Source organism: Pituophis catenifer, unplaced genomic scaffold, assembly GCF_029215685.1.
Source record: "Pituophis catenifer annectens isolate HBS135680 unplaced genomic scaffold, rPitCat1.0.hap2 SCAF_6, whole genome shotgun sequence".
Taxonomy (NCBI): domain Eukaryota; kingdom Metazoa; phylum Chordata; class Lepidosauria; order Squamata; family Colubridae; genus Pituophis; species Pituophis catenifer.
In genome coordinates, this window is record NW_027256886.1 from 81462796 (window position 1) to 81534884 (window position 72089).

Sequence of the window (72089 nt, forward strand, 5' to 3'; positions counted from 1 at the left end):
CCGCGACGGTCTCCTGCAGCCCTCTGCCAGCAAAAACGGAGCTCAGGGAGGCTGCACGTGGCCATCCCAGGCTTCGTTTTCACTGGCAGAGGGCTGAAGGAGGCTGTCATGGCCAAAAATGGAGCCCTGGTGGGCCGTGTGCAGCCTCCCTGAGCTCCATTTTTATTAGCAGAGGGCAGCAGGAGGCCGTCACGGCTGAAAACAGACCTTGGGTGAGCCCCACGTGGCCCTCCCAAGCTCCGTTTTCATTGGCAAAGGCACCGTGGGCCGATCCTTTGCTGTTTCCAGGGCAGGCCCACGGGCCAGATCTAAGCACCTCGCAGGCCGTATCTGGCCCCCCGGGCCTTAAGTTTGACACCCCTGGGCTAGAGCGAATTAAATAATTTTCATTTGGGATACCTGACTGGGTTAAGAGGCTCCTGAGGAGAAAAAGTGTTGCTGAATTATGAAATGATCCTATTTATAAGTAATACGCCAACTAGCCCATGGTAGGAAGGAAAAGGCTGCCAAAATGGAATATAATTTTAAGGAAAATTTGACATATTTTTAGTAGAAAAAATGTTCGTGCGGGGACATACTGTTTCCTAATTTTAGACAAAATCTATTCAGAACCTTTCCATGTGATGGGTTGAAATTTGTTACACATTTTTGCTCATTTAATAGCTCCAATAGTTATCGAACTTAAGACAGACAACTATGTCTTCTATTTGTAATCCTTCCAAGCAGAAGTGGGTTCCTCTTACCTTCGCTACCGGTTCGGAACCTGTAGTGTGCACGCGTGAAGCGAGCACGCGGCACTTCTGCACATGTGCAGAGTGTCCGTGATGATGTCTGGGAGGGTGGTTGGAGCCTCCCCCCCACCGCCGCCACTACCGGTTCACGCGAACTGGGGTGAACCAGTAGAAACCCACCACTGCTTCCAAGTCTTTGAACCTCCCTCCCTCCCTCCCTCCTTCCCTCTCTCCTTCCTTCCATCCATCCACCCCTTTACAGAGAATATTTGGAGAGGAACAAACACTATCCTCAGATTCCATTTGGTTGAGTTCACATAACATGCATAACCAGATTTAGTTAAAAAAAACCTAGCAAATGATTCACACAGCTGCTAAATTGGCCAAAATCATCTTTGGTGAAATTGTTTCATGGCTTAGCTTCAATGAATCCAGCCTCATATGGCCACTTTATCTTTCAAATTTTGTGTCAGCTCAGTATTCAAGAACCAGATTAGATACATACATTGCATGAAAGCATCTTCTGTCATTGAAAGACAGAAGCTGCTTTCACAGAAGCAGTAACTATATTTGATCCTCTGACTTTTGATTACTACCAGTAGCATCTGTGGTGGAGGGTGGGTGAGGTGAACCCCTTTTGTACACCTTTATGAAAGAGGCTGAGCGTGGAGTGGGAGAACACACTCATTATCTTGCAAGGCAACGATGCCCCCACCCCCCATGTTGCTAACTATTAGTAGATGCACATTATTGATTCTGATCCGTTTGCAAAAAGACACGACAAACTTGTGTGACGAGGGCTGCCCCAAACGATATCACAATTAGAGGAAGATACTACATTACTGTGGGGGTGCGGTGGCTCAGTGGCTAAGACACTGAGCTTGTCGATCGAAAGGTCGGCAGTTCAGCGGTTCGAATCCCTAGTGCCGTGTAGCGGGGTGAGCTTCCGTTACTTGCCCTAGCTTCTGCCAACCTAGCAGTTCAAAAGCACGTAAAAAATGCAAGTAGAAAAATAAGGACCACCTTTGGTAGAAAGGTAACAGCACTCCGTGCGCCTTTGGCATTGAATCATGCCAGCCACATGACCACGGAGACGTCTTCGAACAGCGCTGGCTCTTCGGCTTAGTAATGGAGATCAGCACCGCCCCCTAGAGTCAGGAATGACTAACACGTATGTGTGAGGGGAACCTTTACCTTTACTACATTACTGAGATGGTGTTGAGACTACCAGAAGCCTCGCTTAAAATGCTTTGCTTCAAGTCACTGGAAAATGATGAAAGAATGAGAATGAGGGAAAAACTAACAGGACATCTGCCAAATAGATAAAATAACAGAGGGGAGATTGGCTGAGCAGAAGAATCCCACCCAAATGGACGGCAAAACATGATGCAATTTTCAATGTTTAGCTAATATTTGGTGTGAATTCTTGTGATAAGAACTCCAAGAATTTTACTTGAAAAATTCTCCCTTCCTGGCAGAGATTCTAGGCTTTGGGAGGGCTTCTCTTTGATCATCAACAGTGCAGTGCAGTGTAAATAAGGGTTTTAGAGACTCTAGCTGGAAAATGTCAAGGTGCCATTTGACCTTCTTAATCAGCTGCTGTCTCAAATATTCTGATTTAGCGATCCCATGACTCACTCTCTCATGCTTCTTCAGGATACCTTGAGCATCATGAGCCTGGATTCTCCTGAGAATTCTCAGCTAATTCTGGGCTTCTTCAAGGAACAATGTTCCTAGCATTACGCTATAAATACAAATATGAAGACTATACTTTGCAGTCATGGATCTGAGAGCAAGTATTGTAAACAATAGTGTGATGTTGATTTAAAAGCTGTGAACTATCACCATATTTGAGTTGGACCTTGTAGGTACTTATCTCATTTAAGTGCTGTGTATGGATCACTGCCGACATCTATACCGGCTTGTAAGCAGCATAGAGCAGTGATGGCGAATCTTTTTGGCACCGAATGCCCAAACCGGAACACATATGTAAACTCAAAGACCGGGCAGCTGATCTTTGGGTTTCCAGAGCTCCGGCACGCATGAAGATCAGATGGTTGGCGTGCATGCGTGTGCTGGAAACCAGAAGAGCAGTTGCATGCCCACAGAGAGAGCTCTGCATGCCACTTCTGGCATGCGTGCCATAGGTTCGCCATCACGAGCATAGAGTCTCGCTCTCTATGTTGAACCCCAATCTTACATCAGACCTTATATTGGGAAACTGGGCATCCAGACTGATGTTCTATCTCCAATCTCATTGTCTCAGAATGAAATCCTCATCATGAAAACCTCTTTCTCAATCACTACTACTTACAGAATCTTCCCCTCTTCCATGGCATTAGAAAAATTAAGATATAAAAAACCTAAGCACTTTGAAGTTTTATTGCACAGTTAATTGTGGGTCAATACATAATTATTTGGTCTTGTAAATTGTATTTTCTTTGCTGGAGTCATAAAATAACTCACGGATGAAAGATCTTTACACACTCCACCTGTACTGTATATCAGTTACCCAAATTTGTTTTGATACATTGGGAATTTTCTGTAGATTCAAACAGGGAATATCTAGAGCACTATCTATTTTTTTAAAAAAATTTGATTTATATGCCGTCCTTCTCTGGAGACTCAGGGCGGCTTACAATGTGCTAAGCAATAGCCTTCATCCTTTTGTATATTTATACAAAGTCAGCTTTGTATAAAGTCAATTGCCCCCATAACTGGGTCCTCAATTTACCTACCTTAGAAAGGATGGAAGGCTGAGTCAACCTTGAGCCTGGCGAGATTCGAACCTGTAGTAATTGCAGGCATTTACTTAAATAAAATAAATTGCAGGCATTTAATTACTTCCATTTTTCTGGTTAATTTTCCCCCCAAAAATTAGGCACGGCAGTTTTTAAAGCCTGTTATAAGAAACAGAACTTATAGGACTTAACCAGTAAAGAAATTGAAAGTTAAGTGGTGCTTCTTTTCTAAACATTAAGATACCTGATAAATTTGCCATGTTCGGCCTTTCCACCTCTGAAGTCCAGGCATGAAAGACCTCCAGTGGGAGAAGCACAGGGGAACATAAAAGGAATATATTAGTATTTATTCTTTATCGTATAGGCTGCAGATGCCTCTACTTCTGTGTTTTTCATTCAAGCCTATTTAAAAAGGGTGGCAGGGAAAGAAAATGAGCGGTTGGGAGCAGTGGTGAGATTCAAAATTTTATACTACCGGTTCTGTGGGCGTGTCTTGGTGGGTGTGGCTTGGTGGGCATGGCAGAGGAAGGATATTGTAAAATCTCCATTCCCACCCCACTCCAGGAGAAGGTTACTGCAAAATCCCCATTTCTACAAATACTGCAAATCCTGATCAGCTGGGACTCGGGAGGGAGAGAATAGATGGGGGCGGGGCCAGTCAGAGGTGGTATTTACTGGTTCTCTGAACTACTCAAAATTTCTGCTATCGGTTCTCCAGAACTGGTCAAAACCTGCTGAATACTACTTCTGGTTGGGAGACTGGGGAATTGAGATTTGCAGACTCAATCAAGAGGAGCCAAATGAATTGCCGATGGCTGTGTCATGCTAGGCAGGAAGAGAAATTTCTGTCTCAAATACTACATAACTTGACCAGTCTTGGGTCCGCTGTGCCAGGGGTCTTGAATCTTGGCAACTTTAAGCCTGGAGGACTTCAACTTCCAGAATTCTGGGACTTGAAGTCCTCCAGGCTTAAAGTTGCCAAGGTTCAAGACCCCTGCTCTATGCAGCTTTGGCCTGGAGAGGGATCACTTTGTCTTCCCTCTCTCTGTTTTGCTTGTTGAATGGCTGAATATAAGGAGCAGCAGAAAAGGTTTGCTTGATAGCCCATTGACTCTTCTGCAAGGGACATCTGCTTCACCCCATCTCAAAGGATATAAAGCAGGAAATGCTGTTTTAAGGGAAGGGCTCTTGAGTATATGAAGAGCCACCGAGGTTATGCTCTGGTGAAGGAAAATGGGGAGCTTCTGAATTCTGCTAAATTAGAACCCAACACCTATATCTGCAAGATGTTTGTGCCAATGGTAGGTTTCAAATGTTTTTTTACTACCAGTTCTGTAGGTGTGGCTTGGTGGGCATGGCATGGCTTGGCGGGGAAGGATACTGTAAAATCTCCATTCCCTCCCCACTCCAGGGGAAGGTTACTGCAAAATCCTCATTTCCTCCCGATCAGATGGGACTCGGGAGGCAGAGAATAGATGGGGACGGGGCCAGTCAGAGGTGGTATTTACCGGTTCTCTGAACTACTCAAAATTTCTGCTACCGGTTCTCCAGAACTGGTCAGAACCTGCTGAAACCCACCTCTGGTTTGTATAGTATAGTTCCAATTTTGAGCCTGAAATCAAAGCTTCATTATATTATTTCCATGTCCTTTTTTAAAAAGTCAATATAGTAGATGTTAAAGGGCAGAACAAGCCTGAAATAAACCAAGTTCAAATCCTTTTTTAAATCATAAAACTCACCGGAAGAGACATTAATGAGAAAAAAAAATGATAGAAGAAGCCCACAAATCCCCTCTTGATCTTCTGGGATAAATAATAACAACAATAATTTAAAATGTCAGTCCAACAGAAAATGGTTTCCCAGCAAAGCCTGCCCCCTCGCCCCGGTGCTATGCCGTCGTATTTAGCCAAGTTTTCTAAGCTGCGCGCATGCGTGCAAGCTGCGTGTGCGAATGAAGTGTTTACACTAACATTTTTGATGCCTGGCGAACCTGTGATAAAATTATGTGAAACCCACTTCTGGTTCTGCTGCTTTGCCCCATCTCCTCTGGTTTTTCATTTTCTCTTTTAAAACAGGTCAACATTCCATGGCCAAAGAAAGCATCTTCATGCCCACTTCTGGTTGTGCTTCCTTATTTTTCTTGCTTCTTGCTTCTCCTGAGCATCCTGCAGTCGAGACTATTGTGTCTGAATGGTCTGGCTATAACCACAAAGGCCAGGACTTGTAGGAAGGGAAGTCATCCTTAGAATAGATCTGGGATAAGAATGATGAAGGACAGGAAGTCTTGGTCCATGGGACTAATTTAGCCTAGAGACCTCACTGTATCCGAGCCGTGTCTCTGCATTCTCCTTGATGGAGGGAAGGAGGGAGGAAGGGGGGCAGTCACAGGTGGCCAATGAATTCACCCTACATTGGGCTTCATCTTTGTTTCTCAAGAGAGAAAGGGGGCAGAATTCCTGGGAGACACTCCCCCCCCCACTTCTACATAGAGAAATGAATAATGTCCCAAGATTAATCTCCATGTGTATTTCTAGGTAGCCTGCCAAGGTACTAAAGGTCTATTTTCCAGATTTCATATCCATAATAATCTCTTGAAATTCAGCCAAAGCTCACTGGTTTCCAGGTGGTATAGGCTGGCAGTGGGTTGCTTTAGCCAGCTGAGAGTGACCATTTCTAATTTTTTTGAGATGGTGAAGCATTATTCTGGGCTATTAAATGAAGTGACACATCAAAATGGGTATGCATGACAGGCTGGGTGCGTATAAAGTCTTTAAAAAGTCATGTAGTCTTTATATACTTTCCTAAGAAATATTAGGAATATAACAGGGACACGGTGGCTCAGTGCTTAAGATGCTGAGCTTGTTGATCGAAAGGTCAGGAGTTTAGCAGTTCAAATCCTTAGCGATGTGTGATGGCAGGAGCTCCCGTTACTTGTCCCAGCTTCTGCCAACCTAGCAGTTCGAAAGCACGTAAAAAAAGCAAGTAGAAAAATAGGGACCACCTTCGGTGGGAAGGTAACAGCGTTCCGTGTGCCTTTGGCGTTTAGTCATGCCGGCCACATGACCACAGAGATGTCTTCGGACAACGCTGGCTCTTCGGCTTTGAAACAGAGATGAGCACCGCCCCCTAGAGTAGGGAACAACTAGCACATATGTGCGAGGGGAACCTTTACCTTTACCTTTAAGGAATATTACTGTGATTTCCTGAATAAATAAATTAAAAGTAAAAACCCCATTCCTGAATGGGGAGCTTTGTTACTCTGTTTTGTTTGGCGTCAAGATCATTTATCTAACTGTATGTACCAAATGCTAGGCATTCTTCATGCAGACAGAGTAACTATGAAGTTATCATACAACATTGGAAGGATACAGCTCCCTGATTTCATGGGTGCTCCCAGGATATGGTAAAAGACAGACATAAAAATGGATATGACTACATCCTGACAGCTGTCACCTGGACCTGGGTAAACCCAACTTGATTTACAACACTAGATTGTTGTGAGATGTTCCTTGACAATTTGAACAGATTGTTTTGGGATTTTTTTTGATACAGTACATCCAAGCACATCGGTCTGTTTTTTTCTTGGGTTAATGTTACATATTTGCAAGCTGCCTTTTTCTCTCCTCTTTCTAGTATATTATATTCTTTCTACTTATCGATTCATGATATTAGTCGATGCTACATTAAAAGTAGCCGTTTTAATGTATTGTTACTGATATTTGTATTCTTTAATAAAGGAAATTTAGCACAAAAAGAAAAAAAAACACAGAAAAAAGAATGTGATGGATCTCGCCTTCTGCCTCTCATTAAAAATGGCTGCCCAATAATCTAGTGAAAGCAACAAATATTTGCCTTTGTGTAATTTATCTTTGAATAAAGGTAGAGTGTGATTAAGAGGCTGAATCTTTGAGCAGCAGGCAATTTGGAGGATTTCTTCTTCCAACAATGCAACATTAAAAAAAAAAAAAAGCAATTAGACCCTGAGGAATTGACCTTCAATTTCTGTGGTATGCACAGAGGTCATTACAAATATTTTCCAGTTTATGATTCAAAATTTCAAAATCCATAACCTAGGAAAAGCCAATGATTGCATTTAAAATGGTGAATTTTTGAACTTTATATAGAGTTTTTCCCTTTTATAAATTGTTATTGCAGTTGTTAGCTTTGTAGTCTAGGAAATTTATCTTTGCACTTTGAAACTAGTACTTAAGTCTCAGATACTTCCTATTTGTTACCTTAAAATATTTTTGTGCATCTTCTATATTTTCAGTATATTCCAGGTTTTGTTTGAATTTATATTTATTGGAAGAAATAAACTTGAGTTGATTTAGATATCACTCTGATTTTATCTTGGGAAATTCTTTGAAGTACTTGATTTGTTCACCCATTTCTTGTGGGATTACTATATTTGAGTTTATATCTTGTTTCCTCCATTTTTTTTTTTTTGGGTAAACCAGGTTGGTAAATTGTGTAACCATGTTCATTCTTTAAACCTGCTGTCTTAAGACATTTCATTTGTGCATCCTTTCTGTACCTGAAAGTTCTAATTATATTAGATTTTTTTTTTTAGAATAACAGAGTTGGAAGGGACCTTGGAGGTCTTCTAGTCCAACCCCCTGCTTAGGCAGGACACCCTACACCACTTCAGACAAATGGTTATCCAACATCATCTTAAAAACTTCCAGTGTTGGAGCATTCACAACTTCTGGAGGCAAGTTGTTCCACTGGTTAATTGTTCTCACTGTCAGGAAATTCCTCCTTAGTTCTAAGGTTGCTTCTTTCCTTGATTAGTTTCCACCTGTTGTTTCTTGTCCTGCCTTCAGGTGCTTTGGAGAATAGCTTGACTCCCTCTTCTTTGGGGCAGCCCCTGAGATATTGGAACACTACTATCATGTCTCCTCTAGTCCTTCTTTTCATTAAACTAGACATACCCAGTTTCTGCATCCATTCTTCATATGTTTTAGCCTCCAGTCCCCTAATCATCTTTGTTGCTCTTCTCTGCACTCTTTCTAGAGCCTCCACATCTTTTTTACATCATGGCAACCAAAACTGACATTAAAATAATGTTTCTGGCATAGAAATGCCACAAAAAAGCAGAAAATATAGTTGATATTAAATAAAACCAAATCATAAATCATGATTCATAGAGATGGAAAGGACTCAGAAAACATCTAGTCCAAACCCCAGGTCTTCATTGAAAGAGAATAGACCACTTTGTGAGAAAGCTCATCCCACCGTTTGATACATTTTACCACCTGGAAGGAAATTTTAAATTCAAGATACTCATTTGACCACAATCATTTTGGACTCTATCTTCCTCCTTAAATTTCTGCTACTGTACACTCTTGACTAAAGTCATTTAGAACAAGTACTGTTGTGCTAAAAGGACAGGCTTCATTTCACTCGAATGATGGCTGGAGGATGCCATGAAGATATACTAAGTCTAGAGGGAAAAGCCCTATTTTTTTCCCTTATTGGTTAGATCTGGAATAGCTGATTTTCGTGGGCCTTCTTTAACCTGTAAGGCTCAACCTTGGTAGATTTTGTCTTCCAACAAATGAGAAGGTAAACGTCCCATTACTATTGTAGAGTTTATTATTGATTTATTTATAACCAGTTGCAATCATAAGCAGGCATTTAGTGCCTCATAATAGATGGCAAAATAACAAAGATTTGCAATCAAAAATCTAGAAACCAGCATCTCAGACTGCATCCTGGTACTACGGTTCAAGTGCCTTCCGGGAAAATTCTATTTTCGGTACTTTTCAGAATGTGAATAAGTTTATTTTTTGATTTACTTATCGAGTTTATTATAATTTTATTTATCAATCTAATTTATGTAAATAGTTTACCGCCCATTTTATAGTTCAGGCAACTCGGGGACAATTTCCATGGGGCCTTCCCATGGAAGACATTTGCAGAATACTGGCCCAATGAGGGAAAAAGCCCTCCAGAGTTTGGACTCTCTAACCCAGGGGTGTCAAACTTGCATCGTCACGGCAATGTCATGTGACGTATCGGGACTTTTCCCCCCTGCGCTAAACTGCGAGGGGGCGGGCCCAGCACGTGATGCATCCGGCCCACAGGCCGCGAGTTTGATACCCCTGATCTAACCTCTCAAAAATGGACAACCAGCTGCTTCTCTGATTGAAATTTGAAATTTGACTTGGCATGCTGTGAAAATTACTCAGAGGAAATTCGTTGGACCGTGTGTCAGGGCAAGCGCAGCACCTCTCAGCTGTTCATTAAAGCAATCCGTTGATTTTCAGACTTCTTCACTGATCTGAGATCATAGTGTGGTGGTGCGGCTGCTTTAAGAATTGCATTAAATATTACCAGTCAAGGCTTAACATCAGTGGCAGATTTCTCAGTCCTGAAAATTGTCCGGCTGCTTTAGTGGGTAGCTGAGGAGGGGTACTGTATTCAAGGACGAACTAAAATACTTCTAAATCATTTTCAACGTGTGAAAATCCCATGATACAAAATTGTCATGAAATGAAATAAGAGTGAGGTCAGCGTTTTCAGCACCCCAATCTAAAATGTAGTGGACAAATTCATGTGATGTGGCTTTATCTGGCATCAGAGATTTCTGAGGATGTGACCAACCTTCAACTGGTAATATTCATTCATGTTGCATCCTTTCTGCTTCTCAGACCTAAAATTTCTCAGGCCTCCTTCATATGAGACCATACCATACATATTTCAGAACAGTAATGATGTTGATCTTGTCAAGCTAATCACATAGAACAAGGGTGTCAAACTTGCGGTCCATGGGACGGATGCGTCACGGACTGGCCACGCCCACCCCCGGTTTAGTGAAGGGGGGAAAAATTGCACTACGTCACGTGAAAACAAAGTGTCATTGCGCGTTTGACACCCCTGACATGGAAGGATGCAGATGGGAAATTTAGCCCATGATAAGGCTGCCAGATCTAAGCTTCAAAAATCTGGACAATCACTGCAAAAAAGGCACATATAACTTTAGGCTGCACCAACATGTTTCCCCGCCCCCCCCCAAAGTCAGGGAAATAATAATTCCACTCTATTCTGCATTGATCAGATTCTGCTGTCTAGTTCTGGGTATTTGACATCAAGAAAGTTTCAGACAAATTAGTTGCAAAGGGAGACAATGAGGATGAGACTAAGGGAGCATTGAGAAAAGACAACTGTAGGGAGAATATGATAGCTGCATCCAGTGCCTGACAAGGGCTAGAACAAGAGCAGCTCCCAGGATTGAAACCTGGCCCTGCACTGTCTGAATCAAACCCTAATGGGGTATCCCACCATCAGGGCACACTTTGCTCTCCATCCACCTCAGTGGAGATTTTCACCAAGACAGCTAAAAAGGTCTGCAGTAGCTTACCTGGTTTCCCTAAAGCTTGCAGGTCACTCCATCCACTGCAGGGGGGCTCTGGCAGGAAGGGATCGGGTTGCTGACATGGGATGGAAGAGGAAATACTTGAGGGGCTGCCACAGAGAGGAGGGGGTCAAGCTGTTTTCCAAAGCACCTGAAGGCCAGACAAGGAATAATGGATGGAAACTGACCAAGGAGAGATTCAGCCTAGAAATGAGGAGGAACTTTCTGACAGTGAGAACAATCTACCCAATGGAACAGAAGTTGCCTTCAGAAGTTGTGGGAGCTTCATCACTTGAGACTTTCCAGAAGAGATTGGACTGCCATTTGTCAGAAATGGTGTAGGGTCTCCTGCTTGGGCGGTGGGTTGGACTAGATGATCTATAAAGTCCCTTCCAACTTGGTTAATCTGTCTGTCTGTAAACAACAACAAAATGTTCTTATAACCCCAGAATTCAAAATAATAGAACAGTTACAGGATGCTAATGGATTACGATTAATAACAATAAAACTCACAAATGAAAGCAAATATATGTGTCCCAGGATAACGTTGCAGGATCCGATCTGCAGAAAGGGTTGGTTTGCTACCTGTGTCTTCCACCTATGTGGGGAAGAGCATTGGCTTAGCAATGCTTCACCTTGCCCAGTTAACAGGTCTTAAGCAGGGGTGAAATCCAGCAGGTTCTGACAGGTTCTGGAGAACCGGTAGCGGAAATTTTGAGCAGTTCGGAGAACCGGCAAATACCACCTCTGGCTGGCCCCAGAGTGGGGAGGGAATGGGGATTTTGCAATATCCACCCCCCAGGAGTGGGGACGGAATGGGGATTTTGCAGTATCCTTCCCGTGGAGTGGGGAGGGAATGGGGATTTTGCAGTATCCTCCCCCTGCCACGCCCGCCAAGCCATGCCCACCAAGCCACACCAAGCCCACCAAGCCACGCCCACAGAACCGGTAGTAAAAAAAATTGGATTTCACCACTGGTCTTAAGTAACAAGTCCAACTGAAAACAAATGAAATATCAATACATTAAGAAAGGCTCCAAATATTAGGGAACCACGAGAGCATCCTCTCTCTTCAGAAAGCAGGAGGGCTGAACCCTGGACCAATGCGGCCTCTCCTTTCAGGCCTAGCATTCTTTTCCACACCATTGTAGCCTCAGGCCCATTCATGCAGTGCCATCTGCTGGTAAGGGGCAAACTGTCCCCTCCAGGCTAACGCCCGAGGGATGAGATGCTGCAGGGCAGCCCTTTCCCTCTTCCCTAAAGCTTGAGCAGAATAGCTGCACCCCAGGTTGACCCTCACAGCAGGCTGGGGCCAGCCCGGGGTCGCCTGGAGCAAACAACTTTCCCAGTGGCCAAGGCAGTGGTCCATTGTGCTCCCATATTGGTTGTTTCCACGTATTCATCTCTTAATGAAGGTGGATTCCTCTCAGGAGAAATATTTACGTTGGCCTCCCCAGGTGGCCACGCTCATACCCGACAACACAGAACCAGCTGCTCCCAATCAAAACCTCTTTAACTGGCTTTGAGGGGCAAGAGAGAGAGAGAGAGACACACACACACACACTCACAACCAAGGCTCTTTCCCCTCCCCTCAGCGTAGTTGACGGGGAAAGTCCATTTCTCATGCTAATCCCCTGGCCTTTCTTCACAACGTCTTCTCCAAAAGTGTTTGGGAAAAGTCCTTGTGGCCAGTACACAGCGTCCTGCTGCTTGGATTCTTCCTTGTTTTAGTCCTGTGGGTCTCTCCCTCCAGCAGGGCCATTTATAAAGGGGGAAGGAATTAAACAAAGCCCTCAGGAGTTCATCAACCTCCCACTGAAATTCACAGCTGCTGAATAAACTAATCCCCTCTTCGGGGCTTTCTTTCTTTCAATGGGCTCTTGCTTCAAAGACACTTTGGGAAAGGACTTTGCAGGAACTCACACTGTTCCCTCAATAGAAGTTAGTGCAAGTATTGTGCCCAGAGCAAGTGCCTTTACAAACCCAAATGGTCGAACAATTCCAGCCCCTTCTGCCTTTATCCCGCGGAAAAGCCTCAATCTACTCTGAAGACATCATCTTATTTTCAGACGCTGTTGAGTGTGAGGATATGCTCACATCCCCAGCTGGCTTAATGGAGGCAGAGACACCCACACCAGCCTTGGGCTACGTATTGAGAGCTTACTGTTACACAGGCAGAAGAGACATCCACGAGCTTCTAGCTGTTAGTTAGCAGCATTGCTTCAATGTGAGAATAGAGTACAGTCCGTCCAAGGTGGGCATTGTTTGGGTCTTGATTATCCGCCCCTGCCCCCCACCTTTCCGTATTGATGGGAATGGATTTCTGGAGCCCTACTGATTACAGCGTAGAGTCAAGGCGATGGTTTTCCCAGTTGCAATGTCTGGTTGTGAAAGTTGGACCATAAGGAAGGCTGAGCGCCAAAGGATTGAGGCCTTTGAACTGTGGTGCTGGAGAAGACTCCTGCGAGTCACTTGGACTGCAAGGCGATCCTCTAGGTCAGTCCTAGAGGAGATCAACCCTGATTGCTCTTTAGAAGGCCAGATCCTGAAGATGAAACTCAAATACTTTGGCCGCCTAATGAGAAGGAAGGACTCACTGGAGAAGAGCCTAATGCTGGGAAAGATTGAGGGCAAAAGAAGAAGGGGACGGCAGGGAATGAGGTGGCTGGATGGAGTCACTGAAGCAGTAGGCGTGAGCTTAAATGGACTCCAGAGGATGGTAGAGGACAGGAAGGCCTGGAGGAACGTTGTCCATGGGATGGACAATCGCGATGGGTCGGATACGACTTTGCAACTAACAACAAGAACTGATTACAGGGAAGTCTCTGTGTGACGGCTTGGAGGTGATATTCCCATTGATTGGGAATGGAAATACAGTGTGGTTGTAATGCATATGTGTAAAAGGACTTGGAAAGGTGTGAACATGCACCTGCTTATATACAGGTATTTGAAGAATGGACATTTCTGTAAAAGGGAGGCGGAGTTTGGGATCTTGAATAGAAACAGGAAATCGAGAGCAGAGATGGGCAACATCAAGCACTTCCTTCAATGCCTTTCTTGCCCAAACTGTGGTACCCATGTTCTTAGAAGGCCAAGAGTTATGCCAGTGCCCTTCACAAAATCTCTACTTTTCAGGGGGCCTGTTATTCCTCCCCCTTCTCCTCTCCCTCCCGCAGATCAGTCCTTATAGCCATGAGGAGTAAAGTTCAGTAATCTTCACTAATGAGCAACAGAAAATATATTGCAATATAGACACTCCAAGAACAGCTATAATAACGGAACAGAATAACAGAGTTGGAAGGGACCTTGGAGGTCTTCTAGTCCAACCCCCTGCTTAGGGAGGAAACCATATACCACTTCAGACAAATGGTGATCCAACATCATCTTAAAAACTTCCAGTGTTGGAGCATTCACAACTTCTGGAGGCAAGTTGTTCCACTGGTTAATTGTTCTCACTGTCAGGAAATTCCTCCTTAGTTCTAAGGTTGCTTCTTTCCTTGATTAGTTTCCACCCGTTGTTTCTTGTCCTGCCTTCAGGTGCTTTGGAGAATAGCTTGACTCCCTCTTCTTTGGGGCAGCCCCTGAGATATTGGAACACTGTTATCATGCCTCTCCTAGTCCTTTTCATTAAACTAGACATACCCAGTTCCAGCAACCATTCTTTATATGTTTTGGCCTCCAGTCCCCTAATCATCTTTGTTGCTCTTCTCTGCACTCTTTCTAGACTCTCCACATCTTTTTTACATCGTGGCAACCAAAACTGAATGCAGTATTGCAAGTGTGGCCTTACCAAGGCATTATAACGTGGGTATTAACACTTCTTCACGTGATCTTGATTCTATCCCTCTGTTTATGCAGCCTAGAACTGTGTTGGCTTTTTTGGCAGCTGCTGCACCCAGCTGGCTCATATTTAAATGGTTGTCCACTAGGACTCCAAGATCCGTCTCACAATTACTACTATTGAGCAAGGTAGTACATATACTGTACCTGTGCATTTTGTTTTCCTTGCCTAAATGCAGAACCTGACTTTTTTCATGCTGTGTTATTCTCGAGAAAACAATATTTTTAATATTAAAACTATAATTTACAAGAGTAGATCACAGCATACCAAAAACCATTACAAAAGAGCTCTTCAGCTCCAAAATGTAACATTTTAATGCAACTATAATCTGTAATACTGCCACACGATGAAACTGAAGGGGGGAAAAAAGATCAATTAAGTTTTCCCTACACTGAGTTTTGTCTAATTTTCATTGCTGCAGAACAAACTAAGCACAAGCCATCAGCTGACACAGGAACAATTTATAAGCCATCTGGGAACACTAATCCTTCTATCTGGATGCCAGGATGCAGAGGACAAACACAGGAGACATTTGAGACAAGTCATCTACTTGTAGTGGGCTCACATTCCTCCACAGACGCTACTTTCTTTAGCCAAAACTCCTTATTAACATCTATCTCAAAGCAGGCAATTGACTCTTTTCAAATGCCTATTCAATCTCCTGGCTATCATGGAGTAAAGTTGCAGGCTGGGTAGGGCACTCAAAAGACCAATCCTTTTTTTTGAGCACTTTTCAAAATGCGATATCCTTTTGTAACAGGAGACTGGGACCACATCTGGTTTAGAATTGGATGGATTTGGGGTTAATTCAAGTCTGGCAGTTTGAAGCAAGACAGGAGGGAGGATGGAAAGAGGATTAGCAATCCTATATCTGAAGCATGCTCCTTTGCTATCTTTAATTGGTTTTAACTTCTCAGTGGAATCTCAAACTATCATCTATTTTATCCTCTCTCTGTCTCTCTGTCTCTCTGTCTCTCTCTCTCTCTCTCTCTGTGTGTCTCTCTCTCCCTCCCTCCCTCTCTCTGTCTTTCTCTCCGTCTCTGTCTCTCTCTGTGTGTCTCTCTCTCCCTCCCTGTCTCTCTCTCTCTGTGTCTCTGTCTCTCTCCCTCCCTCTCTCTCTGCCTCTCTGTCTCTGTCTCTCTCCTTCCCCCTCTCTCTGTGTGTCTCTCCCTCCCTCCTCCCTCCCCCTCTCTCTCTGTCTCTCTGTGTCTCTGTCTCTCTCCCTCCCTCTCCGTCTCTCTCTCCATCTCTCTCTCTCTCTGTCTCTCCGTCTCTCTTTCTCTCCATCTCTCTCTCTCTCTCTCTCATCATCATCATCTACCTAATCTATCATCTATCCACACACACACACACACACACTTTTTAGGACACATGCGCAGATTGAATAGAGCTAGGAGAACATAAAAATATTGTAAAATGTGTTGATATCCACCAATCACCAAAGGAGGGGGTTTATATGCTATAATGAAGCCAAACAATCACTCCCTCTTTCAGCAATTTGAGAATTATGAAGAGGAATTTACAACTTTTATGTATAATGGAAACAAAGGCTCTTAGAAGCAATTTAGCAGGTTTTTGTTGTTGTTGTTTTTTTTAAAAAAAACAATTGGCTATGAGCTTGGATTTATAGTAATGGAGAAATCTGAAACTTGGGTTCAATCTTCTTCTTATGGCACTGGTGCTCTACCTTGCCTAACCTTTGGCTCTCTTTGAAAAAAATTGCCAGGAAGGCCTGCTCAGCGTTCCCTGGCAACTGTCATGCCAATCCAAGTAGACATGACATCATGGGAAGACATGACTAGAACATTTTCAAAGTTGGCAGTTGCGTTAGCAAAGCAATGTGTGTTTAGTGCTGAGTGACTGCTGACTTCCAGGGAAATGGGAGGGGTGGTGTTTTTCTTAGGTGCCCTTCCCAGTTACCTACCCTGCTAAAGTCTTGTTGTCCCTGTTGATTACCGTATTTTTCAGACTATAAGATGCACTTGACTATAAGACACACCTAAATTTAGAAGAGGAAAACAACAAAAAAGTTTTTTCCGGCCCATTTTTTAGCCTTTTTTCGGCCTGTTTTTGAGGCTTTTTTTCGGCCCATTTTCAAGGCTTTTTTGGCCCATTTTCGGGGCTTTTTTTGGCCCATTTTCAAGGCTTTTCTTGGCCCATTTTCAAGGCTTTTCTCGCCCCATTTTCGAGGCTTTTCTCGCCCCATTTTCGAGGCTTTTTTCGGCCCATTTTTTCTGGAAGGCCTGAAAAAGGCCCGAAAATGGGGTATGTGGAGGCCAAAAAACGGTGGGCGGGGCTTCAGTAATATTTGGTCTATAAGACACACAGACATTTCCACCCCCTTTTGGGAGACAAAAAAGTGCGTCTTATCGTCCGAAAAATACGGTACTTAAACAATGTCTCGGATTGAATCTACTCCTTTTTTCTTTCACTATCTCCATTAATCTCTCTTTTCCATATCCAGTCACCAATTCCCAACTCTCATCGCTATTCCCTTCATTGTGGGGACAGAGAATGTTAGTCCTTGAGTGCTGATTTGTCACAATCAAAGCCAAAATCAGCCCAGGGCAGAGCACGTTTAGCTTCAATAGCTTATACTGGTTCTGGATGTTGTTATTAGCAAGCCTCTTTCAGTCCTTTGGCAAAAGTGATGGTTGATCAGTTTTGCCCTGAAGTGAGAGGAAAGAACTAGAGAATTTCTGTACTGACGTTTACTTGGCATTGAGTACAGATTTCAGGCTTCATGAAAATGCCCAGTTTCTGTTATACGTCTTTAAGAAATGTGCCAGATTGGGGCAGATAAAAAAAAAAGAAAAGTGCAACAGTTTCTTAGAATCCTGGATGAAGGGAATTATCTGAACCACTTCCGATCTTGACTTAGGACTTGATATGGGACCAAAACAGCGCTTGCCACTTTTGGTTGATGTTTTGTCAGTAATGGGATATTGCATCTATCCTTGTTCTTTTTGTACTCTCAGTGGCTGCTTTCAATGCCATTGACTACAGTATCCTTCTAGATCAGCCCTAAGGGTTGGGGATAGTGCAGGGGTGGGTTCTAATTGTTTTTACTACCGGTTCCGTGGGTGTGGCTTATTTTGTGGGCATGGCTTGATGGTCATGTGACAATTCTTTAGGATTTAGCAGAGGTACTGTTCTAGCAGGCTTTTAACTGCTTGCAAAGCTGTACCGGTCTACCCATTTATTTTTGCAGGCACCGGTCTACTCATTTGTTTTTGGAGGCACCGGTCTACCACCAAACTGACTTTTACCACTGATCAGCTGTAGGGCGGCCCTTTGAAGCCCAGAGGCAAGAGTTTAAACAGTTTTTTTCCTTATAGCCCATCAGCTGGGACTCAGGAGGCAGCACTAGATTGGGGGTGGGGCCAAATAAAATGTAAGAATAATGCGGGGGTGGGGGGAGGCAGAACCGGTTCGATGATGTCATATCGTCACCGGTACCGGCACCGGCTCGGCAGAACCGGCCTGAACCGGGAGGAACACACCACTGGGTGGGGGGTGTATTATTTTATATATTTACAGACCCCTCACATCCTGGACATAAACTGTTTCAACTCCTACCCTCAAAATGACACTATAGAGCACAGCACACCAGAACAACTAGACACAAGGACAGTTTTTTCCCCAACACCATCACTCTGCTAAACAAATAATTCCCTTAACACTGTCAAACTATTCATTAAGTCTGCATTATTATTACTATTAATCTTCTCATCGTTCCTATCACCCATCTCCTCCCACTTATGACTGTATGACTGTAACTTTGTTGCTTGTATCCTTACGATTTATAATGACTGTTTCCTAATATGATTTGATTGCTTATTGGTACCCTATGATTATCATTAAGTGTTGTACCTTATGATTCTTGATGAATATATCTTGTCTTTTTACGTACACTGAGAGCATATGCACCAAAGACAAATTCCTTGTGTTTCCAATCACACTTGGCCAATAAAGAATTCTAATCTTTACAGTCCCACTTTGGGCTGGGGGAATTTGGTTTTTCTCTGCTGTCCCAGATGTGTGAGTGAGAGTGAATGCTAACCATCTTTTTATTTACTGTTCTTAACTGAGTTGCTATTACGTTGTAATAGCCTGACTCTTCCTCATCTGTATGGTCTTCTCAATCTAACAATCTCTTGCATCTATTAGATTTTCCTCTCTTCTGCTGTCTTCTCAGTCCATTGTTAGCCACTCACCTGCTTAAACGCCCAGTTCTTCCTATTTCAAAACAAATATTTTCTATCTTACTTTGACATCTTCATTCAATTCATTACAAAATTCCCCCCCCCAATTTTTAATTATATTAATTTTCATGTATATCTCTTCTCTAACCATTGAAAAAACTTGCCCCCGTACCTTAAAATACTCCGATTTTCCTTTTCTTTAATTACCAAAGTTAATCTATTCATTTCTGCACATTCCAATATTTTCTTAATTACTTCTCCCTCTGTAGGAATTTTCTCTGCTTTCCAATTTTGTGCAAATACAATCCTGCAGTTATCACATATATAATCAAATATACATAGTAAGAAAAATGGGAAGAAAGGAAGCATAAAATGAATGAATATAAACGTAAAAAATTTGGAAAGAATGTTGTAATAAATTAAATAAATTAAATAAATATAGTAGAGGACACAAAATATGTACTCAGATGACACACTGAATGATTAATGATGCATTGTTTGTTTAAAAAATAAAAGAAGTTTTTACAAAAAAAAGCACAAATCTTTTAATTAAATACTAATTACATTAACATTTATTGTTTCTCTCATTAGTAAAAGGAGGCTGCTTCAACCGCTACATTCTTTATCTAGCTGTTTGGCACCCAAGGAAGCGCCAATACTGAAAGGATGATACTGCCCTCTACTGGACAAGAAAAGTGCCGCTGAATGCAATTTTAGGCCTATGTTATTTGAAAACAGGAAAAACAAAATAGCACAATAAAGGGGGAAAAGTACTTCCACCAAGTTTGACTGCCGACATTTACTGCCATTGTCAAGTAGGAAGAATGCCCAGGACCCTGGCTATTGGCTATGTGGAAAGGCCTAAGCAGGACAATCCATTTTATTATCCTTTTAAGGATCGTGTTTTCATTTGTTATTTTCTCTAACACAGAGATCTTTTCTAAGCACATCTTTTCTTAATAACGTATGTAATATTTTTAAGCGATTTACCTACTTTTTTGTTTTGTTTTAATCAGTGTTCCTGATACAAACTGTTCAAATGCAGATAGTCCTTGACTTGTGACAATTGAGCCCACAATTTCTGTTGCCAAGTGAGACACTTAAGTGACGTTTACCCCATTTTTTCGGCCTATCTCGCCAGTTGTTAACTGCAGTTATTAAGTTAGTAACATGGGGGTGAAGTGAATCCGGCTTCTCCACGGACAAGCTTTGCTTGTCGGAAGGTCATAAAGGGGGATCATCTGACCCAGGGGCACTGCAACTGTCATAAATATGAGTCAGTTGCAACAGTCTGAATTTTGATCACATGACCAGTGGTGAAATTCAAATTCTTTTACTACCGGGTCTGTGGACGTGGCTTGGTGGGCATGGCAGGGGAAGGATACTGCAAAATCTCCATTCCCACCCCACTCTGGGGCCAGCCAGAGGTGGTATTTGCCGGTTCTCCGAACTACTCAAATTTTCCGCTACCGGTTCTCCAGAACCTGTCAGAACCTGCTGGATTTCACCCCTGCACATGACAATCAGGATGCTGCAATAGTTGTGTGAAAAATGCTAATAAGTCACTTTTTTTCAGTGCTGTTGTAACTTTGGTCACTAAATGAACTGTTGTCGGTTGAGGACTATCTGTAAGCAAAAGACAATTTGTCTTACATTGTTGCAGGTAATTTGGAGGCCTATTTGGGGCATCTATTTTACTCACACATCAGAATTGCCTTCCTAAGAGCCAAACATGGATTTGCCTTATAGCCGATGTTTCTCATTCATGAGACAAGTTCATATAAATCTTCATTCTGATAAATTGTGCTCCCAGTATTTAATTTTGGATCTTTTGTCATAAAGGCAGAAGACTATTAATTTCTAATTCAAACCTACCCAAAACTACAAGTTATTGTGGTGCATCTGGTACTAGATAACACATAATCTACTTGTTTATTGGCTATATTAAGCATTAGCAATTTAAATAAACTCATTCAATTTAGTCTTTTGATTGTATCGTGTTAACAAATTTAAGAGAATGCGGCATTTGTAATTTCCATTCTATAGTCTTGAATGATTTTCGTTGATTTTGAAACCATATTTACCCTTTAATTAATTCAATTAAACTTTAGGAAATCTATGTGAAACTGGATACGTCTGTTAGAAGCAAATGAAATAGTGAGATCAAATGACTTAATGATCAATACTGAGAAAAATTATCCAGCCTTTCAATCAGGATAGTTTTGAATTTAGAATAATTCCTCCTCCCTTACCAGAACCATTTCAATGATATTCTGACTATTTAAGTTGTGTATGAAGCTCAGAACAATCCACTGTAAACTTAGAATAGCTGTGGGGATCTTGAACTTTTAGCTTTTCTCATCAAGGGAAGAGGCAGTAATTTAATTCAGTTATTTATTATAATTGAAATGGCTGACCACTCAACGTGTAATTCAGACATACAAGGGATACAGTTGGCATATAATAACCATCTGGGATGGGATTAGAATTTGATTTTTGATTCAGAAACTCCTTGGTCTCAGATTTGACATTTGAACATACTTGCTCAAATGCTTTGTGTCTGTTGTTTATGATTCTGGTATTTGAGAAGGCAAGCTGACTTCTAGAGCAAGGTGTCTGAAAAAATTCTATGTTTTTTCTAAAGACTGATTTAAATTATACCATATCCTGAAACTGGGCCTCTGGCCAAAATGCGCAAGCAATCAATAACCCTGACTAGGTGGCTCAGTGGCTAAGACACTGAGCTTGTCAATCAGAAAGGTTGGCAGTTTGAATCCCTAGTACAGGTCTCCTGCGTGAGCAGGGGGTTGGACTAGATGACCTCCAAGCTCCCTTCCAACTCTGTTACTGTTTTAACTGATAACCAATATAAATGATGGTTTTTAAAAAGTACCTAAAAATCTATTTTACATTTACCCAACAGATAATTGTTACTGGGCATTCTTTCAAGTAGATAGGATCTTAAATCTGAAGCAACCTGATACAGCAGTGCTTAAACATATGTAGCTTTGAGTAAGTTTTCTCAATGAATAAATGAACAAGTACAATGTTTTTGACTTCTCTTCCATTATTTTGACTCATTTAATTGGCTACTTTATTTTGTTTTAGGACTTATGTGGAAGTCTGATTACATGTTAGGTCATATTGATGCAGAAATATTGAAAGTTCAAAAGGATCCCCAAATGTAAGTTACTGTACCTCTGATTTGCGTATTTAGTGAAGCCCAAGGATATATTCCCATTGCTAGGAAGAATTAACAAGTGCAAAGCTGATACATTTGTATATTATTACATTTATTTTTCTTTTCCTTATGCCATTCAGACTTCTCATGCCCAACACATAATGACCCAACATTCTGTAATTTTTCTCTTCTCTTTATGAACAAAGTGATAGGATATAGGTTACACCTGGAAAGAAGCATCGTTGCTTTTCCATGACAATCTTTAAAACAAGAATTAGGTAAAATAAAGGTCAAAAAAAAAAAAAAAAACCCTGCAACTCCAGATACTTTTAAATCTCATAGTGCTTCTCTGACAGTGGTTCAATATTGTGATTTGTTCTGTTCTCCAAATATACATTATGATAAGGAAACTGCTTTGGTCCCTGAAATGAAAGGAGACAGTAAGAATCAATTAACAACATGGAATGCTTAAAGTGCAGAATCTCATACCAGAAGGTGCAAATAGCCAGGATTAAATCTGATACCGTTATTCACTCTTGTATAAAAAAAACCGATTGCCTGCTGATGTAATGCAGTGTGTGAGGTGAAACTTGATATGAAGGTGAAAAAGGATCCCTTCTTCACAGAGCAGAGCCTGGCCCATATTGCTGAGCAACAGGAAGGAAATCCTACAAACCACCTCAGGACAGACTTCAATGGGGATGATGGAGAGTGAAGAAGGCATTGACCTTAAATCCCAGTAGCAATCCTGAAACATTCAACACTGTAGATCAGGGGTCTCCAACCAAGGCAACTTTTAAGACTTGTGGACTTCAACTTCCAGAATTCCTCAGCCAGCTGGCTGAGGAATTCTGGGAATTGGAGTCCAGAAGTCTTAAAGTTGCCAAGTTTGGAGACCCCCAGCTGTAGATTGTCCTGGATCCCTTGGAAAGAAGCACAGTTCCCACAAGAGACACCTGGGTATGAATGGGGAACATACTGTAAGCTGTTGTTTGAATGAGTGAAGTCTGAGGCAAGTTTTAAGTAAATCAGACATGCATGAATTTTCTATGTGAGGCAGAAGTGTTTGGAATACTTTGGCCCGTAGCATCGCAGGAACTGACAAGTTTAAAATGATGCAGGGATTATACTGTAATTTTAAAGAGAAGAACAATAAATAAAATAAGTATGGAATATATTAATTGTACCCAGGATTCAGGATCTTAAAAAATATCTTTAAAAACCTATCCATTCTATTAGTGCATTTTTTTTCATCCAAGGAAGCGGGATATTTCCATTTATCACAGAAAGAAACTTACACTGATAATTCCAAGATTCTATTTCCTCACCAGTAAAGAATACATCCTTGAATTAAATGTGAAGTTTAAAAAGTTTCCAAATTCAGAAACAAGTTCTTTACAAACCAAAGCCACTTATCTCTTATGCGCAAAGTTAAAAAAGGGTGCAAAGGACAACTAGTATCAAATCTTAAAGAGGACAAAACTTCAGTTAGTGGTAAAAAAAAAAAAGCTCTAAAATTGGTATTCACATGAGAGGTTTGGTTTTTGGGACCACAGTCTGAATTTTCTGGATCAACTTGCTATTTCAATGATGCAAATGTTGTCCACAATGGGCACCCTACACAAACTGCTTTAGCTCCACTTGGAAAGTATCTCCTCTCTCTCTTTTTTTAATTGGGAAGGCATCTATGTTGAATAAGGTCTGCCTGTGTTTCTCCCTTTTAACAACAGCAGCTCTTCTTGACTGGATTAAATCTTATGCATTCATATCTACTAAAGACATGCCCCACAACTGGAAAAAAAAAATAATGCCACTGTCAGATCCCTATTGTGATACTGCCATTTCTGTGGGGAAGGGGGCCTGGATCATTTATTCACTTATTACCCTCTTCGTTTCCTACGTACCGTATTTTTCGGAGTATAAGACACACCTTAGTTTTTGGGGAGGAAAACAGGGGAAAAAAAATTCTGCCTACCAGGTATTCATCTGGCTAGTCCCAGCACATTAGTTCGCTTGCTGGTTTTGAGGTTGGGGCTAGTTGGGGCATCAGCTTTAGCACATTTGTTCGCTCGGTGGTTTTGAGGTTGGGGCTGATTGGGGCTGTGCTTCTAAAGGACGGCTGATTGTCGGAGGGGGCAGCAATTAGAAAAGCAGGCAAAGCACGGATGATTGTTTTGCTCGCATTGGGGCTGAAAAATAGCTTCAAAAGCACAGCTGATCCTTAGAGGGAGCTCCAGGGATTAAAGCAGGCAAAGTGCTAAAGGGGTAAGAGAAGGCAGTAGCTGTTCTGGATAGCCATTTTGGGCACCGCATGGAGTTACATTTGGAGTATAAGATGCACCCAAATTTTCAGCCTCTTTTAGGAGGGAAAAAAGTGTGTTTTATACTCCAAAAAATACAGTATCCTGTAATCCCTTAGTTTATAACTCTAGCTCTGACACCTATCTGCCCTGTGCTTTGATTTACCTTTGGGGAATGTGTAAGGGGGGAGGGCCATCTGTTTGGTCTCAGTTCTGAAGCTTCCTGAAGGAAGCACCTGGGAACAGACCCTTATCTCCTTCCCAGGATGACCGTCTTCACAACATCTTCACACTTGTGGATTGGCTCATTCAACCTCGGACTGAGGGGAGGGGTTTCTAACACCTTTATCCTAACAGAATTGCCTAAGGGGACCTTAGAGCCTGCTTTTGTTTTGCAATCACTCCAATAAAAGGTTCCTTTTGAAATGCTGCTGTCTCCAGAGTCTGTACTTTCTTGAATGGGGAGTAGAGGCAGAACCTTACAGCCTCCTTCTACCACTGTCCTATTTCTTGAAACTATACACAATGAAGAGGGAATTCTAAGGTTCTACTTAAAATGATTTTAATAGATGAGAGAGTGTTTCCTTTAGGCAGGGACTTTGCAGATCTCCCCAACCACAGAGCTTCAAGATCTCTTGAAAAAAAAAAAGTAGACTTAGAACTTACCACAGGTTGGTATGCTGGAAACACCTCACCAACAAGACCCATGCCTAGCATGATTCCAATAAATCCCCAAAAATACCTCTTCATGATATGCCAGGAAATGATAGTCGGGGACGTATCAACCCGAGTCCGTACATACAAATCGAAGTTCCGGTGCAACTGATTAAAAAAAGATAAGAGACAGAATTAAACACATTGCAGTAACAGACTCATACTGATTTCTTTGTGCAATTGTTAAAATAAAAGAGGGTGTCCACAAAGTTGCTGCTGAAAATATTATTAATCAGTAGTTCTCAATAGAAAAACCCAGTCACCCTATTTCACTTATAAAACTTCTCTCTTGAATTCTGAAGAAAACTCTGATCACTAAGCAAAAACCTAAAGTTGGCTTCAATGAATAAAACAGGTACACATAGTCCCTGACCTACGACCAGCTGCTTAATGGCCAAAGTTCCAACGGACCAACTTGGGAGATGTTTACAACCTGGATTCACAGTTCCGACAATCACTCCCCCAAGTCATGTGAACACACTTCAGGCGCTAGGCAATCAGGCCAAATTTATGGCAGCATCCCACAATCCCATGGCCGTGTTTTATGACAGTTTTGCTGAAAACTGGCATTCACTGGTTTTGCCAAAAGCGAACCATTACATGACTGAACAACTTTATGACCATCATAGGCAGGGTCCATTACAGTTGTAACTCAAGAACTAGGTGTAAGCCGAAATGTTGTTTGACAAAGTATTTGTTAAAGACTCTTCAATTTTCCAAAGTATACTAGAATAGCATATTGAAGACATCACTTGACTATTTATATTGCTTCTGAGGCAAAATGTAATAGGCCAATAGCTGGCCAATAAAGAACTTTTGGTCAAGTTTAACAAGGACACAGTAGTATTTTATTCCTTTCCAGGACACCAAAATAATGTCAATACCAGAATCAAAGTAGGGATTTCAATGCTGATCTAAAGTATATTAGGGAAACAGAGATAGAGAATATGCTTGAGTATTGGACTTATGGAAGGATTGAACTTTTTACCAAATATATTATTACACTTAGATATTCCATTACTAATTACTTTTAATATGGGATTCTGGATTACAAACTGAATTGAAAAATAGGCAGACCACAAATTAATTCTTCAGCTTACCGCTTCTCCAAAATTACGCCTCAAATCAGGGTAATCCCACTCATACCAAGGATTTTTTTCTTGTGCGGATTGATCTGGGAGTCTGGGATAGTCACCATAACTATGAAAATATGAGAACAGAGCTTTCGACCACCAGCAAGCATTTTATGGACCCAAGTTGTTCCTAAATCTCTTCAGTGCTTAAATCAAAAAATAACAATGCAATTTACTAGTGATTTAAAGCAAGAAAATATAATAATCTGTCTGCCAAACTTAAAAACTGGACAAGAGGGCTAAAAATGGTGGCTAAACTTTGCAGTGATAGGAGTATCACATTACCATGTTTCTTTGTCTCTTGCAGATTGAATTGTGCACTTTTAAGTATGGGGATCAAATCACAAAACATATTGTCTATCCCTATTATAGACGAATTAACTGCTGGATGAATTCAATCCCCAAAAATTGAGGAGAAAGTAATTAATATAACCAACCAACATTTCAATATCTTACACATTTATCTTAAAAAAACATTCCTGCTAGGGATGTCTCCACTATCAAACTAGTGCATTTTTTTCACCCTTTCCCCCCTTGGTTGCAAATTTAACATGATAGTCTTGTTCCACCATTATAAGAAATATAATTGTTCATCAAAGAAATACAGGATATTTATCACTTAATGAAACAGAAGAAAATTTATCATTTGTTTTTTGAAATCACAGGGCTAGAATGGGCCCCAATTTAATTCTAAGGCAAGCCATACTAATTTAATTAACTGATTTAACAATTTAATTCTAAAGCAAGCCATACTGATTAACACACTGTTGTTACACATGCTTGGTGAGGGTAACAGGACCTTTCATGATTTAGACCAGTATACTTGGTATATGTACCATTGGAAATAATACACAAATTGCTAAGTACACATTTATATTTCTGATTTAAGTAATGCTGCAGATGTGATTCCACTATTCCTTCCAAATGTAAATCTGCCTTTAATCTAGATTTATATTTTTAAAGATTTTACTCATTTCCCAATGAATGCCAACTATGAAAGTCATTTATTATGAGGCTATGATAAGCTTATATAGACAAACGTTCCACAATCCTGATAGCACGACGTTTGTTCCTATCTTTGTACAATGTTTGGTTTCTTGGATATACAAATACAACCTACCCCAAACCATCATCTGCATATGTCTTATAGTCCTCCAGCGTCAGGTTGTATTTCTTTGCAGCAGCTGCCTGCTCTTCTGGAGTCTTGGGGTATGTCCCTGGAAGCAGATGTTTGGGCAGATGCGAAGCTAAAAGAAAAAGCAACAACTCAAAGATAGCGTAGAGAAAAAATGTGCAGTGCAGATGATAAAGTCTGGATTATATAATATATATATATATATGTATGTATATATGTATATGTATATGTATAATGTGTATATGTATATATATATATACACACACACATACACATACATACATACATACATACATACATACATATATATATATATATATATCCTGAGTTTTACAAATAAATCAAGGCGGTGAATACATCCAACACATCTTTCTTCTCCTATTTCCCCCACAACCACCATCCTGTGAGGAGAGTTGGGCTGAGAGGGATTGGCCCAAAGTAGCCAGTTGACTTTCATGGATAAGGCAGGACTAGAACTCACAGTCTCCAGCTTTTTAGTCTGGTGCCTTAACCACTAGACCAACGTGTCTCTCTTTATTTTTATTGACTACTACACAAACAAGGTAGTACGGAATAAAAACCTATAATGTTATTTAATTTGTATTAATAGAATACATGAATCCATTACTTAATGTCATCTTAAGAGTAAATTCAGATGCGATATTTAAAATTAGTCTACCAATGAAAATGATCAAGGTTACTTTTAATATCATTGTACTGAAAATAGAATTTTACATAATGGAAACTACAGAAACAGAATACATATATGTATATATTAAATATATAATATAAAGTATATATAAAGTATACACTATAAAGTGAGAAACAGAAACAAAGAAAAAAGAAAATATCTAAAGAAGTGACTTCTGATTTCCTTTAAAGCAGTTTTTAGCATGATTATTACCATTTCCTCCCTCCCAAATTATGTATCTTGGTTTTCTTCTTCCCATAAGCCACATTTTTAAATCAGTAAATCCTGACAGCACTAACTCATTTGTGTCCATTTTCAATAAAAAAAACAAACTTCCATTAAATGTCTTCAGTCTTTTATCAAAGTAGTTATTGTTCCTTCCCTAAATCAATTTTAACCATTTTAGCAAGTTCTAGCATCTTCACAATCCAGTCTTCCATTGTGGGTGTTTCTGTATCATGGCAGCTGGACCAAAGTTCATTAAATACTTTTGGCCTCGATGTTTGAATCTTCATTTACATGTATTTTTGTATATTGTCCTAATCCCTTTTGTTTTGGCTACCTGACCCCACACCTCCCGCTAAACTAGTCATGCTTTGTGCCAATATTGGGGCATCACAGCAACCCCTACTTCTATTACACGCCAACGCCATTCAAGATTGATTCCTCCTATATTGGCCAGGTACAAAATCTGATGCCCCACCTTTCTGCCAAGGCTCAGAAATGGGTGGATTTGATTTAAATCAAGTCAATTTAAATCACGATTTAAATCACTAGTAAAAAGGCTTGATTTAAATCGACTTGATTTAAATCATAATTTTGAAAGAGCAACTGTCACCTCTGTCCTGCAACGGCTCCTCCTCTGACTCACCGAGAGTCCCATTCACTTTAATGGGACGAATGGTGATGCGGCAGTGACACAACAAGGTGAGGGACGTGGCATGCAGCAGGTGAGTAGATGCCCACTAACAGGTGCTGCTATGATGGATCTGAAATGACAGGTGCTCTTTAATATTATATTTATAAGCTGCTTAGAAGGTTTCACTTTCATTTTTTACTGCTTGCCCTTCTTCCTCACACTTACAGCTTGGTGGTACAGATGCATTTCTCTTCAAACAATCATACAGTTGGCAGTGGACACTGATTTGCAAAACAATGGGATGAAGCAATATTCCTGAACTTTGTGATTTATCTCACAGTTGCTGTGAAATTGAGTGAATGCATCAGTGCAGTTGCATGTTTTCTCAGCTTGCAGAGCTTGGATTCGTTGAATGAGTTTATGAAAAAATGTAAATATTGCAGAATGTACATAACTCATGCTATATAACTAAGCTCCATTTCATGCTGAATAAACTACATTATGAATCTATCTTAAATAGAAAAATATCTTTAGGTAGATTTTTTTTACTCCAAAAGCATTTTATTAAAATAAATTTGATAAAAATAAAAAAAATCTGATTTAAATTAAAAAAAAATCCAATTTAAATTTAAAATAATAATAATAATAATAATATTTTTTTGGATTAAATTTTTTTTTTATCCACCCTGCTCAGAAACCCAGATGCCTCACCCATCCCCGGCTGAGGACTTTTTGGAAAGGCCTCCCGCACAAATTCAACAGGACAGCAAGAAAGAGACGCGGGAAAACCGCTGATGGGCTGTGTACCATAGGAAGAGGGCTGCTCAAAAGGGCCACAGCTACACTTTTCAGCAGTTCCTCAAAATGGCTTTTTTTTTTCCTTCCATATTAACCGGTCCAGTCCGGAGAACGGGCAGAGTTGGACGCTTCTGCTGTGGGGCAAAGGAGCAGCCTAATGCCTCCCTCACAAAGACACGTTTTTGGAAGCAGACGGAGCCCCCCCACAAGGCGGGCTGCCCACCCCAGAGAGCCGGAGCCCTCCAGGGCAGGGGTCTCCAACCTTGGCCACTTTAAGACTTGTAGATTTAAACTCCTAGAATTCCTCAGCCAGCTTTGCTTTGCTGGCTGAGGAATTCTGGGAGCTGAAGTCCCTGAGGAATTCTTTCGAGTTGAAATCCCTGAGGAATTCTAGGACTTGAAGTCCCTGAGGAATTCTGGGAGTCCCTGAGGAATTCTGGGAGTCCCTGAGGAATTCTGGGAGTCGAAGTCCCTGAGGAATTCTGGGAGTCCCTGAGGAATTCTAGGACTTGAAGTCCCTGAGGAATTCTGGGAGTCCCTGAGGAATTCTGGGAGTCGAAGTCCCTGAGGAATTCTGGGAGTCCCTGAGGAATTCTAGGACTTGAAGTCCCTGAGGAATTCTGGGAGTCCCTGAGGAATTCTGGGAGTCGAAGTCCCTGAGGAATTCTGGGAGTCCCTGAGGAATTCTGGGAGCTGAAGTCCCTGAGGAATTCTGGGAGTCCCTGAGGAATTCTGGGACTTGAAGTCCCTGAGGAATTCTTTGTGGAGTTGAAATCCCTGAGGAATTCTGGGAGCTGAAGTCCCTGAGGAATTCTGGGACTTGAAGTCCACAAGTCTTCAAGTGGCCAAGGTTGGAGCCTCTGCTCCAGGGGACAGCCGACCTCCGCAAGCCCCCCCGCCTCCACTTCGTCTGTCCCGCTCTGAGCCCGAGCTGCAAGGCCGCCTCCCTTCACCGCCCGAGGTACTCACGGACCGAGGCGGCGGCTGCCATTTCCTGGTGTCAACGGCCAGGCGAGCTGGCGTAGGAGGGCTCGGAGGCGGACCCCATTAACGGCGACGGCCATGGCTTCTCTTTCAAGGGCGGCCGCCAGGTAGAAGCTGAAAGCTGGAGGACTTCCGGCCGGCCATAGAGTTTTCCTGAAAGAGAGCCGCTGTCTTCACAAGGGCCGACCCGGAAACAGCTTGCCCCGCGAGGGGGCGCCAGCAAGGCTGGGGAATTCTGGGAGTTGAAGTCCACAAGTCGTAAAGTTGCCAAGGTTGGAGACCCTGGCCCTGACCTAGAGATCCCAGCGAGCCCCGGACATTTATTTTATGTATTCAATTTAGGCATCTCTCACAGAAACTTAAAAAAGTAGAACAGAATACATACATCTCTCTCTCTCTCTCTCTCTCTCTCTCTCTCTCTCTCTCTCTCTCTCTCTATGTCTGAAGTGTAGGGTTTCCTGTCTAAGCAGGGGGTTGGACTAGAAGACCTCCAAGATCCCTTCCAACTTTGTTAAATTATATTAAATATATAATATAAAGTATATAATATAAAGTGAGAAACAGAAACAAAGAAAAAGGAAAACATCTGAAAAAGTGACTTCCGATTTTCTTTAAAGCAGTTACTAGCATGGTTATTACCATTTCCTCCCTCCCAAATTATGTATCTTGGTTTTCTTCTTCCCATAAGCACAGTTTTAAATCAGTGAATCCTCTTCTTCGGCCACGGATTGATGTCTCTCCCCTCCCTCTTCATTCCACCGTAGCCACCTGGAGACCCCAGCGAGCACGGGATATTTATTTTATGTATTCAACTATGTATCTCTCACCCAGTGTTTGTGGGGACACTGCAATCGACACGTCTGCTCACAACTTGATAAAGACAAACAATAAATATACGAAAAGTAGTAACAGTCCGGGGTGTTGAAAGCAGCTGGCAGAGCTATTAAGACCAGGAGTGGGGAATTATCTCCATATAGATCTTGGCAAAGTTCATCCACTAGATTAGGATGATCCCATGTCCAGACGAGACCACTGTGAAAAGGAGTCTGTATAATCTAATTTAGTGATTCTCAACTTTGGTAGTTTGAAGAAGTGTAGAGTTCAGCTCCATGGATTCCCTAGTCAGACCTTCCTCAAAGAAGAGACTTTGACTTCAAGGAAGGCCTCTTTCACCTCCCTTTTTGTGGAAATCTGCCACAGATATTGGTCCCTGGGAGGGTATATACATTTGCATTTGCATGTGGGGAAATACCTAATCAGTTTCCCAGACCTTTCTTTAATAAAGTTTTGCAATGCAAAATTTGCTTATTGAGTTGCTGAATCCATTTGACGTGGACCAGCCCTGACTCTTATGTCTATTTCCAAAACTGAAGTAGGTTCTGTTTCCAGAAAGGAATTGTCAAATGCTTTTGTAACTGATACCTGGAAGATACCTGGAAGATTCTTAGTATAGATGGACTTTTTATACAGACTTTATACAGATTAACAGAGTTGGAAGGGACCTTGTAGGTCATCTAGTCCAATCTCACCCACCCAAACAGACCCTACATCATTTTTGACAGATGGCAGTCCAGTCTCTTCTTGAAAGCTTCCAATGATGAAGCTCCCACAACTGCTATCATGTCTCCCCTGGTCCTTCTCTTCACTAGACTAGCCATGCCCAATTCCTGCAATCGTTCATTGTATGTTTTAGCTTCCAGTCCCCTAATCATCTTGGTTGCTCTTCTCTGCACTCTTTCTAGAGTCTCAACATCTTTTTAATAGTGTGGTGACCAAAACTGCATGCAGTACTCTAGGTGTGGTCTTACTAAGGCTTTATAGAGAGGTATTAGTCCCTCACTTGATTTTGATTGTATCCCTCTGTTAATGTAGTTTATATATTTATACAGTTATAGAAAACGAGAAGGTAAAGATCTTGTGGGACTTTCGAATACAGATGGATCATCATTTGGAACACAACACGCCAGATATCACAGTTGTCGAAAACCGAAATGTACAATTTATTGACATTGCAGTACCAGGAAATGCCAGAGTCGAAGAAAAAGAACTGGAAAAAATCATGAAATTTCGCGACCTGGCCATCGAAACTACATGGCTATGGATGAAACATGTAACAGTGATACCCATTGTCGCACTTGGTACCATATAAGATACATCAATAATTTCAGCTTCCTGCAAAAACACCAGCGGAACTGCAAAAAACTGCGCTACTTCGAACATTGTACATCTTAGGAAGGTACTTGGTTGATACCTAGGACGCTGGCAGCAACCCATATCAACCATTAGCACCAGTCAATGGTATTTGTGATGCATTTTTGAATGTTCAGTTGACTGAATTTCATGTTTAATGAATAAAGTAAGTAATAGTAATAATAATAATAGTTATATTTGATGCATTTTTGAATGTTCAGTTGACTGAGTTTCATGTTTAATGAATAAAGTATATAATAATTGTACATCTTAAGAAGGTACTTGGTTGATACCTAGGATGCTGGCAGCAACCCGTATCAACCTTTAGCACCAGTCACTGGTATTTGTGATGCATTTTTGAATGTTCAGTTGACTTGAGTTTCATGTTTGGTGAATAAAAGTTTATAATAATAGTAATAATAATAATGGCATGCATTTTTAAAAATTTTAAAGAAAGATCACAAGGGCAGGAAAATCTTGGGGTTCCTGGACATTTTTCTGAAGAAAGAGGTTGATCTTTCTCTTTCTTTCTTTCTTTCTTTCTTTCTTTTTTTTTTTTCTTTCTTTCTTTCTTTCTTTCTTTCTTTCTTTCTTTCTTTCTTTCTTTCTTTCTTTCTTTCTTTCTTTCTTTCTTTCTTTCTTTCTTTCTTTCTCTTTCTTTCTTTCTTTCTTCTTTCTTTCTTTCTTTCTTTCTTTCTCTTCCTTCCTTCCTTTCCTTCTCTCTCTCTCTGTCTCCTTCCTTCCTTCCTTCCTTCCTTCCTTCCTTCCTTCCTTCCTTCCTTCCTTCCTTCCTTCCTTCATTTTAGGTTTAACATTCCGGGATTGGCCGCTGACTCCCCAGGGCCAGCAGCGCTCCTGGCAGCGTACATCCACTCGGAAAGGTCTTTTTCCAAGCAGCCGCCCCTGAAAGCACCGGAATGCCCAGGCAACTCAAAGCTCCTAGAATGCCTCGCCAGGGGGCGCTGAAAGACCACCGGGTCCCGATTCCTAGAGCGGCAGGTTCCGGTCCGCCCAGCCTGCACCGGATGCGTGTCCCGCCGGGTTCCGTGCGCTGCGGGGTCGGAGGCGGCGCTACATCCGGTAGCCATGGAGGAGGAGGAGGAGGCGGCCTCCGGGTCTCGGCCCGAAGCCGCGGAGGCTTCCTCCTCTCCCCCGAAGGCGGCCGAGACGGAGGAGCTGCGCGGGTGGAGTGAGGCGCAGTTCCGGCACTACAGCTTCGCCACGAGGCCCATCGCCCGCCTGCGCCACGGAGACCCCCGCGCGGAGGAACTGCTGGAGAACGAGGTGACGGCAGGACGCTTCAGCCGCCTCCCCTGGCCCTGGGCTGAGGGGGTGGGAAGGGGAAGGGGGGGTCGCTTCGGCGGCCTCTTCCCCTTCCCTTCCCTTCCCTTCCCTTTCTTTTCTTCCTTCCTTTCTTCCCTTCTTTCCCTCCCTCCCTTTCCTTCCTTTCTTCCTTCCCTTTCTTTTCTTCTTTCCCTCACTCCCTCCCTTCCTTTTCTTCTTTTCTTCCTTCCTTTCTTTCTTCCTTCCTTCTTTTCTTCCTTTCTTCCTTCCCTTTCTTTTCTTCCTTCCTTTCTTCCCTTCTTTCCCTCCCTTCCTCCCTCCCTCCCTTTTCTTCCTCCCTTCCTTCCCTCCCTCCCTCCCTTTCCTTCCTTTCTTCCTTCCATTTCTTTTCTTCCTTCCCTCCTTCCCTTTCTTTTCTTCTTTCCCTCCCTCCCTCCCTTCCTTTTCTTCTTTTCTTCCTTTCTTCCTTCCTTCTTTTCTTCTTTTCTTCCTTTCTTCCTTCCCTTTCTTTTCTTCCTTCCTTCCATTCTTCCCTTCCTTCCCTCCCTCCCTCCCTTCCCTTCCTTCTTTTCTTCCTTCCATTCTTTCCTTCTTTACCTCCCTCCCTTTCCTTCCTCCCTCCCTCCCTTCCCTTTTCTTCCTTCCCTTCTTTCCCTCCCTCCCTCCCTTCCTTTTCTTCTTTTCTTCCTTTCTTCCTTCCCTTCTTCCCTTCTTTCCTTTCTTTCCCTCCCTCTCTCCCTTTCCTTCCTTCCTTCCTTCCCTTTCTTCTTTTCTTCCTTCCCTTTTCTTCTTTCTCTTTTTTCCCTCCCTCCCTTCCTTTCCTTCTTTTCTTCCTTTCCTTCTTTACCTCCCTTCCTCCTTCCCTTTTCTTCCTTCCCTTTCTTCCCTCTCTCCCTCCCTCCCTTCTCTTTCTTCTTTTCTTCCTTCCCTTCTTTCCCTTCTTTCCCTCCCTTTCCTTCCTTTCTGTCCATCCGTGACCTCTGCTCTCTGTTTGCTTCCAGGAGCCGGTGGTGCTCACTGACACCAATCTGGTTTATCCCGCCTTGAAGTGGGACCTGGATTACCTTCATGAGAATATTGGGAGTGGAGACTTCTCGGTATACCGAGCCAGCACCCACAAATTTCTCTACTACGATGAGAAGAAGATGGCAAACGTGAAAAACTTCAAACCGAAGTCCAGCAGAGAGGAAATGAAGTTCAGGGATTTCATGGCACAACTCCAGGAAACTGAGCAGCAGGGAAGCGGAGAAAGGTAATCGCAACACCTGATGGTTACTTTATAGTCAGAGGAATTAAGGCGCTACGGTGGGATTTGCTTCTGGTTATAACTGATCTGCTAGGTTCCTGCATGGCACAGTGCAATAGCTCCTTTGAGTCCTCCAGGGCGGAAAGGGCCTTGTTCTCATGCAGAAGGACCTTAAGCTCCGTGTTATGCGTTTGGAACCTTTTGGAAATTGAAGAAGTAACATGGGTCCCGTACTTCATTGGGGAGTCAAGCAAGCAGAAGTTCCCAAATCTCTTAATAAAGAAAATGGGCGTAGCTTGAAATTTGAAATAATAGGCTGTTATATAGATCTAATGAGATAAAGGAGGTAAACATGGTAGTATTTTTCAGGCACAACTGAAATATCGGAGAAGGGAACAATTTTGAAATATTAAATATAATTTTTGAGGAAGTCCTTCACAAAGTAAACCTTGACTCTGGAGCAGTTCATAAAGAACATTTGTTTCATTGAGGGCAATGGTTTATATAATAATAATAACTTTATTGTCATTGTACATGTATACACAGTATACCTATACAATGAAATTCACTTAACACCCAAAGACCAGGTCCAACACATGTAACAATCCCCAAATACCCACCCACCCACCACAAATTCCCCGCCCTAAACCACCCAAACATCCACACAACAGACCAAGTAATGCTGTCCAACAGCTCACTGATGGTGGCCCTTTACTTCATTATTGAGTGCAATTATAGCTCTGGGATAAAAACTATTCAGAAAACGTGTGGTCCGAGTTTTAATTGTTCTGCCAGAAGGCAACGGTTCAAAAAGATTGTAAGCAGGATGAGAAGAGTCTGAGAATGTTATGCAACTTTCTCAAACAGTGAGATTCGAAGATATCGTCCAGGGCTGGAGTCCGATGATATTCTGGGCAGTTTTAATGATTCTCTGTAGAGCTTCTTTGTCTGCTACAGAGCTGCTCCCATACCATGCAAGAATGTCGTATGTTAGGACACTCTCAATGGTGCTGCGATAGTAGGACAGAAGTAGATGCTGAGATAGATTTATCTTCCTGAGCATTCTCAGGAAGTACAGCCTCTTCTGTGCCTTCTTCACAAAAGCATGTTAACATTCATAGTCCATGAGAGGTCCTTTGAGATATAAATGCCCAGAAATTTAAAACTACCAACCCTCTCCACCTCCTCACCATTTATGTGAGAATATACAGTGTATATACAGTATACACCATATACATCGAGAAGGAATATTTTGTGCTACTTACAGCTTATTTCATTGAAAAAAGAGCTTGTTTAACAGAGAAAAAAAAATCGTATAATTCATAGCATCAGAGTATGCATCATATTTTTCTTTCATATCTGTGCTTTGTGATGCATGGCTATTTTTGCCACTTTCTGCATTGTAATCTGCCTATCCTAAAAGAAAGTTAATCTACATGCAGTGGGTGGAATTGGAGTAGTTTGTTTACTCCCTGGATGTTATGTCTATAGGCATACTCCCAAGTAGTATTCTATGATAGAATTTTCTCTCATTATATTTAATAACAGATATAAGTAACTGTAATGTGGCCCCTAGATTGTTTTACCCTCTCGTGAATGTTTTTCCAAAAAAGGACAGTGGTGTGTTTATACAACAATCTGATGTAGTGTAGACCAATAGTGGGATTCAAATCCCGGTGCTACCAGTTCACTATTGGGAGTGCGCGGGTGTGCATGCTTGCTTTGTGAGCGCATGGCGCTTCTGCACATGCGCATAACATTCCAACTGGTCCAAAATGCGGCCGCGCGGGTGATTATGGGAGCAACATGGTACTCCCATATAACACCCCTCCTGCGCGAACTGCACTGGCTCCCGGTGGTCTTCCGGGTGCGCTTCAAGGTGTTGGTTCTCACCTTTAAAGCGCTCCATGGCTTAGGGCCAGGGTATTTACGAGACCGCCTTCTGCTACCGATAACCTCCCACCGGCCAATACGCTCTCACAGAGAGGGCCTCCTCAGGGTGCCGTCGGTCAAGCAATGTCGGCTGGCGGCCCCCAGGGGGAGAGCCTTCTCTGTGGGGGCACCCGCCCTCTGGAATGAGCTTCCTCCCGGAATACGACTGATCCCGGATCTCCGCACTTTCCATAAGGCCCTGAAGACATTTCTATTTCAGCAAGCCGGCCTAGCCTAACTAGATTTTTTATGGGTTAATTTTTAATTGTATAGCTTTGGGGTTTTAAATTGGGGGCCGATTGATTTAATTTATTTTAGCTATGTTAACTTTTATATTGTATGTATTTTAATTTCGGCTGTTCACCGCCCTGAGTCCCTAGGGGGAGAAGGGCGGTATACAAATTCAATAAATGAATGAATGAATGAATAAATAAATAAATAAAGTTCTGTGCATGCCCAGAGCGTTTTTGATGACGTCTGGGCGGGTGGGCAAAGTTCTCCTGAACTGGGGCAAACCGGTAGCAACCGACCCCTGGTGTAGACCATATAATATAAGTTCACCCAACATGCTAAGTCATCATCCGTGCACACACACACAAAAACCTTTTCCTCCCAGTTCTAACACAAATAAACACCTATCAGGTTTGATGCACCTAATTGTGTTGTATGAGCACAGTGAAATGTATACTTACATAAATGCCTCCTTCTAATAATCATACTCTGTTTTCCCAGTGTTGTTTACTATTCTGGTAGTTGCTTTTCGATCCTGTGTTATTCTAGGTGCAGATAGATTTTCTATTGCTTTTTTTAAAAAAAAATCTGTCAGGTGTTTTCTGCACTGCCATTCCAAATCCCGCAAAATTACCCAGCAGTTAAAAGCAAACTTGTTTCCTTTCTTATGTTTCAGTTTTGACAGATTGGAAGGCAGCAGACCTCTGGCTGTATGCTCTTCCTTCCTGTCCTCTCTCTTTCCTTTCTGAGGAATATTCTGCACTCATGTGGTGGCAGAGGAGGAGGCAGTGACACTGCTGTGTAGGCCCAGAACTCTGTTGCTTTCCTGCTGCTGAAGGTAAACATTATTTAGTTTTTTTTTTTTTAAAAAAAAAATCAGGGCAATTTTTTCAGTTGCGAGGTGGACAGGTAAAAGTGGTATTGTCTCCTGTCACTGCTTTGCCCAGTATATAGCTTAGTGATATTGAAAGTTCAGAAGTCCAGAAGAATTACTATGTTGAATTATCCAGAATTCTGATCACCATAATTTGTACAGGACCCCAGGAGCATAAGATTTTATTCTTTTTTTTCATGGACAACTAGTCATGTTTGGTAATTTAATGCTCTGGACAATTTTTTCCCCCCAGCTCTGTAAACTAGGTTTTGTAATCATTTCTATAAGAACTATATACAGTTGATTGACAGATAATGAAAGAGGTAATGGGATATAGCTTTGCACACACATTTGCATTTCTTTTTCCCCATTATTTTCTACAGGTTATATCTCCAGCAGACCTTAAATGACACGGTTGGCAGGAAAATTGTGGTAGATTTCCTGGGCTTTAATTGGAATTGGATTAACAGACAGCAGACGAAGCGAGGCTGGGGTCAGCTGACATCCAACTTACTACTGATTGGCATGGAAGGTAACCAATCTGCCTCTTTGGACAAATAATTTGGTTTTAATAGTCATTTAGTGCTACCTGTTGTGGAATTCCTATGGACAATATGTCAGTGTTAGGTAACTGAATTTAGGTGGAGTGCTTTCTTCTCGGTTACAATCTTACCTAATACAATATCCTCAACATGTTCCAGTTAAAACTATGAGGGGGAGCCCAGAGATTTGATTGCTGCAGTTAAGCTGGGAACTGACAAACAACAAGAGTCAAATTTTGTTAAAAAATATGTGATAATCAGATATGCAATATATTTCAGTGGCTCAGTGGCTAAGACGCTGAGCTTGTCGATTGAAAGGCCAGCAGTTCAGCGGTTGAGCTCCCGTTGCTTGTCCCAGCTTCTGCCAACCTAGCAGTTCGAAAGCACTTAAAAAAAATGCAAGTAGAAAAATAGGGACCACCTTTGGTGGGAAGGTAACACTGTTCCGTGCGCCTTTGGCATTTAGTCATGCCTGCCACATGACCACGGAGATGTCTTCGGACAGCGTTGGCTCTTCCGCTTTGAAACGGAGATGAGCAGCGCTCCCTAGAGTCAGGAACGATTAGCACATATGTGCAAGGGAACCTTTACCGTTACCTTTTAATCAGATATGATCCCAGGCTGCTTGGATTTACAGTTAGACCTTGACTCATGGTCATTCATTCAGCGACCATTCAAAATTATGGCTCTGAACAAAGGGACTTATGACCCCCTGCCTGAAGTTATGGCCATTGCAGTCTCTCCATCCTATTCTACTGGGTCCCTGCAGTTCTTGGAGCAGCTTTCCACTCCACTGGGTCCTGCCCCTCCCCTCCCCCAATCATAGATTGGTCACTTACCTTTTTGGTAGATCTTTGGGAAGCAGCTGCTCCATCGCACAGTCTTCCTACACAGTGGAGGCTACCTGTATATGTGTGGCATCATTTTGGTAGCATTCACAATTGTGGGATGAAATTTGTGCACCCGTTCCCAATGATTTGTAGTACAGACCTGTTGGAAATTAAAAGTTCACCATTTTGTAAAATGATTTCAGAAATTTGTCTTGGGTCTTTCTTTATGCAGGAAACGTGACACCAGCTCACTACGATGAACAGCAGAATTTCTTCGCTCAGATTAAAGGATACAAACGATGTATTCTATTTTCACCTGACCAGTTTGAATGCCTTTATCCTTATCCTGTGCACCATCCATGTGACCGGCAAAGCCAGGTGAGATGACAACTAGGCCAAATAGCAATTATTATTTTTTTTTGCCTAAGACTACAAAGCATAACTTTTAATGCTGGTTTATTACAAAATCCCTATATACCTTTGTTTTCCTCTAACCATTTGTCTGAGGAGGAGTCTAAACCATGATGTCTCTTTTAAAGTTCTCAGATATATATGGTCTTCAAATGATCATATGATAGACTCGATCATAGAAAGTTAATGTATTGTAAGAATATCCTTATTCAGACAACTAAAGCAGTCAATCAAATCTTTATGGAGGTAGGCCGGGAAGTGTTAGCCTCATGCAACCGCGGGGGCTGTTTGGTGATAAAATAAAAGGGCAATCTAAAGTGTTTAGTAGAGATTAGCACTTCTTTAATTATCTTGTGAGACAGCTCTGTAGATAACTTCAAAAAGAGTTCTCTTTAGGTTTTGCATTTCTGTTTCAATTGTCTGTAGACTCCTCCTCCAGAGTCACGAGGGTACTATAGAAAGAATGAGGCTGGATAAATCCCCCTCATGCGCCATATTGGACCCTTCTAACAGAGATTTCTTTGTAAAGTTGCCTGTTGGAGGATTAGGAACTGACAATGCCCCAGTTTCCTTCCCAGCAGCTGAAGAACAGGGGTGAAATCCAGCAGGTTCTGACAGTTTCTGGAGAACCAGTAGCGGAAATTTTGAGCAGTTCGGAGAACTCTTCAGAGGTTGTAGATAAAATGCTTTTAAAAGCCTCTGATGATCCAAGCTGAGTTGCCTGATCAGCCGAGGCTTTTTTTCTTTTAAAAGCCTCTGATGATCGAAGCTGAGTTGCCTGATCTCTTCGCAGAAGAGGTTGTAGAAAAAATGGTTTTAAAAGTAAAAAAAAAATGGCCACGCCCACCCAGTCACATTACCCCCCAAGCCATGCCCATAGAACCGGTAGTAACAAATTTTAGATTTCACCACTGGAATGGAGATTTTGCAGTATCCTTCCTCTGCCACATCCACCAAGCCACGCCCACAGAACCGGTAGTAAAAAAAATTGGATTTCACCACTGCTGAAGAGGCTACAATAATAACAGCAACAACAAACAACAATTTCCCATGTGACCTAGTCTTAACTGTATACTTTTAATGGCTTAAAAGTAAATGAATTAACTCTGAAAGAAGATGACTGGTCCACAACACTAAGGATGGAGTCACTGAAGCAGTCGGCGTGTGCTTAAATGGACTCCAGAGGATGGTAGTGGACAGGAAGGCCTGGAGGAACGTTATCCATGGGGTTGCGATGGGCCGGACACAATGTGCAACTAACAACAACAACAACAACAACAAAATTCCTGTTGTAGAAGAGTTGGCCATCTTTATTTAGATTCACCTAGTAGTCACCTGCTGGTATTTATTGAAGTCAAAGTTAGGCAAGAGTAAAACACTGAGAAAAGTAGCTGCAGCTTCCATAAAATTGGTCCATAGTCTTGGTCCCTTGAAATTGCACATAGAGATGAATTAATAAAATTAGGGGAGATGCCAAGCATACCCCAATGTTTCCATCTCTCTTATTGGAAATGAGAATGTTAACAGCCTGCTCTTTGAAGTGCCAAATGAGATTTGACATGCCAGGTTTGTATCTAAGGATTCCATCAACCATTCAGAAAGTCTATGCAATGGATGTGGATGCTGTGCTTTGATATTCTCATGCTTGTTTCAGCATCCTGGTTCCTCAGTAATCAGGGTACCCTGCAATAAAGGAGAGGATATTTGAGGGCAACTAAGTAGATCATCTCTTCCATTTCAACAATCTGCTGGTGAGATCATTGTTAATCTCCAGTTAGCTCTGCAGTTCATTATATCCCTCTTGTTGGTCTTTCTAAATTAGTCCCCAATCTGCGGAGTTTAAAAAGCTCCAGCAAATTTACACCTTACTAGGAAAGTTATATTAGCTGTCAGCGGTGCTGATTTATAGTCCTTCCAGGCTACTGTCATGAGCTTAATGTTTGCATTTATTTCAGACATCTCAAGAACGATTTACTTGGTTATTAGATCACTTAAATAAAACCAGATTTAATCTTGATTTTTTATCAGTATAGCAGAATCCTCGCAATCAGTGCCATATCAATACCTGGTATTTTATTATATGTGTTCTGTGCTTTTCTTCGGTTGGTGACATCTTAAAATAGTAAACACAAATGCTGAGTATAGTTGTTCACAATCGACAAAACCAGTAACCAGTGGGAAGTGGAGTGCAGTGTCTTGAAGGTGTTGATTTTTATCTCTAGTTCTCTGCCTGTTTGTTAAAGTTAGTAAAGAAGTTCATTTTCTTTGAAGGAGCCGGGGTGGGAAGCAGAGGGAAAAATCATGTATTGTCTCCAGTGACTTCAGTGATGCCTTCTTCTCTCCTGCTAGGTTGACTTCGACAATCCTGACTATGAGAAGTTTCCTAATTTCCAGAACATAGTTGGCTATGAAACCGTAGTTGGCCCAGGCGATGTGCTTTATATTCCCATGTATTGGTAATACATTTAGGATGAGAATGGGACAGAATGAGCTAGTATGATTCTGCAGCAGAATCGATTTGGGGAACAAAGGGGGTTCTGTCAGAGGCCCTGAACCTTGTGCCTTTTATTCTGACTATGATAGATATATATTTCTCTGTTTCTAAAGGGCCCCAATAGCAATAATCCTTGATACTTGTTCATATGCAGAAATATTGGTCCCTTTTTCCGCTATAAGATTTACATTTGGTATATATCCTTATACAGTAGTGACCAGAATTGTGGAAATCTTTTGGGAAAAGTGTATTTTTGATGGCTAATAACACCACTTTTTTTTTTGGAGTTTCAAGATAATCCTATTCCACTGCTGGAATGGCCTGGGAATAGCCCAGACCTTAACCCTATTGAAAATCTATGGAGCTGACTATAGAAACTTGTTAGTCAGAAGCGACCCAGCAATAAAACCCAGTTCATAGAAACCATCATTCAATCTTGCTTTCATATTATAACAGCTGCAGAACTAAAAGACTTGGTTCACTCCATCGGAAGATGTTGTAAGGCCGTAATTCCTGCTAAAGGTTACCCAATTAAGTATTAACTGATGTGATAATTTTTGTATATCTTCTTTTTTCTACATGTTTCACTTTTCTTCTTTATACTGTAACTGCTATTCTAATAACAAATCCTTCCTAAAAGTTATTGCATTACATTCTTGATTTAATTATCTTTCCATTGATATATAATTTTATGGTACTACTCCAAAACAAAAGTGGTGTTATTATCTAGTTTTAGAAAATACAGTTTTCCCAAAAGGTTCCCACAATTTTGGCCACTACTGTACTTCACTTGTCTCTTCTTCAAGATTAAGCATTTCTGATTCCTCACTCTTTGTTCATAAATTTTCTAGTCTCCCAGTTGTTCTTCAACCATATCTTAGCAAATTAAAAAATTAAGAAAAAGAACTCCACTCACCGGCTGCTCGCCTGGTCCCTCACCTTGTGTGACTGCCGGATCACCAGCCGTCCCATTAAAGTGAATGGGATTGTCGGTGAGTCAACAGCGGGTCAGAGGAGGAGCCGCTGCGGGACAGAGATGACAGCTGCTCTTTAAAAATTATGATTTCAGTCGAGTTGAGCTTTTTTACTAGTAATTTAAGTCATGATTTAAATCGTGATTTAAATCGACTTGATTGAAATCAAATCCACCCTGATCTCCGAGGTCGTTAAGTGAATCCCCAAAGTTGTTAAGCAAATTCAGCTTCCGCCACTGACTTTGCTTTTTGAAAGCTGGCTGGCAAGATGCTGCCTTCACTGCAAAAGCAAGCTGGTCGCTCAGCACTCAAATTGCAGTCGTGACACTAGAGGGGCCATATTTTTGAGGATGGGTTGTAAGTCACTGTTTCCAAAGCCATTGTAACTTTGAACGGTTATAGAATGATCACTAAGGAGGAGGACTATCTGAATATTTTCTAATGAATATATGCATACAAGTGGTTGTTTGTTCATTGGATAACTAAGAACTGAAAAAAGTATAATAAATTATAGTCGTCCCCCCAAACGAAGAGGAATAAAAGAAATAACCAAATCACTAATTATTGTACCACATGTTTAGTATTTTTTTTGTAAAACTAATCTCGGAAATGCTAAAATCTTACAGTTTTAAATTAGGAATATTAAAAGAGTTATCTTCTGTGGCTTGCTGTAGGTGGCATCACATTGAGTCATTGCTGAATGGAGGAATTACCATCACTGTAAACTTTTGGTACAAGGTAAGTAGGTCTGAATTTAATACAATAGCAGTACTGTGAATAGACTTTTTAATGTTTTAATTGCAAAATTATACCTTTCATATGGTACTGATTACTGTATCATAAAAAACGATATTATTTTCCTAGTTTTATTTAAATGATCAAAATTGTGTCAGCTGCTAAAATTGACTTGAATTCTCAACTTGGTTTCAAGTATTATCTTCAAGATAACCTTGTTGAGCCTTGTAATATTTAAGTTGAAATAGTTAATTCCTATTCCTAGCTTTTCTAGAGGGAAAAGTGTATGTCTGTCTTCAAGTCAGCGTTGACTCCTGGTGACTGCCCAGAATAGTCCCTGCAGTTTCCTTGGCCAGATTTCAGAACTGGTTTGTCCTCATCCTTTTCTTTGTAGTCCCGAGACAATGACTGGCCTAAAGCCACTCAGTTGACTTTGTGCCTAAGGCAGGACTAGAACTCACCGTTTGCTAGCTTCTAGCCTAATACCACTTCACCAACCTGGTTTCCTTTAGAGCACCGGTGTCAAACTCGATTTCATTGAGGGCCACATCAGGGTTGTGTTTGACTTCGGGGGGCCAGGTTGGGGGTGGCCAGGGTGGGCGTGGCCAGCTTGACGTCACTCGTGGGGGGGGGCTGTGGTGGCTCAAGCACTCTGCCAGCAAAAACGGGCTCCTGAGCTCTGTTTTCGGCTGCGACGGCTTCCTGCAACTTTCTGCCAGCGAAAATGGCATTCGGGAGGGCCACATGCGGCCCTCCCGAGCTCTGTTTTCGTTGGCAGAGGCATTGTGGGCTGGTCCTTTGCTCTTTCCAGGGTGGCCCTGCCGGCCAGATCTAAGCACCTAGCGGGCCGGCTCCGGCTCCCAGGCCTTTAGTTTGACACCCCTGCTTTAGAGAAATAAGCTTTTGTTTTTTAACAAATGAGTGGTAGTAGTAGAAATAGTAGTTTTGGCCAGTCACTTGCCTAAACATCTCTTTTTCATATGATGCATGCTATTTGATAGATAAGAAAATACCAACTCATCTTTTCTCATCTCTGACTTTTATTAGCTTCTTGCTTTTTTTACTGCTACCCTGTTTCCCCCCAAATAAGACATCCCCTGATAATAAGCCCAATCGAGCTTTTGAGCACATGGCAATAAGGCCAAGCACTTATTTCAGGGTTCAAAAAAATATAAGTCACGGTCTTATTTTTGGGGAAACACGGTAGGTGTATGTGAGATTTTTAAGCACTGTGAATCACTCTGAACCTGTTGGATCTTTTCAGTTTCCTTTCAATCTTCCTGGTGCCCCAGAACGAGGGATAAGAATAATAGGGTCCAGATAATTGATGCCTCTGTCGGAATCTGTTTTCAATTTCATTTTTGTAAATGTTGCAACTTGAGCTTTTGTTTAAGGAAGGTATTTTTCCCCACGCAGGGTGCTCCGACCCCCAAAAGGATTGAATACCCCCTAAAGGCTCATCAGAAAGTGGCTGTAATGAGGAACATAGAGAAAATGTTGGGGGAGGCGCTTGGAAATCCACAAGAGGTAAAGTGAGGATCTCAGACTGCTTGTAATAACCATACGGCTGAGCTTGTTCAGCTTTTGATCCCATAAAATGAAAATAACAGCAGAACAAATTGAAAATGTTACATATTTAACGCCTTCAAATAGGTAGTGATGGCATGGGGTAGGATAGAGCAGTATTTTTCAATCTTAGCAACTTTTAAGATTGGTAGTCTTCAAATACTAGCATGCTGGGAGAATTCTGGCAGTTGGAAATCCATACATATTACCAAAGTTGACACGCGGATAGAGCATTCAAAATGTTAGCAGCATTTCTCCTGAAGGTCACGGTATTATTCAAATCTTTAAGAGGGATTTTAGGCAATATACGTTCAGTGTTTTCTGTGTCAAGAACGAAAGTTTGGAGTTGGCTTAAACAAGCGTAAATTGAAGCAGGTGCCTCATTGAACATCTAAATTGTCTCTGCTCTGGAATAGCTACAACTTTCGGGCTAATTGGGAAAGTGGCTAAAATGAAATTAAGCCCCACCTTAATTTTAATTTTAAGCAATTTTCCTCACTTGTAAAGTGATTGTTCAAACATTAAATAAATTATGACTACTGATACATTAGCGTACCTTTCTGCACTCTTTGGAATATATAAGTAGTTTTGGTTACTGACCATTCAGCAACTGTTTCAATAGCGCTGGGAAAAGGACCGGTCCTTGAACTTGCAGCTGTCACAATGTCTCTGAGATCACAGGATGACAGTTTAAGCATGTGGCAACCAGCATATTTTTACAATGGTTACAGCAGGGCTGTCAAACTTGCGGCCCGCAAGCTGGATGCGTCACGCTCTGGCCACACCCACAACCGGTTTAGCGAAGGGGAAAAAAATGTCGCGATACGTCACATGACGATGCCGTGATGACACGAGTTTGACACTCTGGATTACAGCATCCCTCAGTCACGTGATTGCCGTTTGGAGACCTTCATAGCTGGTTTCTAAGAAGCAAAGTCAGTGGAGAAGCCACCAGGAACTTGGAAGCCATGGTTATGTGATGTCACACTTAATGACTATGGTGATACATTCTTAACTACATCTGAAACTGATGCCATATGATGTTTTACTTTACGATAGCCTTTCTTAGCAATGAGGTTGCTGGTCCCGATTGCAGCCAGTGAGGACAATTTGTATGTTGACCAGTTTTACAAATAGTGTTTGGTGTGTGGTGTGTATATGGTTCTAGGTGTTCACTAAATGTTATCATTGAGGAATACGTTTTGAAAATATCACTGTTACTTATGAAAGAATTGGCAGACATTCTCATGAGTGAACCCTTAAAATAGTTTATGTATATTGTGCTGACATTAAATACTTACGTTTATTTTCTGCTGTATATAGTTTTGCAATTTACCATATTTTTCAGAGTATAAGACGCTCCGGATTATAAGACGCACCTACCTTTTTTGGGGAGGAAAACAAGAAAAAAAAATCTGCTTCTGCCTCCCAGCAATTTGCCTCCTTGCAGCAAACAGCCTATTTCAGTTTCAATTTCATTTTCAGCACATCCTGATTAGCACAAGAAAAAAAAAAATCTGCCTCCCAGCAATTTGCCTGCTTGCAGCGAACAGCGGAGGTGGCAATAAGCAATGGCAATCCCTGCAGCCTGAAACAGCTGATGGTCGGGAGGCCGATCCAACTGACAACTGCTTGTGCTAATCAGGCTGTGCTGAAGCTGAAACGGGCTGTTTGCTGTTTGCTGTAAGGAGGCAAATTGCTGGGAGGCAAAGGCCAATGGGTGGACGGGGCTACATTCGGTATAAAAGACGCACCCAAATTTTCACCCTCTTTTTTTGGGGGGTGGGAAGTGCGTTTTATATTCTGAAAAATACGGTAATATGACTTCTAGTCTGTTGATAAACCTGTAGCTAATAAAGCAATGTGTTTTGTTGTTTTTCCTTTGAGCAGGTGGGTCCCCTGTTGAATATGATGATCAAAGGACGGTATGACTAATCGTGGACTTCTGCAGGATATTGGAGCTGTTTCACCTAAAGGGGGAAGCTATTAAGCGCTAATATTGCACACAGCACTTAAAAAACAGATGGATTGCCTGGTCCAGCTCTGATCCACTCCACCCATCTAGGGGAATGACCAGAACTCCGAAATGCTCCATTCGTCACTCCTTCAACTTCACCAAACCTTATAGAATAATTCATCCTTACTAAGGAAGAACCCGTCACCAGTAACTCTTATGTTCTCTGCCTAGATACAACAGTTGGCACCTGGTACTTGATGATATTTACTTGTGATAGCACCTTTGTGATCGCCTACATAAGAATTACCTAGAGGAACAATTTTGATTTTCTTCCTATATTTTCCGTGTTAGTTACATGGAAGTTACATGGATAACTTCCAACTTTAAATCAACTCATATCTATTAATTAGCATATTTTCTTAAAGGGCAACCTTCTCTTTGATATTGCAACTAAAGCCCGTTGAGGGATACAGAAAAATGAAGGACATAAGAGATGGAGACTTTTAAGAGCTTTTGAATCCGTTGTGTCATTTTGTCATAAACAATACATTGATTTCTGATCCTATCAAACTAGGCCAAATGCCTATGTATAGAAATTGACTTTTTCCCCCGCTCAGGATGTTAATAGAATGGGACAAGCCATAGCGAGTGCCCTTGGTCAATAAAACCTGTTGTGTCATATTTTTCACTTAGCCATGCATGGTTTAAACTTCCTCATTGCACTCTGCCTTCTCTAGGCCAAATTAAGTGCCAGATCAGTTGGTGAAGAGAGGAGAGTAGCAAGCCTTTTTTTTTTTTTTTTTTAAATCCACTTTGATCTTTCATACGTCAGGAAAGAAATACGAGTATGGGCTTTGTAATTGTATTTCATTAAGCTAGGAATGCAGATTTGAGAGTTTTAACTCCTAGATAACCAAGGAAAAGTTTCTTCATTTGCCACGAAGTCACTTTTCCATGAGAGTTTTGAAGACCCACCTTGGGTCACAACACCTCTACAAAAACCAGAGTTTTTGAGATCGTCTGCATTCCTGTTCACTGTGAATTCTATACAGAGCTGAAGTAATGTCTGAAGCCAGGATTCTTGGCTTTTTTTGGGAAGGTGGAACCTGAAAATGCCATGCAGCTTTGTTAACATTGTTACAAGTAAAGCCTTTGATACAGGGGTGAAATCTATTTACCGTCCCTACTGGTTCGGAAGTGCATGTACCACGTGCACACATTACATTCACGCACGGACCCTCTGTACATGCGCAAACCCTTCTGCGCATGCACAAAGCGTAAAAAACAGGTTACTTCCTGGTTAAAACCAGGAAGTAACAAAGACTGGGCGGGTGGGCGGAGCCTCGCACTGCCGTCACTACCGGTTCTCTGAACCACCCGCCGCCATCAGTATCGATTCAGCCGAACCGGTCCGAACCGGTAGCATTTCACCCCTGCTTTGATATAGTTTCGAGCCACAAGGAGTCAACAGAAGACCAGCGCTCCTGATGCTATCACATATAGATAGACAGACCAGGAAGAAGGTGGCTTTCGGAGGGCAACGTTGGACTTAACATCGATAAAATCATTCTGCCTTTGGCTGAAACAAAGCAATTCCTGTGTTTAGTCCTTGATGTCAAATGGCACTCCAGACTGGAACTGTGGAATATTGTGTATAGAGAGCTTCATGTAGAAAAGCCCAGTGTCTCATTAGAAAGAAGAAGATTGAATTGAAATGCAGCCTTCCAATATGTTTTTCTTTTTTTTGCCAAAGGTGTAAATTTGAAAACGTCTAAAATAGTTGGTTTGGGAAAAAGAAATGCATTGCACTTTAGTAGTGCAAAAGCTTAGTTTACAATGCACTGATAAAAGACAGTTTTAGGTACTGTTACTTTTGTTTTTTTTTTAAATCTTGTGTTTTGATGCCTGCTATTGGAAAAAAAATGTGTCTGTGATGTGTGAGAATATGTGGGAAATACATAATATCTTCTGAAATGTAGTTCTTAAAATACAGCTACTGTTGAATGACACAAATACCTGTTCCCCTTCATTCTATATGATATGTATTCCTCATGGCCGTGATGGTGAATCGGTGGCACGTGTGTCACAGATGGCACTCAGAGCCCCATCTGCGGGCATGCGAGCCATCGCCCAGCTCAGATGCATCCTGTATGCGCGCACGCCTCCCGTCAGGTCTCTGCCGCGCATGAGAATGAGGGGGGTCGCCGCACTGCACCCTCGTGGCCCATTTTTGGTCCCAGGAGGCTTCAGGGAGGCCTACTTGCCCAAAATGGGGTGGAGGGTCACGAGAGGGGGAGTGTGGGGGGGTCACGCACGTGCCTGGGTGGCGGAGCGGGGAGGTCACGTGTGTATTGCATTATGGGTGCAGGCATGTGTGCACTTTTGGCACGCAACAACAAGGTTACCCATCCCTATCTTATGGGAAGGGCAATAATTTGAAATTCATTTTGAAAATTCAGTTGTTCCCATGATCTTGTGATTTATATATAGGTTACAAGATAATAATTGCTACTGGTGATATTTCCCCCTTTACTTTAGTGTACTGTATATAATTCGATTAATCAATCATGAAATTGTTTTGCAGATGGAGTAGTGTCTCCTCTGGCCACCTTTAAGAGCTTGCCCCCTGCGGATACATTTGGCTTGCTGCTTTCTTCACACACCCTTTGTGTCCCCTGTTTTCTGTTCATTTCTGTTTGGGAGGGGTGAGAGGCAGAATTCCACAACTTGTCCTGCTCCACAGAAGAATTTCCAACTAACTTTTTTCTTTCATAAGGCGAATCCTGCACATGCCTTTACAAAAACAAATGTTAAGATGCAATTAACAGATTTCCTGAGAACATTTAATAATAGAATTTTGATATTTTAACACATGCTTCTAAAAGGGGTTAATGCGTAGGAATGTGACAATATTTTTTCATACAAGATGTGACAAGAACTGATAATATTCAACTGAAGTACTGGTTAGTTTTTTCCCCCCCAAAATCAATATGCGAGGCTAACTTTCCTTATTGCCTTCTTGTGATGTGAAAAGATCACCTCCATTATTGCATCAGGCTTTTAAATTGTGCTAGAAACCAACATGTTAGGTCAGGGGTCGGCAACCTAAACACTCAAAGAACCACAAAGTTCCTAACCGGAAGCCCCCGTTCAATTCTGGAGCCAACCGGAAGTCCGGTTCCCCCATCATAGTCTCCTAGCATGGCATCCTTTTTCCTCTGCTGACCGGAAGTCCGGTTCCCCCACCATAGAGTCTCCTCCTAGCGTTGCATCCTTTTCCCTCTACCTGTCCTAACCAAAAGCCCTATCAATTGGGGAGCCGACTAGCAATAGGGAGCTGCAGCAGAGGGATGAAAGAGCCACATGTGGCTCCAGAGCTGCGGGTTGCTGACCCCTGCGTTAGGTGTATAAGCTCTTCATCTCAGAAAATTACTGTTTACATCTGAAAGCAGGGGTGCTATTCAGGTTTTGACAGGTTCTGGAGAACTGGTAGCGGAAATTTTGAGTAGTTCAGAGAACCGGCAAATACCACCACTGGCTGGCCCCAGAGTGGGGTGTGAATGGAGTTTTTGCAATACCCTTTCCCCAGGAGTGGGGAGGGAATAGGGATTTTGCAGTATCCTGCTATCACGCCCACCAAGCCACACCACACCCACCAAGCCACGCCCACAGAACCAGTAGTAAAAAAATTGTATTCCACCACTATCTGAAAGCTTTACATTCTGACAATAGTGAATCTTTCACAGCACATGCTAAAAAATGAGAAATAGAGTCATCCCAGTGGACAGACTTAAATTTACAGGTGATTGGGAATAATTGGCACTTACGACTTTCAAACATAACAAAACATGGGAAACAATTACTCAATATAAGGAAACCAAACAAATTAGCATGCTGGCTGGGGAATTCTGGGAGTTGAATTCCATACATCTTCAAGTAGCAGAGATTGAGAAACTCCTAAGAAGGATACAGAGAAAAGGAAAATATTTCCTAAGTACAAACAAGGAAAGTGATGCTAGGAATGGGATCAACAGTGAGACGTCTGGGGTGTTGATGCCATCAAATTTATCCATTTTAAATTTTTCCAACATTCCGTCAGAATTTGCCTTTCTGTGATTAAACCCATTATTCTGGGACCTTAAGATGAGAGGACAGACGTGACCAACTTCTTTGTGACATTCTTTCAAGTTATCAAAGTGTGCTATATACCTACAGTAGTGGCCAAAATTGTGGAAATCTTTTGGGAAAAGTGTATTTTTAACACCATTTTTTTTTGGAGTTTCAAGATAATCCTATTCTACTGCTGGAATGGCCTGGGAATAGCCCAGACTAGACCTTAATCCAATTGAAAATTTATGGAGCTGACTAAAGAAACTTGTTAGTCAGAAGCGACCCAACAATAAAATCCAGTTAATAGAAGCCATCATTCAATCTTAGTTTCACATTATAACAGCTGCAGAACTAAAAGACTTGATTCACTCCATGGGAAGACATCGTAAGGCTGTAATTCATGCTAAAGGTTACCCAGCTAAGTATTAACTGATGGTGATAATTTTTGTATATCTCATTTTTTCTATGGTGATAATTTTTGAATATCTTGTTTTTTCTATGTGTTTCACCTTTCTTCTTTATATTGTAACTGCTATTCTAATAGCAAATCCTTCATAAAAGTTATTGCATTACATTCTTGATTAAATTATCTTTCCATTGATATATAATTTTATGGTACTACTCCAAAAAAAAAAGAGGGGTTATTAGCTAGTTTTAGAAAATACACTTTTCCCAAAAGGTTTCCACAATTTTGGCCACTACTGTACTTCACTTGTCTCTTCTTCAAGAGTAAGCATTTCTGATTCCTCACTCTTTGTTCATAAATTTTAGTTTCTAGTCTCCCAGTTGTTCTTCAACCATACCTTAGCAAATTAAAAAATTAAGAAAAAGAACTTGAAAACTTGTATGGCGAAAGGTTAGTGATATTCCCAACAATGTTTTGATTTCCAAATGGGCTACACAGACTTGGGAAATAAAACTATCACTATCTTGACATTTACCACCCAAAAAAGGAGTCCCATGAAGTAGCCCCATCCAGACTCAGCGTCTACAGCCTTTCTCGAATAATGAATGGTATCAAGAGCTCAAGAGAACAACCCTATAATTCTATGTTCTACTAATATACAGGACTAGCTGGACGCCCGTACTTCGCTATGAAACTATGTGATTGGGCTTGATAAATTGACACTTAAAGCCTGAACCTTAATGTAGAATGGGTAACTCCATAGCATCAGAGCGTGTTAATATAAGGCAACTGGCAGTTGGAACAGAGGGGGAGTGAATGTTCAAGCCCACAGGCCGGATGAGTCATGCGCTGGCCACGCCCATGCCTGATTTAGCGAAGGAGTAGCATCAGAGCGTGTTAATATAAGGCAACTGGCAGTTGGGACAGAGTTCCTTTCAGGTGGGGAGGGGGAGTAGAATGTCTAACTCCTTAGCATCAGAGCATGTGAATATAATACTGTATATGAAATACTAATGATCTGATGGTCATTTTGAAAAATCCTTTCTTAGCGAGCACCTAGAAGCCAAGAGGAACATACCTGCCAAATTTCAAGTTTGTAGGCTTTACGGTTCTGGAGATTTTGTGATGAGTGAGTGGCATTTGGCTTTTATATATATAGATTACATTCCCCCAACATTGGAACTCCCAAGATTTATCTTAAGGTATAAAAGCCAGCTAGAAATGAATGTAGAAGATAATTTCATCCAAGAGTAGTTGAAATAGTCCAACAATCATTTGTTCAATCACCTCCAAGAAGGGAATTTTAATCGCTAACCTTTAACAGTTAATACTTTTCTGATCTTCAGGAAGGACTGAATTTCTGCTTTAAAGAAAGAATGGGACATATAGGGGATGGGAATGTCTTCCTTTCCGAAATCATAGTACCCTTGGCCAGCTGAAATTGCATGCTGCATCTGGCAGACCACAGATTGCCCAACCAACAAGGAAATCCTCCTCCTGCTATATTTAATAAACAATAAGCTGCAGTATTTTATATGTATTTATTTATTAGTGGTATACCTGCTGCCGCTCAGAAGCTTTTGGCAATTAATGCAATAAAAGGATATGTAGAGATATAATAATTTGCAGTGGTGGAATGTAAAATTTGTTACTATCGGTTCTGTGGGCATGGCTTGGTGGAGGTGGGGTACATGTGACTGGGTGGGTGTGGCCAACTTTTTTTTTTTTTTAACTTTTAAAAGCATTTTTTCTACAACCTTAAGAGGTTGCACGAAAAATGCTTTTAAAAGCCTCTGACGATCAGGCAACTCAGCTGGGATTGTCAGAGGCTTTTAAAGGCATTTTTTTTCCTTCAACCTCTTCGGCCGAAGAGGTTGTAGAAAAAATGCTTTTAAAAGTAAAAAAAAAAAAAAGCCTCTGATGATCGCGCGGCTCAGCTGGGCATGGGGGCGGGGGGCAGGGATTTTTGCTACTGGTTCTCCGAACCACCTGCTGCCATCACTACCGGATCGGGTGATCCGGTCTGAACTGGGAGCATTTCACCCCTGATGATTTGTACATATTGCAAGATTTAATTATTCATAAAAGAGGGAATCCTTTGATATAATCTTTTTGGAGGGACTGCCATCACCTCATTGAGTGAGTATATCCAAGCAATTTATGCCTGAAGGCACTATTGAGTATTGACCTGAGAATATCAACAAATTTTAAATATAGATTTTTCTTTTCATCCATTTGTGATTCCTTGCATCATCATTTCAGAGATATGATGAGTCCCTAACAGGGGTGGTATTTACTTACCTTTGCTACTGGTTTGCAAATGTGAGTGCACACGCCCACCTCTCCGCATGCGCAGGGCATCTAAAATGGGACCTGATGACGTCCGGGTGGGTGGGAGGAGCCTCATGCAGCCGTCTCTACCAGTTTGCCCGAACCGGATAGAACCGGCTGAATACCACCACTGGTCCCTAAGCCTGGACCTTGACCCAGTACTGGGCTGCGGTTCATTTGGAACTGGGCCACGCAAGTGGCAGGCACACACAATTGCATGTACAACTCCATTTGAGTGAGAGTCCACCCATTAGAACCCTTGGACAACTGTAATTTCCCATCTTCTTGTGTCTTTTCTTCCTCCATAGATGGTACATTTCCCTCCAAACTGCAGCAACCCATTGGGTTGAAAACTACAGATTACTGGACATTAGAATATTAATCAACAGCTTGGTCAGAGTGTAAGGCAATGATGGTTAACTTTTTCTGGACCGAGTGCCCAAAGCGTGCGTGCGTGCCCAAAGCCCCGAAATGCAATGCGCATGCGGCCCCCATGCAGGCACACGCGGCCCTGTACATGTGCCCCACCCCATGCATATGCATGCAGTCCCTGACTCACACTGCCCCCCTGTGTGTAACCCCTGCATGCGCCTTACCTCCCTGCATGCGCACACAGACCCCCACATGCGCCCTGCATTTGTGTGCGCTCCCTGCATGTGCCCCATCCCCAGGGCATGCATGGCAGAGACCCAATGACAGCTGGGAAGCGTGCACACATGCGTGGCAGAGCTGAATTGAGCAATGGCTCATAGGTTCGCCATCATACGTGTAGGGAAATGAATTCCACTCTACCCTAGTCATAGTAGCAGGAGTAGAAGATCTAGGGATACAGTCATCAGCATGTCCTACTTTGTTTTCAGAGTAGATTGACAACATGACGTTTACTGTGGAGAAAAGCAAATCTTTACATTTAGGCAGGAAAAAAACCCCCAAAGGTATAAGTAGATTACAGATCTCACAGATTAGGTGAGACCTGGCTGAAAAACAGTAACTGTGAGAGGGACCTTGGAGTCCTAGTGGATGATCACTTGAATATGAGCCAGCAGGGTGCAGCCGCCACCTAAAAAAAACTAATACAATCCTGAGTTGTATAAACAGAGGCATAGAATCAAGATCATGTGAAGTATTAGTGCCACTTTGCAAAACCTTAGTAGGACCACACCTGGATTGCTGCAACTAATTTTGGTCACCATGCTACAAAAAAGATGTTGAGACTTTGGAAAAAGTTCAGAGAAGAGCAACTAAGATGATCAAAGGCCTGGAGACTAAACCGTATGAAGAAGGGCTGCAGATTTGGGGTCTAAAGAAAAGAAGAATTAGAGGTGACACGATAGCAATATTTCAGTATTTGAGGGGCTGCCACAAAGAAGAGGAGGTCAAATTATTCTCCAAAGCACCAGAGGGCAAGACAAGAAATAATGATTGGAAACTGATCAAAGAGAGAAGCAACTTTGAGTTAAGGAGAAACTTCCTAGTAGTGAGGACAATTAACCAGTGGAACATCTTGCCTTCAGGAATCGTGGGTGCTCCATCACTGGAGGTTTTAAGAAGAGACTGGACAGTCACTTGTCTGAGATTGTATAGGTTCTTCTGCTTGAGCAGGGGGCTGGACTAGAAGACCTCCAAGGTCCTTTTCATATTCTATTCTATTCTATTCTATTCTATTCTATTCTATTCTATTCTATTCTATTCTATTCTATTCTATTCTATTCTATTCTATTCTATTCTATTCCAGATTTATCATTATTTAACCAGATGTTAGCCATTGATCCAAATTCAGGTATCAGGGAAAGACCTGATAAACCAGGGAGAATCCTTGACTAAGAGTAAGATCAGAGCCCCAACCTACCACAACCCAGATCAGTTCTCCCATGAGCAGAGCAGAGGTAGTATTCAGCCGGTTTGGACCAGTTTGCCCGAACTGGTAGCAGAAATCGTGGGTGGGCCGGCCCGCCTGCCCCGGTGCTATGCTGTCCTATTTAGGAACGTTTTTGAGGCTGGGTGCATGTGCAGAAAGCACGCAAGTGAGCAAAGTGCTTGCGCGGAAGGACGTGCGCATGCGTGGACGAGATGTGTGCGAGTGAAGTGATCGCGCACGCCAGTGGTAGGTTTCTACCGGTTCTACCCGGTTCGGTAGTGGCGGCAGTGGGAGGCTCTGCCCACCTGCCTGGATGTCATCATGGACGCTATGCGCATGCGCAGAAGCCTCTGTGCATGTGCAGAGGTGGCATGCGCGAGCATGCTCACATTTGTGAACTGGTAGTGAAGGTAAGTGAATATCACTTCTGGCACGCACGTGCGCGCTCACATTTGCGAACTGATAGGAAAAGTAAGTGAATACCAGCCCTGGAGCAGAGCACATGGAACTTACACTCAATATCGCATCGAACATTTTGGAGGAGCACAGGTGTCCTCACAAGGCTGCCCATTGCTCCAATTTGCTGGACAGTCTGTCTGGGAAATGGAAGCACAGACATTCTCGAAAGTTTTACCCCACCACAAGCAAGTCTACGAGCTTTTAATTACTGCCTCACAAAGTCAAATATTTGTTGCAAGCAGAGGATGGAGTGACAGGGGAGGGAGCAGCAATGGCTGCTCCTGCAGAATAACACGAACAGATGCCCGTTATGCCTTAGGGAAACACAGTTTTCTTCTGCAAACCAGAGCTTTAAATTACAAGGCTTTTACTGATGCCAACAATTGTGGAAAGTCATTTACGTAATGATTTTTGTCACTGCTGATTAGACAGTAGATGAAAGAAAGAAGTTTGACAATTAGGAATGAATGGCCATTAATCAGAAACTTGGTTAGGAAAAGAGCTCCTTTTATGTTTTATGTTCCAGAGCAGCACACTTTTGCACCTGCCAGTCCACCGAAGGAGAAAACAATCCAGCCTTTTTGTACTGAGAGATACATTCCCTAACCTGGTAGGATCTGATCAGAATTTTACTGCTGAAATGATTTCAGAGTATTAGCTACTAATATAACAGATAAAACAACCAGGGGTAGGCTTTAGATCCTTTAGCAACTGGTTCACTGCCCCGTTGCTGGGTGGGTGTGGCCATGGTGGGCGTGGCCTAGTCTGCTGCCTGCACCATGGTGAGGGGGGAGGATTTTTCGCCCTCCCCAGGCTCTGGAGGCTTTCCTCGAGCCTCTGGGAGGATGAAAAATGCTTCCCCTGGGGAAGGCCGGGGCCCTCCGAAGGCCGGAAACAGGCCCGTTTCTGGACTTTCGGAATCTCCGGTAGGCCCAGTTTTTGCCCTCCCAGACCCTCTGCATGGCCCCTGTACCAGTGGTGAAATCTAAGATTTGTTACTACTGGTTCTGTGGGTGTGACTTGGTGGGGCTAATGTGACTGGGTGGGCGTGGCCATTTTTTTTTTACTTTTAAAACCATTTTTTACATGTAAAACCATGTAAAAAAATGCTTTCAAAAGGCTCTGATGATCCCAACTGAGTTGTCTGATGGCAGAGGGTTTTTTAAAACCCTCTGACTATCAGGCAATTCAGCTGGGATCGTCAGAGCTTGGATCGTCAGAGCCATTTAAAAGAAAAAACTTTATTTCTTTTAAATGGCTCTGATGATCCAAGCTGAGTTGCCTGGGATCATCAGAGCTTGGCTCGTCAGAGCTTGGCTTGTCAGAGGCATTTAAAAGAAAAAAAGCCTCTGATGATCGTGCGGCTCAGCTGGGCATGGGGGGGGCGGGGGCAGGGATTTTTGCTACTGGTTCTACGAACTGCCCGCCGCCATTGGTACCTACTTGCCCGAGCCGGTTCGAACCGGGAGCATTTCACCCCTGCCCTGTACTTACCTGGAATGATAAATGGGTTGCATGGAGACTCCTGGGAAGGGTAGGGAGGGGTGGGTGTTACCAGCCGGAGTGGCATTTGGGGGTTCACCAAATCCCGGCAATCCTTGGCTAGAGGAACCCCCAGGAGCCCACCCCTGAAAACAACCCAAACAGGTGGAATCAGGAATGGGGGAACAGGGATGGGAAGGGACACAATTTTAGACAAGCAGAATTGGATGTGGGGGCTTAAAGGCCAACTAATCTAATTCTTAATCCAGGGACTCCATTGTTAAAACATACAAAGGAGAATGCTGCTAAAATTGTTAGGTTTCTAAACATTGGTTGTCCTAAACTGATCCCAGTGATAGAACGGGGCTGTCAAATTGAATGATTTTAAATTGGGTTTTAATTTTGGGTTTTAAAAAATTCGGCCAAAACTATTTAATGATTTTAATTAATTTTAACTAGATATTGTATATTTGTATATTTGTATTTTAATTTTGGCTGTACACCGCCCTGAGTCCTTCAGGAGAATGGGCGGTATATAAATAAAATTATTCTTATTCTTATTCTTATTCTTATTCTTATTCTTATTCTTATTCTTATTCTTATTCTTATTCTTATTCTTATTCTTATTCTTATTCTTATTCTTATTCTTATTCTTATTCTTATTCTTATTCTTATTCTTATTCTTATTCTTATTATTAACTAGGACTGAATGCTTTGACTATCTTGGTTCTTTTCTTTTTCTTGAATCACTGTTGAAAACCATTATACATTTCTGGGGATTAGGTTTGGGGCAGTGGTGACATTCAAATTTTTTCCCTACCGGTTCTGTGGGCGTGGCTTAGTAGGGGAGAGTGTCCTGTGACTGAGTGGGCATGGCCAACTCGATGTCACTCATGCCCACTCAGTTACATGACCTCCCCAAGCCACACCCACAGAAATGGGTAGGAAAAGTTTTTGAATTTCTACCTACCCTGTTCCCCCCAAAATAAGACATCCCCTGATAATAAGCCCTATTGGGCTTTTGAGCGCATGGCAATAAGGCCAAGCTCTTATTTCAGGGTTCAAAAAAATATAAGACAGGATTTTATTTTCGGGGAAACATGGTACCTATTTTCTGCCCAGGCCTGGCCTAATCTGTCAAAGGCCTCCCGTTCTCCCTTCACCAGTCCCGTTTCCCCTCCTTCAGAGGTCCCGGCCCTGGCTCCACTTCCTCCCCCACCACCGCCTCTTTCTTTGGGTGTGGCGTGGTGTGGCGGCTGGTAGCAGGCAGAGGGTAAGGCAAGCCAGGGCTGAGCCATCGCTGCTAGGCTCTCCGCCAGCCCACTTCTCGCCCCACTTGTCGTGAGATGCCTGCAGCCGCCTCCTCTTTTTTTCTGTGCGGCTGGATGCTTCTTGCACCAAAAAAGAGACAGCGGCTGCAGGCTTCTTGTAGTGAAAAAAAAAAAACCAACCTCCATCCTGTTCTATGCGCTGGCCGCGGTGCAGCAGGGAATTGGCTACACGTCTGCGGGCGGAGCATAGAACCCATTCTTTATATGTTTTAGCCTCCACTCCCCTAATCATCTTTGTTGCGTTTTGTCTGCACTTGCTTTAGGTTTTTGTATTGGGAGTAACCAAAGGGAGGTTTGGTTGCGATATTCCAAGTACGATCTCACCAGTGCAGTACAAAATAGGACTAACAACACCTCACATTACCCTTTTTCCTTGGTGCTCTTAGAACCTAGATATTTTCTTTGAAATCAAGTAATGAAGTGTCTGCAAGAAAACAACTGTCACATATAAATGCTTCACTCACGCAAGCAGGTGCATACAGCACAGGGCTGCAAGGGTTAACCCACATGAACCATACATCCACCTCCCCCCTAGACCACTCCTTACCCCAGACTCCGCCTCCCAGGTACTTAAGGTTGTCCCACGCTGCTCCAGATGTTCTTGCAGATGATCACTGTAACGAGAAGGTCGATGTCAATAAACAGTTACTTGATTAAACAGTAATGAGCCTATGTCTGTTATTGGGTCCGATCCTTAAGATTGCAACAACAACTACTGTATTTTTCGGCGTATAAGACACACCTTTTTTCCCCAAAAAAGAGGGTGAAAGTCTTTTTTTATACTCCGTGCGTTTTATACTCCGAATGTAGCCCCATCCAGCTTCTCAAACGGAGGTTTCAGAGACTGAAAAAAGCCTCAGAAATGAAGCTTCAGAAAAGAAGCCCCCAAACAGAGCTTCAGAAAAGAATCCCCCAACAGAGCTTCAGAGGCTTTTTTTCTGAAGCCGTTTCAGAGGCAGTAAAAAAAGTTTTTTCTGAAATGGAGTTTCAGAAGTTTCAGAGGCAGAAAAAAAAGCAAAAAAAAAAAAAAAAAAAAAGCAAGTCACAGAGCTCACAACCAAGGAACCTGTTGCTAAAATTCACCTCTGGGAACAGCTGATTGGGGGTATTCTGGAAGGCCAATCCACATGCCAATCAGTTTTTTTTTATTTTCCTCTCCAAAAACTAAGGTGTGTCTTATACTCTGAAAAATACGGTAAGTTCAGACAGCCCCTAAGACCCCACAGATTGTGAGCTACAAATATTTTTTCCATTGGTATTGTTCAATGTGTATATTACTTTTCCTGCTTATATAAACACTATATTGTTTCTTAAGTATGGTGCCCGGAAATGAATGTATTACTCAGGGTGTCATATTTCTATGAACTTCCTTGCGAACACCATTCTTTTCTTTTCTTTTCTTTTCTTTTCTTTTCTTTTCTTTTCTTTTCTTTTCTTTTCTTTTCTTTTCTTTTCTTTTCTTTTCTTTTCTTTTCTTTTCTTTTCTTTTCCTGTTTCTTTTCTTTTTGCTTTGCTTTGCTTTGCTCTGCTCAATTCTGGAAACAAACATCTCTAGAAATCACTTCTGGCTATTGCAGTTCTGAGTAGCCAAAGAAAACTCATCCATTAGAAAAATAAATCTAGGGGTAGTTAATCCCTATTCTAATTCTGATCCATTTGGGTCTGGAAGTACTTCTTTCTCTACCCATTTTCATTTACATCATGAACCAGAGCATCAGAGATGACTCAGCTGAAGGTAAGATTTGTGCAAAACAACTAGTGAATGTTTATTATCTCTTAAGATAAAGGCAGATGACTATCAGTCAAGATGGATTATTACTCAGAACTGCTTAGCTAATTTCACTGATCATTATCTAGTGAGTATATTCATGCATAGATATCTAACATTGCCATCTGGGATTCATAGATTTCTATGGTGTTGTTTGGGAGTATATCACAAGAGTGACACAATATTTATATGGTTAAACCCACTTCTTGTCATTTGAATCCAATGTCCATAAATACCTTTATGCAAAAATACTATTTGCTGTCATTTAGCTGATCAAGGTTTGCTGAGAAGGCGGTGTATCTGAATATCACAGTTTGCTTATTTTCCACAATTGGCATCCTTGGAACTACTTTCTGTGCCAGGATTCCCAGTACTGTATTCCTTGTAGATTAGAAGTTATAGTTTAGGGTAGGATGATGTCATCTGATCCAGTGGTGGGTTTCATATTTGTTACCACCAGTTCGTCATGCGCACATGCTTGCTTTGTGTGCATATACGCATTCTGTGCATGCGCCCCGCCTTCCGTGCATGTGCTGCATGCGCCTGGCCTCAAAAACATGCCTAAATAGGACAGCATAGACCCAGGGCAGTTGAGTGGTCCCACCCACGATTTCAGCTACTGGTTCACCCGAATCAGTCCGAACTGGCTGAATACCACCTGACTTCACAATAGATGCCAAGGTCTGTAAGTTAGGTTTTCCTTTTTTTTACTTGCTGACTGCCTTCAGTCCTGGACTTCAAATGTGAGGCTGTTGGGCCCAGTTGTGATGATGAGGAGAATGGCTGACACTGAGGGCACCATCACTTTGTTCCTCATTGTTGGGGATATTGATTTCACGTCTTTTGGGCTCTAGACAGCAGCGTTTAAAGAGTAGGTTGTGAATATGTGGCCTCATTGTTGTTGTGCTACAGAAGTAATCTTTCTCAGCCTGGCAGTAAGTAGAGGATAAAGACCTTTCCACACGGTATGTTAGAAAGGGTGGCAGCAGCAGTTCTGGTGGCTTGTGACCTTTCCCCACCGAGCAGGTATTGACCCTAAGCACAGTAGGGGGGGGAAGGAAAGACACTTCTACTGTTATAAAGTTTTCTTGACTGCGAAAAAGGGGGGAAAAGAACTCTAGATAATTCTCAAGTCTTAAACATTTCTGATGTCACAAACAGGAAGAAAGTTTCCTGCTCCTCTATATTCCTGAGTGCCTTATGCTTTTTATCAGTGGTGGGATTCAAATAATTTAACAACCGGTTCTTTGCCCTAATGACCGGCTGGGTTGGCGTGGCCATGGTGGGCATGGCCAGGAGGTTAATAGGCAGCAGCCCCCTGGGAGCAAAAACAGGCTGTGAGGGCCCTGCGCTGCACCCCCCTGTACCCCATTTTTGGGTCTAGTAGGCCTCACTGTACTTACTGGGAGCAAAAACAGGCCACAGGGGGGCCGCACTGCACCCTCTGTGCCCCATTTTGGCCTAGTAGGCCTCCCTGCAGCCTTCTGGGAGCAAAAACAGGCCACAGGGGGGCCACGCCACCCCCCTATGCCCCGTTTTGGGCCTAGTAGGCCTCCCTGCAGCCTCCTGGAATAAAAAACGGGCTGGGGCGGGGGCTACACTCCACCCCCAACACCCCGTTTTGAGCCTAGTAGGCCACCCTGCACTTACCTGGGAGCCAAAATGGGTCGTGTGGGGACTCCTTGAAGGGGCGAGGCCAGACAGCAATTTAACAACCGGTTCACCTGAACCGGCCCGAACCGGCTGAATCCCACCACTGCTTTTTATGCACCAAAGACATTTGTAATCAGTGGATTATGATGAAACACTTCAGAGGTGAAACAAAGTTCTTGGTATTATTTCATTACTGGGATCTCCTGTTGCCTTCCAGGCAACCAGCATCTTTCAAGGAAGGGGATCTCTTTTGCAAATGGAGCATCCATCACCCCCTGTACTCAAGCTCTTCTAAAAGAGAATTTACACGATTCCTTACTCTTTCCTTAATTTAGGGAGAAGTTAGACTCTTCAGATGCTGGAATGCAACTTGTATTAGTCTTCCACACTGGCCATGCTAGGTGGACCTTAACATAGAGACCCACATGTTGCTCACTCTTGCTTTAAATCTTTATTATTTCAAAAATGAACATGAATTTTTGAAAGTGCTCCTATAGTGGCCATATTCATTTCATGAATAAACATTTCTCCTATTTGTTTTATTATTCATTTATACAATACCCCTAATATGCAAAACCCTTTATCTTTATTGTCTTTGGAATAATCTCATAAAGTAGATAAACATTTTCCCCCATTTTACAGATGAGAGAGAATGACTTGGGATAAAGCGAGATGTACACCCAATTTTTCTATGCCTTCAAGGCGTTCGCATTAAATTAAATCCACTGGGAATTGAACATGAAAACCCTGAAGTAACAAGTTCAGATAAGGACTTCTGCACTGCAGGAGTCAGAGAGTAACTAAATGGGGTCCTATTAAACCACTCAGTGAAAAATCAGGAAGAACATTGACTCATAAAGTTCATGGCCTTTGTTGTCTATGTACTAATGCTCAGATTATGGAAAATGAATAAGATTATTAGTACAAAAAAAGTGAATGCAATTTAAAGATATAATTGAGACCTGGGAAGATGACTTCTATGCTGGGATCTTTTCTTTAAGCAGCATGTGATTCAGCTTTGCACTTCAAGATAATGGAATAACAGAGTTGGAAGGATACCTTGGAAGTCTTCTTGTTCAACTCCCTCTCAGACTTTCTAGAGATGTAGACTCAAGATCAGGGGTCTCCAGCCTTGGCAACTTTAAGAGTTGTGGACTTCAATTCCCAGAGTTCCTCAGCACATGCAGGAACACCCGGTTCACCATTTCTCAACTACTACTGAAAGCAAAGTTAGCCACCTTGGCTTTGACCCCATCCTTCATTAATGGTAAAAAAAAATCAAAATGGTGGCCACAATTGTGTGATTAAACAGCACCTTTTAAAATGTGCACTGCCATCTTGATATTTCTTTTTTAACCATACTCTGCTTACAAACTCTTTCCTTGCTATTGTTGTGGCCTGCCAGCAGCCTGCGCGGATCGTGGCTGATCACGATGAAGAGGAGGCTGGTGTGGTGTTGCGCCAGCAGCCTGCACAGCCAGTGCTCGCGTTGGACAGCGAGAAGGCTGAAGAGGATGTGATGCCAGAGGCAGAGACTCAGCCAAGGCCTTCAGAACCTCCAGAGGCTCCTTCCAGTGGAGAGAGTGAAGTGAAGGAGCCTCTCCTCAATGCTCGGGCATGCAGGGCTGCCAAAAGGCAGGAGTGGCTACTCAGGAGGAGGAGGTCTACTCGAGAATAGGGCTTGAGGATAATTGGCCACTCCCTTAGCCTATTTAAGTCACATGCAGCTAGTGCATTCTTGCTGGAAACAACTTGTATTATTATCAGAGTATTTTGGTTTATCATATCTTGTTTTCTGGGCTGGTTGCCAACCTTTGCCGGTCTTGTTTATTCTTGTTATTTAATAAATTTGATAAGAACCATTGGTGTGTGTCAATATCCTCGGAAATCCGGAACTGTGGCAGAACAGCTATCACTATTTCTGAAGGTTAGGCTTCACTGATATGGCCTTTCTCCAGGGACAGTCCTGGCATTAGAAATTGACATTATATTATGTAAAGAATAAGAAATAAGAAACAGCAATAGCAATAGCACTTATATACTGCTTCATAGTGCTTTACAGCTCACCGTAAGCTGTTTACAGAGTCAGATATTTCCCCTAACAATCTGGATCAGTCAGTTGGATTTGCCATTGCTTCCAAGTGACTTTGACTCAGGGGTGTCAAATTTGATTTCATTGAGGGCTGCATCAGGATTGTGTTTGATCTGGGGGCTGGGGCTGGGGGGCATGGCCAGCTCGATGTCCCTCATCAAGGCTTCATTTGTGGCCACAACAGCCTCCCACAGCCCTCTGCCAGCGAAAATGTAGCTTGGGGAAGCTATGTGCAGCCCACCTGGGCTCCGTTTTCACTGACAGAGGGCTGCAGGAGACTGTCACGGCTGAAAAGGAGCCCAGACGGGTGTGGCCTCCCTGAGCTCCACTTTGCGGGAGGCCATCACAGCCAAAAACAGAGCCTGGACAGGCCATGTGGGGCCCTCCACCACTCCGTTTTCGCTAGCAGAGGCACTGCGGGCCTGTTCTTTGCTGTTTCAAGAGCAGCTCCGCAGGCAAGATCTAAGCACCCTGCAGGCCGCATCCGGCCACCGGGCCTTGAGTTTGACACTCCGCTTTAACTGAACACAATGAACTTTCCCCACTATCAGCTAATTTACTTTCTGCTATAACAATCCCCAATTTCAGAAAAACATTTAGGCTTACAAAATATGATGCTTTGCTTATTGAAAAACGCAGGCAAGTTCTGTATTATAAGAGGGTTTGCTTTTTCAGCTCTGGGGAAGTTGAATCAATAGCAACCATCCTCTTATGTCAATGTTTCACAACAAATTGACAAATTTAAGATGCGTGGACCTCAACTCTCAGAATTCTCCAGCTCAAATTCTGGGAGTTGAAATCCACAGATCTTAAAATTGCCAAGGCTGAGACATAACATCCTACCTAACTTAGAACTACGCCGCCTTCGGTCTGACCTAAGAATGACAACTTCAGCTTCAACCACAACAATACACCAGTACACAATAGATACGAACTCAGGGTAAACCGCTCCAAACTTGATTGCAGAAAATACGACTTCAGCAACAGTGGTCAACGCCTGGAATGCACTACCTGACTCTGTAGTTTCTTCCCCAAACCCCCATAACTTTAACCTTAAACTGTCTACCGTTGATCTCACCCCATTCCTAAGAGGTCTGTAAGGTACGCATAAGCGTACCAGAGTGCTTACTGTCTCTGTCCTACTGTCCCCATTTATTCGTACCCATTTCCTGTGTCCATATCCATGTTTATAGTTATACCTGTTATCTCATATATGTTTGACAAACTAAATAAATAAATAAAAAAAAAAAGAAATAAATAACATGATTTTTTAAATCAGGAAATGTGGCATTCTCCTGTGGGGATTATTATGTTGTGGTTCTTTCAATTTGACTGTGATGCATCTCAATGTTTTGTGAGCCAACTATGTTTCATGTAAAGTTAGCTAAATTTTGTTGAGCAGCTCTAGGATTCAGAAGATTGAAAAAAAAAAAAACCATTTCTGGTTTGGGGTAAAATAGCTTCTCTAATTTCTTTTTATTGTCATAAATAAATTTGTTTTCTGATTCTTGTTTCAGAATATTTTATACTAATATGTATTTTCTTGTGCATGTAAGCACATGATCAGGTCACTGGCTGAACTAAAGTAATTTGATTTAATTTGTTTCTGATGGGTGGCACACAATTATTGCCTATTAAATTCTCAGGCATTTAAAAGCCAGGAGGTTGGCAGAAATTTGCAAAATGGCTCCATTCATTTTCATTTCAAAATGTAGCTGTTTTTGCATCAGTAATCGTGCTTGTCAATTTTTTTTTAAAAAATAATGTTAAGTAGAATATAATTCAGAGAAAAGAGCACTGATAAAAAAAAATGGGGATGTCTAATCTTCCATGAGGCTGATTGGGAGGATTAATTTTTAGGGGATTTACTCACCAGTCCTTTTCATTAAATTAATTGGCACTGGGTAAACATCTAGTTAATGCTGCTTCCAGAGCGGCATCACACAGTCCATCAGAATGAACAAGAGGATGCAAATGAACCGAATGAAGGATAAAAATAACAAACTGCAAGTTTTATCTAACCTCAACTGCAAGATGCTGTGACTGGAATGACCAACGGAGCACTAGGCTGTATAGATGCAACTTGTTTAATTGAATCCAGTGGCCTCCTTCTCTCTTCTCCATCATCTTGCATAGTTTCCCCCTTCACTGATATGATTGCTGCTGTTCTGTGATTTCAAAAGGAACTTTTGAAGAAGTCCAGAAGCCATCTAGAACGGGGGTGGGTTCTACTTACTTTTACTACTGGTTTGCAGCAGGGCCGCACGTGTGCACGAGTAAAGTGAGCGCGCACATGTGCTCTTCTGCGCATGCGCAGAAGCGTTTTGGTGACATCGGGGTCGGTGGGTGGAGCCTCCCGCTGGTTTTACTACCGGTTCTATAGAACCGGTGCGAACTGGAGGCAATCCACCACTGATCTAGAATTAGAACATACTGTAGAACAGGGGTGTCAAACTCAAGGGCTGGGACCCACGCAGTGCTTAGATCTGGCCCGCAGGGCTGCCCTGGAAACAGTGAAGGACCAGCCCATGATGCCTTTGCCAGTGAAAATAGAGCTTGGGAGGGCCGCGCATGGCACTCCCCTCCATCCCCATCTAGTACTTCACCTCCCAATGACCCTCACTTAGCATGACCACCACATAACAAGACCTATTGACAAGCTGTTATAAACAGAGGAACCCTGACATCCCCTAAACTCTGCTGAAGATGTTACCTACCCTGGTAATGAAACATTCAGAAACCAACCCACAAGTTTGGAGAATGAACCTCCACCCTCATTTAAGTGATTTCCCACTATGACTTAAGATCCCTCTCACAGTTATTGGCATTTAACCACATTTCACTTAGTCGGTACCTATACAATTAGTTTTTCTTGCCTAAGTATAAAAACTTACTTTTATCTATGTTGAATTTCATGTTGTTAGATAGGCCCCAGTGTTCAAGTCTGTCAAGATCTTTTTGGATCTTGAGCTTGTCTTCTGGGGTGTTGATTATTCCTGCCAGCTTGGTGTCATCTGCACATTTGATGAATTCCCCTTCTATTCCCTTGTCTAGATCATTTATGAAGATATTGAACAGTACTGGGCCTAAAAAGGAACATTGGGGTATCCCACTACTTACTTTCCTCTATCTGGATGTTGTTCTATTGAGGACTACATGTTGAGTACAATTTGTTAGCCAGTTGCAAACCCACCTGGTGATGGTGCTGTCTATCCCACATTTTTCTAGCTTGTCAAGAAGTAGGTTGTGGTCTACTTTATCAAATGCTTTACTAAAAACTAAGTATACTATGTCCACAGCATTTTGCTGATCCACTAATTTAGCCACTTTTTTTGAAGAATGAAATAAGATTTGTTTGGCATGATCTGTTTTTGACAAATCCATGTTGGCTACTTTGTTTGCTTCTAGGTATTAGCAGATTTTTTGCTTCATTACCGTATTTTACAGAGTATAGATGCACTGGAGTATAAGACACAGCTTAGTTTTTGGGAAGGAAAATAGGGGGAAAAATCTACCTACCAGTATTCATCTGGCTAGCATCCTTAGTCTGGTCAGCTTCAGCACATTAGTTTGCTGGTTTTGAGTGCGCGTGCACGCTTTTTATCCCCTGCTTGGAGAGAGAAGCAATGAGAAAAGCAGGCAGAGCACAGAGATCGCTTCACTTGCTAGTGCCTCGTTTAGGGCTGAAAAAAAGCTTCTAAAGCACAGCTGAGAGTCGGAGGGAGCAGGCAAAGCACAGAAGATGCTTCACTCACTAGTGCCTTGTTAGAGTTGAAAAAAAGCTTTGAAAAAGCTACATTCAGAGTATAAGACGCACCCAAATTTTCAGCCTCTTTTAGGGGGGAAAATGTGGGTCTTATACTCCGAAATATACGGTATCTTTTCCAAGATCTTCCTAGGTATTTTTTTAAACCTTTTTTGAAGATGGAACCAGCTCTTTTCCAGTCCTCAGATAGTTACTCGGTGCTCCAAGAACTTTGAAAGATATGCTTCAATGGTTCTGAAATCATGTCTGCTAGTTCCTTCAGACCTGTGGGAGGCAGTTCATCAGGACCCAGTGATTTGAATCCATCTACAGCTGACAGTTGTTCTCTTATCTTATTTTTGCATATTTTAATTTGCATTCCTAAAGACATTTATGGTTCTGTTTTGGGTAAGTTAAATTATGTTTTCTTTTTGCTTGAAGACAGATGCAAAGTATGAATTAAGTAATTCTGTTTTTTCTCTATTGCCCATTACTTCTTTGCCATCTTCTTCCATTACTGGACCAATTGTTCTTTGACTTTTTTCTTGTTTTTATTATGTGTTGAAAGAAACTCTTTTTAAAATTGTTTTTGACATTTATTGTAAATCTTACTTTGTTCCAAGTCTTAGCTTTCCTAAATTCATATTTACAGATTCAGGCTATTTGTTAGTATTCTGCCTTAGTTATGTGTTTATCTTTCCATTTTTTGTATTTATCCTTTTTTCTTCTCAGTTGGTCTGAAAGTTCTTTGAGCAATCATGCTGTTTTTTCCTTGTTTTTCTTTTTTAGTGGTATTGAATTGGACTGGGTTTTTATAATCCTATATTTGAAAGTTTCCCAAGCTTTTTGAGTTGATTCCCTCTTTAAGATTTTCATCCATGGGATCCTTCCCAAGCTCTGTCCCTCTACTTGCTTCCTCTACTTTTGGATGATGAAGTTATCAGCTAGATGGGTCAGGAATTTGTTTGATCTCCCATTTGTTGCAGAATTTGTATCCCAGTTGATGTCAGAGTAGTTAAAGTCGCCCATAACTATGGTGTGTTTCCTACATATATTGGTTAATAGATTAGCAAAAAGGTCATTTATTTCTTCTGTTTTCTTGGGTGGCTTGTAGTATACACTTATGGCAATGTCACTCTTTTTTCCTTTTATGTTGACATATATGCATTCTAGAAGGCTTTATTCTTTGTCGTGTACAACTCTGTAGACAGGAAGTTATCTCTAACATATAATGCAACTCCACTTCCTCTCATGAATTTCATCACCAGGGCTCCTCCAAACCATGGCCGAGCCTTCAGCAACCTGGGGAGAGATCTCTATGGACTTTATTGTAGAGCTTCCCGAAAGTGCGGGAAATACAATAATTTGGGTTGTGACAGACCTATTCTCAAAATAAGGACATTTTATTCCATTTCAGAAGATACCCACCATGAAACGATTAGCCAAAATTTTTTTATACCATGTCTATCATCTACATGGAGCACCATAATGAATAATCTCTGACGGGGTGTGTGTGTGTCCAATTCACTTCTAAATTCTGGGAGAGCCTTTTGGGACTTATTAGGTACTGATCAGGGACTCAGTTCTGCAATCTAATGGCAGGACCGAAAGAACGAACGCAGTTCTGGAATGGTACCTTAGATGCTTTATCAATTACCAACAGGACAATTGGACTGACCTTTTGCAGCTTGCTGAAGTGGCCTACAACAATGCAGTGCACATCAGCACCAGGTTCATCCTTTTCCATGTGGTGATGGGGCAAGAATTCAAACCTATGCCTGAACTACCAGTAAAAGATCCTGTAATCCAGGTGTGTCAAACTCAAGGCCCAGGGGGTGGATTCAGCCCATGGGGTACTTAGATATGGCTCAAGGGGCTGCCCTGGAAACAGCAAAGGACCAGCCCAAGGTGTTTCTGCCAGCAAAAATGGAGCTCTGCCATTTTCGCTGGCAGAGGGTTGCAGGAGGCTATGGCAGCTGAAAACAGAACTTGGGAACCTGTTTTCACTGGCAGAGCGTTTGGGCCACCACAGGCACCCCAGATATGAGTGATGTTGAGCAGCTGGCCACACCCATCCTGGCTATGCCCACCCCAGCCCTCCGAGGACAAACATAACCCGGATGTGGCCCTCAATGAAATTGAGTTTGACATCCCGGCTGTAATCCCTTCATTAAAAGAGTGGGTGGGTCAGCTGCAAAACACTTGGCTGGTTGGGTGTAAAGCACTTGCTGAAGCCAGGGAAGCTTATAAAATCCAGGCTGATAAGAAGAGAGTTGAACCTAAACAATTCAAAATTCATGTATGTGTATTTATCCACATGGTACTTCCAGTCTTTACAACCCTTGAAAAAGTTGGGACCTAAATTTGTGGGACCTTTTCCCATCAAGTGAATTATTAACCCCATTACTGGAATTGCCTAAGTCATTGAAGAAAATCCACCCTGTTTTCCACTGCAGTTTGTTAAAACCTGAGGTGATTTCCCCATTAAGACCAACCCCTGCACCTGTACCTGAACCATTTATGGTGGAAGGGGAAGAACATTTTGAAATTAAAGAAACCCTTGACACATGCACACACAGGGGCAACATCCAATACTTAGTAACATGGAAAGACTTTTCTGATGCCTAGAACAAATGGGTAGATAAATGACATGTTAAAGCCCCTAGATTGCTTAACCGTTTCCACCATCAATACCCTGATAAACCTAAGTGACCATAAACTTTGTTTTCTTATTCCCTGTTTATTGTTTTCTTTCCTCCAGGTGTGAATCGTTTTCTTTTAGGGGGGCAGCATGTCAGGTCCCTGCTGGAATGCTGTCATTCCAAAGGGGAGGGGTGGTGCTTCTTGGGGTTGAATGCTCTGAATGCTTTCGCTTTTGCTTTAACTACATGGGAATTAGGGAGGGAGACTGGGCTGTCA

At 42.1% G+C, this 72089-nt stretch overlaps 2 protein-coding genes across 2 annotated transcripts; one reads left to right on the forward strand and one right to left on the reverse strand.

Moving 5' to 3' along the window:
• Positions 1 to 22146: 22146 nt before the first annotated feature.
• On the reverse strand, positions 22147 to 30804 carry NDUFB8 (NADH:ubiquinone oxidoreductase subunit B8). The gene is made up of 5 exons (XM_070946009.1): positions 30659 to 30804; positions 27323 to 27449; positions 26170 to 26269; positions 25022 to 25177; positions 22147 to 22477 (listed from the first exon to the last, which is right to left on the reverse strand). The coding sequence occupies exons 1-5, from the start codon at positions 30747 to 30749 to the stop codon at positions 22385 to 22387; spliced, it is 567 nt and encodes a 188-aa protein (XP_070802110.1). The 5' UTR covers positions 30750 to 30804; the 3' UTR covers positions 22147 to 22384.
• A 3125-nt stretch (positions 30805 to 33929) lies between these two features.
• HIF1AN (hypoxia inducible factor 1 subunit alpha inhibitor) lies at positions 33930 to 49948 on the forward strand. Its single transcript, XM_070945488.1, has 8 exons — positions 33930 to 34143; positions 35145 to 35395; positions 38810 to 38958; positions 40031 to 40176; positions 42559 to 42665; positions 44352 to 44415; positions 45829 to 45939; positions 47869 to 49948. Exons 1-8 carry the CDS (start codon positions 33946 to 33948, stop codon positions 47911 to 47913), a joined length of 1071 nt encoding a protein of 356 aa, XP_070801589.1. The 5' UTR covers positions 33930 to 33945; the 3' UTR covers positions 47914 to 49948.
• The last annotated feature ends 22141 nt before the right edge of the window (positions 49949 to 72089 follow it).

What these genes read in the sequence shown, in the direction of transcription:
- HIF1AN (XM_070945488.1), top strand. Translation starts at nt 33,946, where the DNA reads ATGGAGGAGGAGGAGGAGGCGGCCTCCGGGTCTCGGCCCGAAGCCGCG. An exon ending in CAGCAGGGAAGCGGAGAAAG is followed by an intron (nt 35,396 to 38,809) that starts GTAATCGCAACA and finishes TATTTTCTACAG; the next exon opens with GTTATATCTCCAGCAGACCT. An exon ending in CATGTGACCGGCAAAGCCAG is followed by an intron (nt 40,177 to 42,558) that starts GTGAGATGACAA and finishes CTCTCCTGCTAG; the next exon opens with GTTGACTTCGACAATCCTGA.
- NDUFB8 (XM_070946009.1), bottom strand. Translation starts at nt 30,749, where the DNA reads ATGGCCGTCGCCGTTAATGGGGTCCGCCTCCGAGCCCTCCTACGCCAG. An exon ending in TATGCAGATGATGGTTTGGG is followed by an intron (nt 26,270 to 27,322) that starts GTAGGTTGTATT and finishes ATATTTTCATAG; the next exon opens with TTATGGTGACTATCCCAGAC. An exon ending in GGCGTAATTTTGGAGAAGCG is followed by an intron (nt 25,178 to 26,169) that starts GTAAGCTGAAGA and finishes TTTTTTAATCAG; the next exon opens with TTGCACCGGAACTTCGATTT.